The 72,089-nt window shown below is 40.3% G+C and overlaps 2 protein-coding genes across 4 annotated transcripts in view; one reads left to right on the top strand and one right to left on the bottom strand.

The window, feature by feature from the left end:
- Nucleotides 1-4,813: 4,813 nt before the first annotated feature.
- Nucleotides 4,814-44,574, bottom strand: SFXN1 (sideroflexin 1). 2 transcript variants are annotated; one of them, XM_048861177.2, is made up of 12 exons: nucleotides 44,450-44,574; nucleotides 26,664-26,838; nucleotides 25,719-25,889; nucleotides 21,987-22,085; nucleotides 21,294-21,369; nucleotides 19,376-19,461; nucleotides 18,079-18,206; nucleotides 16,298-16,347; nucleotides 13,775-13,862; nucleotides 9,905-9,954; nucleotides 9,017-9,064; nucleotides 4,814-7,245 (listed from the first exon to the last, which is right to left on the bottom strand). In XM_048861177.2, exons 2-12 carry the CDS (start codon nucleotides 26,831-26,833, stop codon nucleotides 7,183-7,185), a joined length of 1,029 nt encoding a protein of 342 aa, XP_048717134.1. In that variant the 5' UTR covers nucleotides 26,834-26,838; nucleotides 44,450-44,574; the 3' UTR covers nucleotides 4,814-7,182. The 2 variants fall into 2 exon arrangements, with proteins under 2 accessions (XP_048717134.1, XP_048717135.1); XM_048861178.2 differs by lacking the exon at nucleotides 13,775-13,862.
- A 27,202-nt stretch (nucleotides 44,575-71,776) lies between these two features.
- The window catches only part of DRD1 (dopamine receptor D1), a 5,879-nt gene continuing 5,566 nt past the window's right edge, over nucleotides 71,777-72,089 (top strand). For both annotated transcript variants that reach the window (XM_048861949.2, XM_048861950.2), the window contains exon 1: nucleotides 71,777-72,046. The gene's annotated coding sequence lies outside the window, so the exon portion shown is untranslated. The remainder of the gene's footprint in view (nucleotides 72,047-72,089) is intronic.

Raw genomic sequence — 72,089 nt, forward strand, 5'->3', positions numbered from 1 at the left:
CTTTTCTTTTTGCAAATACAGACTAACACGGCTGTTACTCTGAAACCTGTCTGCCTTCAGGCACAGGACAAATATTGCCCCCAAAGAGCTCTGCCAACACATCTCAATCCTGACCTCCAATATAACTCAGCCAGCAGTGAGCAAGATTTTTCTGTTCCCGCCCTGGGTGGTAGTTTTGTGACATGAGAATAGAAAGGGAGTTTGATTATTAATTCCTATGTGACCCAATCAAGCATTTGAACCAAATGTCCAGAGGGTCAATGTGAGTGCTTACTCTCTGTTATACCCACTGTAATTTTTAAAAAAGAACTATTTATGATACTTATATATACACACCATAAAGCTGCACAACAGTGTGATATAAACATTAAGGGCACATGTTGCTTTAACTCCACGTTAGCATTATGTGCTTACTGTAATGGCATAGTTCATGTTCCGAATAGGGGAGTTATGTTGATTTTCTTTCAGCCTGTCTCTATTAAGCGTAAATGGAGGTGTTCATTGAATGTACAATATTCAGCATAATAGCTGCAAAAATACATGTAATGTGAATATAGATTTGAGTTTTTTCCAGTTTTTATATAAAAAATATATATATCATCTCTCTCTATATATAGATAGATACAACAAAAAAGAAAATGTAGAGGTCCAGAATAAAAGAATGCATTGCATCAAACACACAAATGAGAGAAAGGCCCCTTGTATAAAATTATAAGCAAGTCAGAAGTCCCAGTTAAAAGTTGTCGTGTTGATAAGGTTCAACCACATATATTTAACTGAGCTAAAGGCTTCAACAGTCCAAGATTTTAATCTTATATAGAGATAGGTTAGATTCCATTGACCTTTCAACGTAACTGTATAACCATGTCAAGAGACAACTGTTGTAAATGAGTCATCTATCTTAGTTATAATTGCACTGCTAACGGGGCCAGAGAGAGAAAAATCCAAAACAAAGTAAACTACCACTAGTCCTGAAAGAGATACTATTCAGTCCCTCCATTTTAGCATTTCCATGTGATCAATGAAAGGGCTCTACTTAACCCCTCTGTATATCTAGGTGGGTTCTGATTTTTCTAGTATCTTAATAACCGAGATACAAAGCTGACTAAATTCTGGCAAAGGAAAGAAAAAACTTAAAAAAACCCTACGTATAAAACTTACGAGTAAGTGGCAGATCATATCCTACATTTGCCCTAACAGAGTATGTTCAGATCACTTGCTGTTAATGAAGGAACACAAGTTAGTTTTCATGCAGTCTCTTCTAGATGGCACAGCAGAATTTATTTAATTAGGACACATCAGGTATCTGGATAGGCCTATTATTCACTTGTCCCCAAAAGAGAAGAGATTATTTTGTTAAAAAAAGCTGAAAGAACTGGAGGAAATAAGTAACCGGACCAAACAAAATGACAGAAAATATTGAAAGCAGTGAATATTTATTACCAGTACTTCCTCTTGTGAAAAGAAAAGGAGTACTTGTGGCACCTTAGAGACTAACCAATTTATTTGAGCATGAGCTTTCGTGAGCTACAGATCACTTCATCAGATGCATACCATGGCAGTTTCCACGGTATGCATCTGATGAAGTGAGCTGTAGCTCACAAAAGCTCATGCTCAAATAAATTGGTTAGTCTCTAAGGTGCCACAAGTACTCCTTTTCTTTTTGCGAATACAGACTAACACGGCTGTTCCTCTGATTCCTCTTGTGAGTTATCTTTGGAAACCTTTGTAATAAAAAAGCCTACAATTTCACACCTCTCCAACACATGGTTAAATATCACTTAACCTTTTAGCACAAGCCAAATGCATCCAACATGAAATTTTTTTGAAAGTACTATCTCAGTTAAGCACCGGTCATTGCTATTTACTCTCACTAAGCAGGTTCCCTGGTAGATGTCCTGATTAAATGGAGTATGTTGTATTTAAAGCATTGCAAGATCCATTCAACTGGTAACCTAATAGCATGACACGTCTGTTTAACTGGATGTTTACCAGGGAACAAATTCACTTCAATGAATTGAAACTACTCTAAAAATGGCTCAACTTGTCCATTGAAATGGTACAGCTGTGTTGTCTGAAAATCTACAATATTCACAGATATATATGGGTAAGAATGGGCCTTCTAGCACAAATGGCCCATAGGAGTCTTTTTAGTTACCTCTTCTTAATGCTTCACTGCTGGATCGTTACTGCTAAATTATTTTTTCTTTCCACATGCTATTTTAAAAACTTTTATTTCATCAGTTGCATCTCCCAACACAAATGATTTCTAAAATCCTTGAATAAATGGGATAACTGGCAAATTTGTTTTGGGAGGAGCATCCACACACAGTGTAGATCTGGTTTTACAAAGTTATACAAAAGACCACTCTTTGCCTGTGAAAAGCTTCAGGGGATAGATATTTTCAAAATGAAGAGGGACAAAAGCCACAGTTCACCCTGATATGAACACAAGATTACCAGAGATTTGAAATTAAACAACTTGATTGTCTCATATATAGACACTGTTTACACACAAACAATACATGCATCATACAGAATATCTGTCATTGGCAGAGGGTCAGACTTGATGATCTGATGAGTGAGTTTTCTTCCATGTTAGCTTCTATGATTAAGAATTTATTTAGATTGTAAACATTTGGGGCAGGGATAGTGTTTTTGTGTGTGTGTAGTGCAGTGCCTACAGCAGAGAGGCTCTGATCCCTGATGGGGTGCCTTTAGGCCAGGGGTGGGCAAATTTTTTGGCCTGAGGGCCGCCTCTGGATATGGAAATTGTATGCCAGGCCATGAATGCTGGGTGAGGAAGGGGGATTCTATGGGGTGTAACGGGGGGGATGGAGGGGCTCTATAAGGAATGTTACCGAGGTGTGGGGAGAGAGGACTCATGGGGTGTGGCGCGGAGGGGGGAGCGGGCTCTACCGGGGACTCCTAGGGGCCCTGCTGGCAGTGACACCAAGATGGTCGTACCAGGCACAGCCATGGGTGGAGGCACTCTAGCTGGGACGGGTGCGGCCCCTGGGCTGTTTTGAGGCTCTCGAGGGTGGGGCCGTAGGAGACTGGGAGGGGACTGGGCCCACTGCCGCGTAGGGGCGGGGTTGCAATCCCGGAAACAGCGCGGTGAAGTCGTGCCTGCACAGTGTGGCTCTGCGCATGCCGGAAGATGGTGGAATTGTGAGTTGGGGGTTGGGGAGCGCTGGGTGGGCGGAGTGAGGCAGCCCCTGATCCCGCTCCCTGGCGGGAGCTCGAGAACCAGATAAAAACATCTGACTGGCTGGAAGCGGCCCGCGGGCCGTAGTTTGCCCACCTCTGCTCTAGGCACTATCTGCAATGCAAATATACGTATCAGTTACACAAACACAATTGCTACCTCTTCAGAAAATCATTTTCTTCTCTACCACCAGATGGGAGTAAAGAGTAAAACCACAAGAACAGTTTTCACTCCAGAGGTGAACCTACCCAAGTCCCTCCATCCATTGTTAGCATTGCTGCAGGACCTCCACCACCCAGAGCTCTGTGGAGGGGCTTCTTCAGGGTACCAGGAAAAGAGGAAGTTTGCGATGGAGATGGTGTTACTCACACCACAGACATGCCCCAAATATGCCCAGGACCAGGCCAGGTGCTTGAAATCACATATTAAAACATCTCCCTTCTGTACAGAGAAGGAATGATCAAGCTCATGATTAAATTCATGAATTTTCATGAAATTTAGGATTGGAACTTCCTTTACCTTATGATCCCCTAGCAGATAAACAATTGTATGTCTTTGAAGTAGGCATTTATGTACAGGATACAGGTTTCCATGGGAGAAATTCCACCAGCCATAGAAATTTTGCCTGCTTAAGGACTGCTTAACATTCTGCAGTCCCTCCATCCATCCTATGAATACATACCAATTGCAAAGTCTACCTAAGGTACCATGCTATTAAGGAAGATTAAAATCCTAAGAAACCAAAGTGGAATGTCTGGGTAACATCATGCAGACAGGAACTTTTGGTTTAGTATTGTAGATGACTTCTAAGTGCCCTAAATTTGACTTCATTTCTTGGTACTCAGAGATAAATATTCCTGGGGCAAAGTCTGTTTGCACACGATGAAATGTGACAGATTGAGGGAGGAAAAGACTAGACATATCAGCAAACATGCCAAATGGATACATGGTTATACAGAGTCTGCTATTTTAAACTGAAAGTTCCAAAATTTCAATTCACTGCGCCACTTGAAAATTTAGAGCCTCCAACATGACAGCAGTAAATATGTGGGCTTTTTTTGGTGCAAGTACTGTTGGCATGAAATATGCTTATATATCGGTAGAGGGTTGACAGCCCAGGAATGAACGTCTAAGACTGCCACTGAATTTCAAAGGCATAGCTAGGAGTTGTGCATCCAACTTCCACGGACTTTCACCAGGAGGTGGGTGCCCAACTGCCCTAAATGCCTTTGAACCCCTCTCCACCATGTGCTTTTATTGCTTAACATTGCACAAGTATGTTTTGTTTTTAAATATTAGCTGAAAGATCCCACATGTTTATTTAACTATGAATCCACATACTGTCAATATTAATTTTCAGTTTTTTTCCTATGGCAGATTTACATGAGAGCTGTACCTGCCTAAGGCTGTTAAAGGAGCTGTGAAACAGTTATTTATGATGGCCCATGCACAGGAAGTTTTACTGATTGCTTTATTATGAATTTTCAGACATCAGCACTCAAAGCCTCTGAGGTGCAAAAGATGATGAGCTAGAGTCGACTGCACCATAAAATTCAATGTACAAAAATCTATATTTAGAAGACAATACAATAAGAAAAAAATCAATTAATTTCAGTCTGAGTTTATTTAATATTTTATCTAGTTCACTTTAAATATAACATTAACTCCATCAATACTGGCAAGACATTGTGATAATACTTAAATTAAAAATGTAGTCAGTCACTGCATCACTGAAAATTATATTCCCCAAGTGGAAATATAACTATTCTATTTTTCTAGTTTTAAGTAAGAGTTTATTGCACTTTACTTGGAAATATTTTTTGAAAAACATTCTATTTCTAGCAGATCAGTATAAATTGTCTGATCTTTATACTATTTTGTTCTGTTTAATAATATCATGAAACTGTACAGATATTAGTTCTGTAGAAAAGCATTAATAGACTGAAGCTTCAAAAAAGAAAGTTAACAAAAAATATATATACCCATGATATTTTTTCTCCTCAGATCTATACTTTGGTCACTGAAGAATCTCCTTTATTTAACTGAAATCTATCAATAACATTCTTTAAACTAGGCTATATCATTTTTATAGAACATTTGCACATTTCAGATTTTTCAAAACTGAGTAAGTGAGTTCACATAAAATATATCTGATTGCAAGAGTTCAAAAATCAATGGGTGGAGAAATGGCATGTTTAAAAATGAGACAAGCTCCTTTAAATAGGAGATTGTAAAAATTAAATAAATTCCTTCCTGGCTCCTCTGCAGATGTGTATACACTTCTACATGTATTTTGAAAGCATTCAAGCATAACACAAATCTTTTGGAATTTATGTTTTTCATTTCTTCTCATGCAGAACTATTTATTGCAATAAAATATATCTAGAGTCAGAATTCACTGGGGAAACCAGCTCACTCCCAACTAGAAAGGTTAAGACAAAAATGTGAAGGTAGGTAATTACAGAAGAAATGCAGGTAAGGCTCAGTGGCATTTAAGGGGACTAAAGCTTCAGATCTGTTAATCCTTTTAGATCAAACATAAAAGTAACAAGCCATCAAACAAATCTCCGCTTTATGAGAAAATTCACTCTGATCACAGTCAAGCAAAATCTGCCACTAGACTGTTCTCTAAACTGCCAGACATTAGCTATGTTATATAGTCACTGCATAACAACATACTGTCAGTAAAACACTCACCAGTCATTGTGTATATTACTTTGAACATCTAAAAATGTGGGACAAAATTCTCTGCTGGTGCAAACTGGCACAGCGTCAGTGGAGATACACAAATCTGTCCCAGTGGAGAATTTGGCTCTTTAAGTTTAAGCTTTCTAATGTTACATTAAGTATACTGTATATTAAATATAGGTGGGCCTGGGTAATACAATGGGTGTGTTATTGGATACACTGAGAATATGATGAAATGTAATAGAAAGCGTTCAGTAATTTTGTGCAGTAATTGATTAAAACAGCAGCATACAATATGTTTCCTTTGTGCTTTTCCAGGAACAGAGAGGTTGGCCAAACAACCATCATATGCAAAAAAGTTTGGCAGATTGTACTGCTGCAATACTGATTACTCAGAAAACAAGAGCGCTCTTAAAGGACTGAACACAGCAGGACTGTATGTGCTGAATGTAGTTAAAAAGGAAACCCCAGGAACTTTCCATGAAGTTTGAAGATTATAAGACACAAGAAAATAAGGCAAAATAAAATTAACTGCTTCTGCTATTTATTAGCAATGGCAAATGAGGCTAGTGGGGCATGGCCACAGTATAACTGTTCTTTGGAGTTATTACTCTTATAACGCTAACACTGGACAGGGAGGGCCTGAAGAAAAGGATTTGTGGTCACAACTTGAACCTTGGGGCCAAAGATATTTAGAAAGACATTTCCCTACGTTGAGGGAAAAATGAAAATTTGGATTCCTGCCCACTCACAGTGGAACAGGTAGGGTCGCTAACCCTCCAGGATTGTCCTGGTGTCTCCAGGAATTAAAGATTAATATTTAATTAATGATTATGTCATGTGATGAAATCTCCAGGAATTCGTCCAAACAAAGTTGGCAACCCTAGGAACAGGTAACAAATCTCAGAAAAGATCATCTGATTTTCTTTGTGTGCTTGATTTTTTTTCTTTTTGAGGAGTTTTGTCTTTAGCTGCTTGCAAGCTAATGTAAACATTTTTGGATATGTGCAATTAAACTTTCAGTTAAAAAAATGATGGTTACAAAATGGGCAATACAACAGTAATGAGTTTGTGATTTAAGATAATTTTATCATAATTTTTTAAAATATATTTATATAAAATAACATGGATGGTCAAAATTGTTTAACAATAAAAGGAGAGGCCAAAATAGAGTTCTCTTCACCAACATTGGCACGCAATTAAAAAAGGAGCTCAAGAGATTCTCCTCGAAGGGCATTCTACCTTCCTCGAATTATAATCCTTTATTAAAGTACACACGTTCTAAATCAGGGCTGAACTCTTGGATCTTGGCTCGCAATTCTGGCTCCAAACGTGTTACGGACATGGAACTGAGCAAAAGAAAGATAGTAAAATGAGTACACATAAAAATGCTTGGATCTAAACTAAAAAAGATGATGTATCTGCTCAAGGCGTTTTGGATTAGGAAAGGAGGAGGTTCTGAATCTATTTTTTCCCTCAAGATGATGTTCTTACATCAGAAGCAAAATAACTTAACTTGCTTGGTAATGAGATGTTCTGCCTATTCAAGAAATAGCTGCTGTTCTAGTACCTTGGACTTCAACCCTGCTGGTTAGGTTCTCATGTAAATTTAGTGCTGGAAGAGACAAACTATACCCTTTTACGAGACTTTCAGAAAATATTGTATTTGGCTGCTTCTGACGACTGTGTTATTTTATTCTGTTGAATCAAAGGAACTATTCTGTAGATGCAACATTTATTTCTCATTTGTAAAACGAATTCATCTGACAAGTCATGTAACATCTACAATTTCTTAAATACATTTAAAAAAATTAATTTCCCTATAAAATTAGAGAGTCAACTCAGGACACATGAAGATGAATTTCAAGAAGCACTGATCTGACTCAGGAAGAGTGCAGTGCTCACTACACTGACTTGCCAGTACAACTGTGCCAATCCAACTCAACATAGCCCTGCCGTGTTCCTTGCTATTGCAACAATTTGGCCTTTTCTTAGCCAGGAAGGCAAACAATGTCATAACTGCATTGTTGGAATCAAGGGAGTTACACCGGTATAAAAATTATGTGAGATCAGAATGAGACCGAGGGTTTCCAGAAGAGAAAAGCTAGTGAACTCACCCACTAACTTTGATAACCAACTAATCTCCAGTTGCAACATTTAAATCACATTAAGTATTTTTTCCACTTGATGCAGTAATCATGACTTCCATTAATGACAAAAGGAAAGAATACATATCAGTGGAGTTTTTACACCAAGTTTACATAATTTATTGCATTTGAGCTGACCTTAATGTTTAGTCTGCCCAGGCTCCTTTAGGATCTCATGGACAATGAATGTCAGCTCCATATTTATTTTCAAACAAAGCTAATGGTTTTGAGACACATTAACATGGATGAGGCTCTTACCTGAGGACAATCTTATTACCCAAACTACAAATAAAGCACACACAGTTCAGGTGGCGAACTCCATTCAGTGTGAGTTTCCAAATGAAAATAAATGGGATCTTACCACTTTTTTGCATACATTAAAATGACGCCACCACCTTAAGGCACAAAAATGCATCCTTTTGACCACGTTATCTCCCCCTCTTTGAATCCCTCTACTGGCTCCTCACTGTGCTGTGTATCAAATCCAAACTCCTTGTCCTGACATTCAAGGCCCCACGTTATTCAACCCCAATCTATATGTTCAACTGTTTCCTTTTTTCCATTCACCCTATTCTCTCTGTTCCATTACTTTAACATCTCCTTTGCATCCCCTCCACTCCTGCTTCTGTATCTTCTTCAGAACTGCCCCTGCCAAAGGAATGCCTCTCAAACCCCAGGTCCTCCCCTCTCATTCAAACCCCTCCTAAAACTCATTTCTGACACTCAGCCTATGAGATGTTAAACCCCGCTCCCCAACTAAACAAAACTATTAATATGCACACCTGCCTTACTAAGTAACTGTGGCACCTGTATTTTCTTTCTTCCCTTATGTGTATGACCCACACTTGTCATAGGTGAATTTAGACTGTATGCTCTTTGAGGTGGGGTGGGACACTTATTTACTTTTTGCTGTGGAATGCCTTGCGTGCTTCTGGGCTCTCAACATTAAAAGAATAAAAAAACCCACATGTACCTTTTTTGAGGAAACAATGCACAGCATAGAGGTGTAGCAAACACCAAACTAGAAAAGACAAAAATAAGATTACAATATTTCGGGTAGAATCCTACTTTTTCAAAAGGCATTGCTAGACACACAATTCAATCATTTTATTCTCTTTCCTTCTCAAGGACGGTAGGGCCCAGTCCTGTGACGTGATTAGTGAAGTCAATTCTCCACTGCCTTGCACCATGTGTGGTCATTTACACCTATGCAGAGGGCAAAGAGGGCGCAAAGCACTATCACCCATATAAAGCAGTGAAAATCTGATTTGGTGACATTTCATACCCACTTTGCATAGATGTAAGTGATGCACAAGAGGTTTGGCAGTGAAGAATCAAGCCCCTCGTTGACTTCCACGAAAGCTTATGGTCAAATAAATTTGTTAGTCTCTAAGGTGCCACAAGTCCTCCTTTTCTTTTTATGTGAGTTGAGGGCATTCACAACATTACAGGAATAGGTTCTACATTATCACCTGTTTAGGCAGTGGTTAAAAAAGCTTATTTTAATCAGTTGTAGGCCTGAGCCACCACGCGCACCCCCTTCCTTTGCTGGTTATATCTACATTTGTAATTTCTCCACGCTGATGGCTACCATAAAAGAAGCAATGGAAGCAAGAGATTTGTGATTCATTTTTAAAAAACGAATAAGTAATACGACATAGAATGAGCAGATGTAAGCGATATAATCTCGCTAACACCTCACCTCACAGAAGGAATGAATCGTTTCTGATGCTCATTGGCTTTACTGCCCAAAAACATACAGCCTTGATTTTTTAAAACATTTGTAAATTGTTTCTCTTTACATCTTCCAAGGAAGCTATAGTCACACCTGTTAAAAATAGTAGACAAGAAACTCACTCACCAGACTCCAACTAATCCAACTTGAATGGGGGCACTCATCCACGGGAACCGCTGTGTTAAAAATAATTATTACATAGTGAATGAAGTGTGCTTTTCCCTCCCAACATTTTTGGAGATTTTGTGTACTCATAAGCAACGGACTGACAGCTGTTAAGAGCTAAACATGGTGCAGATATATGGTGCAAGTTCTCCCCACTGCTTTGCCAGCACACTTCAATCCTGACCTCTAACACTGCTAAATTTGAGGGCCTGGTCCCAAGTCCTCTGAAGACAGTGGAAAGACCCCCATTGACATCAGTGTGCATTGGATCAGATCTGAATAAGTCTCCACTAGGAACTAGATTAATAGATGGCTGACAACCCATTTTGCTCATGACTGGATTCTGATTTGAGTCTAGGGGCCAGTTCCACGGTGAGACCACTTTGTGTAGCACTGACTTCAGAATGTAGCAGCAGCATCAGTGAGAGGTTCAGCCCAGTGAAAAAGAACCATATGCCAGAATAGAGGCTCATATGCTGCCCACTTCCTTGCCAGCATAAGGAATTTGGTCATGAAGACAGCCCTATGCTGTACTGAATCCGGACTATTGTTTCAATCTGTCTGCACCCTCAGGTTGCTCTAACTTATGCCTGAGGACTTGCCAGCAGCTGCTTAAGGATCATGGGAGTGCCAAGGTAAGGTTTTGCACCAACCTCTCCTCACCCCTTGATTTGCTCTGTGTGCTTCTCAGCTATTGCTGAGGTTCTGGCTCTAAATTCCTATGGATAAAACTAGAACTGTGCAAGTGTGTGAGGGCCCCACTCCTTTTACAATTAAAGAAAAGCATAAAATAGAAGCTGTGATTTGTTTAGCAAAGCAAAAAAAATTTTTTTTATACAAATGTGATATTTATGGCTAGTTCATCTCTATTGCACTTTCTTTTGCAAATCGCATCAAATGTACTTAGAAAGAAGACAAAACTTTTATTGTAGGTCTTTCGGCGATTTTTTAAAAAAATACTATGTTAGAATTTTAGTTGAAATTAAATACTAATGAAAGAAGACCAAACATTTTAATGAAACTCTGCTGTGATGGGCTTTTTCATTACCATCAAATGAAGGTCTCTGAAAAGCATGAAACACACAATTGCTATCGTAACACGTTGATTTGAAATAAAGTAGCTAATTAGTTCAGATTACACACTACAGTAGGTAAGTATAAAGATGATGTGTCCACAAGAAGCATTCCTCCAGCTGTAGGAAACTGGTGAATCAACAACCAAAGTGAATGTCAGTATTTTAAAGGGAAAAATGGAAGCAATAGGGAATGAAGGCAAAAAGGAATTTAAGAAAGTAAGTATGACAAGGTTGGTGCTAAAAGATCACAGCAGAAACAAAGAAGTGGGAAAACAATACAGGAATTAGCTCTTTCTTCAGGGACAGAGAGAGAGGAAGTAACATAGCAGATTGTGCCCTTCCTTGTTTGAGGCAGTCTGTAGTCCAGAAATGGTTGCAGGAGAGAACTGTCCAATTCATCTATTAGCTACCAAAGTAGTCAACAGATGGAAAAAAGCAGCATCAAGGCAATAAAGGAGGATGAATTCAGTGGTGCTGCACTGTTCTGACATTCCACTAATGCATCTTCATCTGACCTGTGCCCCATATAGATTGGTTCAAAAGGCTTTAGTTTCATACAGTGAGAGAGTTAATGACAAGAGACGGTGGGAACAGCATCACAGGAGCAGAAGTGCTCAGGGACTGTATGCTTATCACAGTTTGTGTACCAGCAGCAGAGGACTGTGGGATTGCTATTCTCTTTTGGGAATGTTAGTCAGATTCCTTACTGTGAAAGGCTATGATCAAGGGGAGGATTATGGTTGAGAGATTCCAAGTATTGAACACTGAGGGAGTTGAGATATTCTCATAATACAGAGGCATCAGGTCACTTGGGGTATAATAAGATAGAGCTGAGCTTTTATCACAGTAAAGCAGAGTGGTATTCAGCCTTCATCTGAGTGGGATACTACTCAGAAAAACACAGGTGTGTCTAACAGCCTAGGCAGCATCACTGGCATAAACTGGTTCGCTTGATGAAACGTTTTTTCTTTCATGACAGTAGGATGTAAAAAATGCCTGTTATGCAGATAAAGTTCTGACCTTTATTTTCCAAGAATACTGCTGGACTATGCTAATATTAAAAAGAGTAGGAGGAAGAAGCCAGCATTAAAGATCAGTTTTAAGAACAAATATCTGGAAGGGTGAAAAAAATCCAACCAAACAAGGAGGCATAAGTAAAATACACTTAACTAAAAACAAGTTAGAGGCATCAGATGCAGAATGTGCATCTGGCTGGAGAGAAAACAAAAACAAAGAAGCACAAGATAACAAAATAATTTGGTGAATACGAATTCTCTCTTTGAACTCATGAAGACAGTAGTTCTGAATGTATCAGGACTTAGCTTCCAGATGGTTTGTGCGGCAGGTGTCATTGTTGGATAGTGCACATAACGAGGTTGTAGAAATGACAATTAAATATGAAAACTTGGTATTTTAGTTACTGCTTCTATTCACTGTTAGAACTTTTGAATCTGCCATCTTGCCCAATGTGACTATGCACTATTTGCAATTATATAAATAAATAACATTACTGGAAGCAGTTAAGGAATTAGAGGTATATGGAAGGAACTTGAATGCATCATAGGATAGTTCTTTGAAGAGCAGAACTATATGAGAAAAGACTGCAGAATAGGCTTTCTTCCTAATTAGGAAAAAAAGTTTGTAATGGTTGTTACAGTTGCAGACTAAGAAAATCTGGTTAGATGGTTAGATGACATGAAAGGGGAAAAAATGCACAGGAATCAATCTGAGTATCAGAAATGATGTACAGAGCAACAAGAGAAAGTAGGATGTGAACTTATATGAATTTATGAACCACGTTAGAAGTGGTTTAAAAATCTCAAAGTTCAGGCGGCAACAGGAATTTTCAGAAGTTTGTATGGAAGAAGCATCCAAAACATTCTAATGGAAGGGTTAGATGAGATGGAGGTGCATCTATAAATTCTGCATTTTTATACTTATACAGTTCATGGCTCCTGCCACTGGCAGCAGCTATTGTGACTTGGTTTTCAGACATACATACCCAAGCATGAGTCAACAGAGATGATGAATATAAATAATAATCATATAGTCATATAGCCTTTGTTTTTAATTCAAATATCAATGGAGTTTACCATGATACCATTAAAACTGTTAGACATGAAGAAACAGAAAAAAGAGAAGATGTTCTATGGTAGGATATAAAGAAATGAAGACTTGCTGATTGACATGCATTTGTTTATTTTCTGGCTTTTTGGTCTCAGAGGGTATGTCTTCACTGCAATTAAAAACTGGCAGCTGGCCCATGCCATCTGACTTGGGCCAAGGGGCTGTTTAATTGCAGTGTAGATGTTCAGGCTTGGGCTGGATCCTGAGCTCTAGGACTCCCCAAGGTGGGAGGGTCCCGGAGCTTGGTCTGCAGCCCGAGCCCAAACGTTTACATCATGGTTAAACAGACCCTTAGCCTGAGTTCTGAGAGCCCGAGTCAGTGGGCACAGGCCAGGTGCAGGTTTTTAATTGCCGTGTAGACATACCCAAAAAGGTTTTTACAGGCACGTAAGAATTATTTTCTGGAATGCTGGTGCGCAAAGCGAAGACTGAGGGACATGTGTTAGTAAAGCAGATTGTAGGTGGTGGTGTCACAATACTGCAGATGGAATGGTGCTTCTGGAAACCTCAAGAGGACATGCACAAGCTGCTAGTTAAAAATGCAGCTCATTCCTTAATAGTTTTAGAACTAATCTACACCAAATGTTACCACTGACTAACTGCAGAGCAAGGTTTCACCTGAACTCACAGTCTGTGAGGCTGAGAGGAAGGAACAGGAGAGCATAAACGATCATGATGGTACCAAAGAACATTGAAGAACTCTCATGTGTGCTGATCTGCAAAATTCACAACACCCTTATGTTGATTATACTGCACAACAAATACTTGAAGTTTGACTCCAAAGACACACTGATTCCTCCCTCACTCTTTTTGTCATAAATGTCATGTTTCTGCCATGCCAGTTGATATGACACAGGACAATTTTTTCACGCCGTGCACATGTAAAACCATTTTTGCTCTACCTTTGCAACCCCTTTGATTTCAGAAAACAAATGTCCTTGCTCTTTATGGACAGTAAATTTTCAGGTTCACTGCTGTAGTTATAATGCCTCAAGTAGTCTAAAGGTCAAAGAAGTCCATGAATAAGAGGTAGGTCAAATCAATATATATCTCTTTTATACTAGGGAAAATATGATGTGTGTACATGGGAGCTTCACTCCTATCAGTTAGGAGAACCATGCAGTTTAAGTCTCCTACAGAGTACAGATTTTCATTCCAAAATTCAATAGCTATATTCCCTGTTTTAGCACTGTGAGGAACACAATTTTCTGAAGAAGTGAGCACTTCAGGAAAATGTAGTTTTCTAAATTTGGGGACAAAAGAAAATAAAAATTAAACAGTCTTACGAACATGCATATTCACACACACGTAGGGTGACCAGATGCCCCGATTTTATAGGGACAGTCCTGATATTTGGGGCTTTTTCTTACATAGGCATCTATTACCCCCCCACACCCAGTCCTGATTTTTCACACTTGCTATCTGGTTACCCTACACACACGTGTATATTTCAGCAGTGTAGTTGTGAAATCTAAACCCAACAATATAAAGACTATGAAGAACAGAAATATAAGAAATAATTCCTCAGAGACAACTAAATGTGTAATCTAAAAACTGATTACCCTAAAAATATACCTTTCCAAGGAGTGTCGGTAAGTTTATACACAATACTTCTTTTCTGCTTCTAACAATAAGCATGCTCCTGACTCAACTTGTGTCTTTCCCATACAAAGATATGAGATTGTCCATAGCCACTCATGCAAAAGGAAGCCAGGGACATTAATGGGCAAAGAAATTCTATCTTTGTAACTGAGATACAGCCCTGGCTCAGGTCTCATGTGAAATCTGTATGATGTTTTATTCACAATGTTATTGATGCTGATTACAACCTCATGCATACACACAATGTAAAAGTTAACCAAAATACCTTAATAGATCAGAATTAGATTTATACCAACATAATATGAACAACTGGATAAGGATATCACACTACATTAGCTTAAATAAAATATGAGAAACATATCATACTTGCTGAAACATGCACACCCAATATTTGGTTTGCCCATAATGCTAATGGATCATTTTCAAACCACATTTTTTTCCACTTCAAGATACTTTTTGATTGCAGCTAAGCAGAACCTCTCTTTATTGACCCAAACTTAAAAAATACCCTAAAATGATTTGCATTGTATTTGTAATAAATTCAGTGTTTACAAGTATTGCACTGAAACAAGCAAATCTTGCTGAACAGAGAAGAATTGCATATTTTGGATTTTTTAAAAAAAACATAGTTATTGTATTTTATAATATGGTAGGCTCATTCATTTTTTGGGGTGGGGGAACTGAGGAAAGGCAGGTGACACAAACATCATTTGCAATCAGATTGCAATCTGTGCGCAACCAACTGTGTTAGCTGATTCAGATAAATGTTCCCTAGATTTTGACCAAAATGTCATCTACACATACATGATGCTATGCAGAGTAATCTACTCATTCCTTTCATAGAATTTTTATTTAGACAGTGCTGAGGTGAAGGACAGGGACTGTTCAAATGAATAATTAAAATATTTCATAATACTTCGATAGCACCTCTGATCAGAGCGATATATGAAAGCACTCTGCCAACCTTAAGCAAGCATAACACCCTATTATTTCTGCTTTACAGATGGGGAAACTGAAGCACAGGCAGGTTAAAGAGCTAGATCCTATTTGGTGCTGAGCAACTCATTTGAAGTACATAAGCACATGTCTAAGACCCACTGACTTCAATGGGGCTTCTGCATGTGCTTAACGTAAAGCATGTTCTGAACTGCATTCGTGAACTGGGGCTTAGCTCCCTCAACTCCCACTGTCTTCAACAGCAGTTGAGGGGACTGCATATCTTCAAGGAGCTGCCCAGCTCCTCACAGGATTGAGCCCTAAGGTGACATGACAAGAGTCATGACTGGCAGACCGACCTTTAACCATTAGACAGAATTTCCGAACTATTCAGTAAAAAAATTAATAATTTAATTGGCAAAACCACATTACTGAAAATATTCTAAATGTTTCTTTATGTATATTCAGAAATAAAACTTTCCCTGGACTAGGGAATATAATAGTTAGCTGTCTGATCATAGAATCATTTTCATGTAACATTTACTTAATACTTTGTATATGAAATACATGTGACTATATCCGATATGCATATATTTAAGCAACTGAGGCTTACCTTCAAAAAGGCTTTTTTTTCCAAACTATTCATGATAAAGGGAGGAATAGCTGAAAGTGAGAAAATAAAAAACAAAACAAAACAAATGCTTACATCTTAGCAAACAAAAACTGGTTTTCCATAAACCTTTTTGCAGTAGTTTAGAACAGTAGTTGGAAATCTTACGCCACCTTTAGAATCTGGAATACTTTTCTGTGACTTCTTGCAGTGTGAACAAACCTATTCAAATAGCTTAATTATGACAGTTTAAATATTTACACATATCTCTATCAATGTGTGCAAACATTTTGCTTGGACAATTCAGTCTATTGTAAACTTTCCTCATTCTGGAGCAGACTCATCTTCTCCCAGTGCTCCTTTCCCATTGTGTAGGCACCTGCACTGTCCCCACAACTTCAGGTCAAAAAGAGCACCTGACTTTCAGTAAGCTGAAAGCATTGGTTAGCAGAACCTATTAACAGCAGTAAGGAGGTGATAACACCATAAACAACCATTGTCTCCTTGTACCTCTTGGGTTTTACCAGCCTGCACACAAATTTTAACATGCACATCCATTATGAGATTACATTGTCAAGGTATTAGCAGCCTAAATTAGTGTAAAATTAAGCACAGAAAAAATATGTCCCTTACAGTAGAATCATCTTAATTGAGACACCTCAATGGGTGATCTATCATCCTAATTAAGCACCTGCCTTGATTAAAAGGAGGACACTTTAAAGAAGTCAGTTAAGATTTCAATTGAACTGAGTACCATAATGAAGATTTCACTGTTTTTCATTTTGATTTGACTTCTCTTTTCCTGCTCCCATCTGCCTTCCACAATCTCTCCTTATCTTTATTTGACAACTTGTCTTCTAAAACATTGGAATGGAGAATTTCTCACCTATTTAAAATCTGGTCAAGCACTCAGCAACCTGGCACTGGTTAAATATGTCCAGAATTTTAGCTACTAATTCTGTTCCATTTGAGTAGAAGTTACCTCTCCACTCATTGACAGCAGCCTAAGACCCATATTTTCAGCAGTATTTAGGCAACAGTTCCTATCGATTTCAATGGCAGTTAAGGAGCCAAATACCTTTGAAGATCTGGGCCTAAGGCTCTGTCTACACCAGGGGTCTCAAACATATGGGCCGCGGAGTTATTTGCTGTGGCCTGCCAAGCTCCTCATGCCCCTCCCCCCCAAGTTATTTCCTGCGGCCACCAAGCTCCCCTCACCTGCTGCCCCCCATCCTCCCAGCGCGCTGTGTCACTGCTCCTCTGCCTATCTTCAGGCGCTTCCCACTGCCAAACAGCTGTTTGGCGGCGCTTAGCGCTTTCCAGGAGGGAGGGGGAGGAGCGGTGAGCCGTGCGCTCAGGGGACAAGGTAGAGAAGAGGCGGGGCAGGGGCGGGGATTTGGGGTGGGGACTTTGGGGAAGGGGTGGGAAGAGGTTCGCCGTTCTCGGCCAATGGGGGCTGCGGGAAGCGGCATGGGCCGAGGGACATGCTGGCCGCCCTTCCCGCAGCTCCCATTGACCTGGAGCGGCCAGTGGGAGCCACGAACGGCCGAACCTGAGGACACAGCAGGTAAACAAACCGGCCTGGCCCACCAGGGGCTTTCCCTGAACAAGCGGCGCCCCTAGTTTGGGAACCACTGGTCTAAACAGAGGCGAAACTATTGTCTCTACAACCTTAGGAGGGTTTGATCTAGTAGAGAAACATTTACACAGAATTCAGAATCTCTCTAGCTGTTTATTCTAACAACTGTAGGACAATCATTATGTTTGACTACAGTTATACTAACCCATGCCAGGGGCAGCCATGAGAATCCTTGAGACAACCACCTGAGTAATGGCCTGCTGAGCAGCTTTGGCTGATTCACCTAACCTGTTCCCATTTTCGTCTGTAACAGGGATACCAAATTTGAGTTCCCTGTTGAATTAAAAAAAAAATGGTTTAATAACAATTAGTGGCACTCATTTTTATCTTTTTTAGTCATCTGATCCTAAATGCTTTTTTCTCCTTTAACTGTGTCAAATCGAAAAAATACTTCCAAGCAAGTGACGTAGGCCACGTGTGCTCTGCTTTTGTTGTTCAAACTTTTGTTGTTCAGGGGTGTGAAAAAAACACCCCCCCGGAATGATAAGAGTTTTGATGAAGGAAAGCACAGCTAGGGACAGCGCTCTCTTCTCTGGCGACGAAGCTACTACCCCTCATTCGGGGTGGTTTTATTCTGTCCCCGGGAGAGCTCTCTCCTGGCGACAAAGAGCGGCTACACTGTGCACCTTATAACAGTGCGGCTGCAGCGGCATAACCACGCAGTTGTAAGGTGCGCAGTGTAGACGCAGCCTTCGTCTTTTATGAACTTTAAATGAAGACTTTTGAGAGCTTTTAAAAATTAACTCCTTCGGTGCCAAACAAAAATATTTCTTTTGTAATCTTGTAGGCCAAATATAGGGATTTTTTTTTTGCTGGGGGAATAAACACACTAAAGAGTACTTCTCTACACAACGCACAGTCAACAAAAAAGAATTAGATATATTCATGGAGGAAAGGTCCTTCAATGGCTATTAGCCAAGATGGTCAGGGATAAAAGCCCATGCTCTGGGTGTCCCTAAACCTCTAACTGCCAGAAGCTGGGACTGGATGACAGGGGATGAATCACTTCATAAATTGCCTTGGGCTGTTCATTCCCTCTGGAACCATCTGGCACCGGCTACAGTTGGAAGACAAGATTCTGGGCTAGATGAACCATTGGTCTGACCCATTATGGCCATTCTTATGTTCTTATAAGTCTCTATATATCAGCTCTTGAAGGACAGGTACCTGGCTTTTGAGATCCAAGAGCAAAGATCTAATGGGATACTTATCTTAGGAGAACAAAGATGTTCTATTTTATACCTGTGATATTTAAGCAAATGCCTTTAAAACCTAAAAAAGACTTCCTTTGAAATGCCATACACGACATTGAAAACAGCTAAAATATGTAGAAACATTACAAAACTGATAAATTAACTAAACAAAACAAGTAGTTCATCGGCAAGTGTTGCCACAAAAATTACATTTCTTCTAGAATGAATGTATCACATTCTCTTTCTTACCTTTGCCTCATTAATGGAATATTTATGCAATTAGCAGCAGCTACAGCAGCAAAAGGAACAAAACGTCCTATAAGGGGCGAGACATGCTGTGAAAAGGGGAGGAAAAGGTTTTCAGGTTTCACAATCTTTTTTAAGAGTCTTAAGCCATTTTTTTTTTTACATATAAAGCAGATTGTTCTCTCTGACTTAAAATTCCGAAAGAACCCACTGTGAAGTCAAGGGGAAAAATATCTGACATAAAACTTCTAACTGACAAAACTGACAACCCTCTCTGTCAGGGTAAGCATTGGCAAGAAGGTTGAAGGGGAGATAGTCTTGACTATTAGCATCACCCTTGCCTAGAAGTGTGAGCTTCCTGACACACCTATCAGCATAATAGCAAGGAGTGGCACCAAAGAGACCTTACATTTAATTCCATCCACTGGAAAGGTTATATCCATCAGACATCAATATTAGTAGCTTTGTAACTAGGCGCACTGACTATACAGAAGCTATTGATCAAATTAATATGTTGTATAATCTGTTATGCTCTACTTAAAATAGATCTTCTTGAACATTTTGTCATTACTGCATTTTATCCAAAACTGAAATTTGACAAAAATATGTAAGACATGCTATTAGTTTTTGGGGGGAAGCGAGTAAAGGAAGAGGAAAAATAAAGAGTCTTCTTTCATGGTAAATCTGAGGATTTAGTTAAAGAATTAGACAAATTTTTAACCTGAAATCAGTTTAACTGAAACATGCAGACATACTCCGTAGCAGCTTCATGAACTCTGTAACGCCAGTCTGAGACAGAGTTGCAAAAAACTGCTAAAATCGCAAGAAAAGAAATATGTATCTTCACTCATCACTGGAGCGCTCAAGCATGTATTAAAATTAAACATTTTGGGAACAAGAATATATAAGCCTTTCAGCTTGAAAGCTCAACAGAATCCCTTGTGCAGGATCAGGGTGATAAGAAAACTCCAATTCCCTACATTTTAAAAGTGAAAGCAACATAAATATAAAAAGGGAGGTAGTGAAAACTGTTGCAAGTATTGCTACTGCAAAATATAGTATTCTTGCCAATTTTAGAAGTTTTAATCAAAGATTTTGATAAAAGTACTAAGTTCATTGGCAAAAGCTTCTGACAAATTTTCAGGAGTTTTGACAATAACAATAAGTAATAGAAGATAAATAGGTATATGAATAACTACAGCCTACATAATTATTATTTTATGCTTAAATGTCAAACTACTTATTTCACACTTCAGCTATGTCTACACTGAAACTCAACTGCAATCAAAGGTATGATTGCAGCTGGAGGAAGCATACCCACACTAGCTTTAATCTAGCTAACATGGCTAACACCACAAGTACATACCCAGGGTCTCAGAAGGGCTCGTACAGCCTATGCCAAGGTCTGTGTCATCATGTCTTCACTGTTATTTTTAGCCATGTTAGCTTGACTAAAGCTAGTGTGGGTATGCCTACTTGAGCCACATCTTTGATTGCAGTTTGACTGCAGAAATAGCCATAGCCTTTGACACATATGGCCAAATTTTCAGCCAGACTGAGGTTCAACCTCCATGTTTGCTGGTGCAGTTTTGCATCTACAAAAAATGTTCCTGCATATTTTGTCACATGAATGGATTATGAGCATATATATCTTAGTAGTTATTTGTCTAATTTCCTGATTTTCTTCCAAAAGATACTTAGACATGTAACACTGCCAGTGTAAAAATGGAGTACATGCAATTTGCACTAGCAAGAGGGAGGGGCGGGCCACTGAAAAATCAATCCGCAGTTCTAAATGAGCAGTAGGTGATTATAGTTCCATAATGGGAATTGAGTTTAACAAGATGTAGAAGTACCAGAGGATGACTCAGCCACTAAAATTCTACTAAACATAAAAGTTTAACTAAGAAAAATTCAATACCTTGGTTAGTGCATTAAGTCCTAGAGCTGTTGCTACAGCACCTGTAGTGGCAGAAACATAAGCCGTTCCCAGCTGGCTAAAACAAAAATAAAAATGATTGCACTTGCACAACCTGTGTTTGTATTAGCTTGTAATATCTTCACATTCTAAAACAACGTGAATCAATACTGTACTAAAATAACTTAGTTTAAAAACAAAGCTGCATTTTATTAATGTGGAATCAAATTTCTCTCTGCATCTCATCCTGTTCATTCCATTTTAGCTTTTGCTCCTATGTCCAACTCTCTGAACTAAGGCTGTGAAGGATCATATGCCCTATATTTAACCTGTTGATGTCCTTAATTAAAGACATTAACCAAAGCTTCTGACAAGGTAACAAGCTAATTTAGCATTTTCAAATGACTGGTTAAAGAGTGCAATGAAGATCTCTATTAGAGATTATGTTGGCATTTAAAAGATTGTTTAACTCATGGTAGTTATACTCATTTTTAAAAGGTTAAACATAATTGTAATCTCAAATCAGTCTCAAGCATCTCTTTGCAACTGTTCTAACTTGTTAGCACACACTCACGCTGATTTGTGCAGTGACTCATGTCCACATACTGTATCAGAAATTACTGAAGCTCAACCATCTTCAGACAGATGGCAGTGCTGGTTACAAAGTTATTCGAACTGTTTGGTTAAGCATCTGACCTGACAGTAATTGGAGCATCTCCACTCCTGTTGGTGTAATTTACAATAGCGTTGAAGGACTGGTTAATCCACTGCCAGAAGACCACTGCTGGACTAGTTCTTAAAACAAGAAAAAGTGTGTTTTTAAAATGGACATTAACAAAAAAAAAAATGTTATACCAAGCAGGGCAAGTATGAACCTAAAGAGCTGCTTGACTGTTCTTATTTATCTGAGCAAAGTTATTCTGAAGTACTTCAGCCAATCAGAAACTAGTTTCTTACAGAATACTTTTAAAAACAAACATAGAAACACAACTAAAAACCATAGCAGCAGGCAGTATAATAAAGCACAACCTTGATTAATAGACTACATTTACAGACCTGGTTATTTCTTGTACACACACACACACACACACACTCCTGCCTTTTAAATCCACTTACTCCAAAATGTTCTTCAGTCTGCTACTGTGACATAATTTTTAACATGTCCTATGAAACTGAAACATTTGTTTGAGTTCAGGAGTCAACGGGTGATTTTTTCATTATTAGCTCAAAGCATAAGCAAACATTTTTGCCTCAACTAACAATAAAGATTGATGTTGTACAGGAATGAATGTAAAATCTGTTTCAATATAGGCTCAATGACAGATTCATTTGAAAAAAAAAAAGTCTTTGAGACCTCTTCTAAATTGCGTGAATGCTAGTAAGGTGATGCCTCAAGACAAAAATCCTACCTTGAAAGTATTTAAACATTTTAACTGTTGGGGTAGCAAGAAAGCTAAAGATCATGCTCAAGTTCCAAAGCTACTGTCTGAAAATCTGATATGACTGCTATAATATTATCAAGATGGGTGCTTTAAAAATGCCTGTGTGGGGGAGGGAGGTAACTGTTCCACTGTGAATTCTGAGATGGAAAACATCCCATTTATGTGAACAAAGAATATAGATTAGAACATTCTTCCTATTAAATTCAAGTCAATTGCACTTGTGGGGCCTTTTTCAGACAACTAAATATTATGAGTACCAGGTTGCTCAGTGGAAAAGCTCCAGAAGACAAGCCATTAGCAGCGACAAAGGACACAGAGATCAGCAAATCTTTTCCGATTCTTAATATAGACTGCACCAATAATATTTGTTTTCATTGGTTTGGGGTTTTTTGACTGATAGATTCTTTTTATTATCCTTGCAGGGGCTCAATCTTGCTAGCTGACGAATACTCTTGTCCTCAATCCAATAGAACACTCATGCACATCTCATTTGCTTACGTGGGACAACTTACACGCTCAAAAATATTTTGGGGCCAGAACACGCAACACCTTGCAGGATCAAACCGTAGGTAATTTGCTGCTTTCAAATTTTGATCAGAAAGGTCGGGCTATCAAAGGGAATTGCTATTATTGAGGACTAGTTTTTGTCCACAGTGATTCCTTTCAGTGGAGCATGAAAGCGCAAATTTATTTATTTGCTCGGGCATGGAAATAAGGACAGAAAGGAAACCTTGCATTGGTGGTCAGTATGGCTATTAATAGGGTCCAAGACCAAAGACTGATGGCAAGCTGTTGGGAAGTACTGACACAGCAAGTCATTTATACCGATTGAATGGACAGAGAGACAACGCAGAGATGCTACAATAAAGAAACTATATTTGCTGAAGATTTTCAATCCCAAATCTAAAGATCTTTCTTGGATCTTATTTTTTTTTCAAAAAAATCTTAAATCAGAAATCTCAATTTCAAGCAATTCAAATATGCCTCATTATTCCTGCTGCTTTCTAACATCTGATTCAGATCTCAAAGCAACCCTGAACTAATAGCTCTCCATCTCTGTCACTTCTCTTTCCTTTCTCATGTGCATGCGTATCCTTTTACCTACCTACCTTATCTCCCTTTCTTTTCTATCTCATCCTGTTTAGATCTCAGCATGTTGAATGCATGTGCTCTGCTCTCTGTTATTCAGTGACAGGAAGCATTGCACCTGGATTTAATGACGACAAGGAGATACTATACCCAAAACAGCCACTTCAGCCGGTGTATCACCAGGAGAGGTAGACAGACTAACAATACCTAAATGGTATTTTTGAACAAACACATAGGCTCTCCTTCCATTCTCATGTATGTTCCAGTGGTTCCTTTCTATTCTGAAGGAAAAGTCTGCAAAAGACAAAGGTCTAGATCCTCAGGACTAACTAGTTGTGCTTAGAACAGGGGACCCAAGAAAAGAAGGGGAAAATATGGATGGGGCTGATTCAGCCCCAGGGGAATTTGGAGCAACCTCAGAGCTGTTCCATCCTATACCAACTGCAACAGTGCCCTAAAAGATGTTTCAAGACCAATGGCCCAAGACCCCTGGAGTGCAAGACACTCCAACCATGCCTCTTCTTTCCCCTGACACACCTCCTCCTGCCTTCTGTGCTGGGAACAGGGAAGGAGTGGGTGCCGTAGAAATGGCTATACCTGCTTTACATCATCCAAGGATTTCCCTTCTGCAAGAACACTCTCCAGCTGATTGTTTAAGAAAGCTTTCTGATCTCTTTGCACTGTCTGGGATCTGGCCAAATGAGACCAGTGTCTTCTGGATTAGTAAATAACTATTGATACAACCTAGTTTTGAATCGGACGGTGTCTCGTAAGGATATGAAGAAAGATGGGAATTAGGAAAAGGCATAAAGCAGTGTTCATGGTTATTAGTTCTGTAGGTAAGAATATAATGGAACCTGCATATGAAGAAAGTTACCTTTATTTTTTTCTAGACAACTACTTTGCGGAAGCGGGATGTATGACACTTTCTGGACTACCCTATTTATAGATTCTGTGCCATCTGCTTCTTCATATGCTGGTAACAGTCTGCTAATATTGTGAGCATGTTAATGGTTAGTGACTTCTTCGCAAAGTTCACGGCTTTGAATTTTAATATAATGAACCAACACATAAGCCTGTCAAGAGACAGAAGTGTCAGCGATCAACAGCAGCACTGATGGATTTCTCTGACATTCCTAGCTGGGGCTTGGTGGCTAAGATCCTTTTACACAGAACTAGGATATCTTGCAAAACGGCTCTTGCCTTTTCTTGAGGACATAAGATAAAGTGAGGATAATTTTGGAATCCCTGAATCAAATACAATGATGTTATTGCTTCTAACTCCTCCACTGGTTCTTCTAAGAAAAATAATATTATTTCAGAAATAAATAAATAAACTAAAATAAAATTCTAGTGCAAAGACTACTCATAGAAGTTACTAAGACTAGCCTTTGAAAGTAGACTCCACTGAATTTGTGAAGGTTTGGGGTAAGGATAATTCAGGTGCTTTTGAGGAAAAGAGAGGTAATAAAAGGGACATGGGACTGGACGACTGATAGACTGAAGGATGTTTAACACTTACTTTGCAGAGAGCATCCTACATGCCAGATCTCTACAGTGAGAATTCTCAGACAATCTCCTCCTCTTAGTTCTCCAGATAAATCTCCTATATGGATGGGATTTTGGAACATTCAACTTCCTCAGTTAAATGAGGAAAAGCAGGATATTTGGTGAATTATTAGAGTGGGATAAAAGGCTCACCTCACAGCTACTTCTACAGGAAACTAGCAATAAATGCAGGTAAAAGGGATACAAGGACAGAAGAGAAAAGGAGGCAAAATTTTATATTAAAAAAGTATTTATAAAACATCTTTTAAAATATTCGGATGAGCTAACTACATTAAATATTACCTACTTAATTTACTGACAATGTTTGTGTTATATTGGCATCACTTACCTATAAAAGGTCATCATACAACCTGTGATAGTCATGTTCATTGGCACCTGAGCTGACATTCGGCCAATCAAAACCATCTTTTCACCAGTGTCCGGGTGAAAAGCTGAATCATACACATATTTTGCTCTCCATAGTTCATCTTCTGTCAACCCAGGAGCCACAATGCCTTGTCTTGGAAACAAATACAAAAATGTGGTTATAAAATATAGCAATTAGTAAAAACAAACAAATATGGTACCAAAGGACTTTTGGATCAACAGAATAAATTTAAAAAGATAGAAGTGAGTATTGTACTTTAGCTTCTATTGTACTGCATGTTAAGAATCCCACTGACAAGTGCATTTGGTAGACTTGCCTTTACATAGCTTGCTGAAGAAAGAATCAAAATTCCCTGCAATGGTTAGGTACCTTAGGTACCTGATACTGTCCATAACAAACTTCTACCTGTTCAAAACAATGTAGAGATTTCAGCTATATAACTTCCATTAAAGTCACTCATAATCACACAGACAAAAACCCATGCCCAAGTCTGAAAATTTACCTTCAGGTATCTGAGAAGCTATTTATCTCAAATAATAGAACAAGTAGTCAAAGTTAGCTCTCAGTATTGCTGCCATACCAACTATTTATTGGAATCAGACAGCTCATCCATAGACCAGAGTGCTTTCTTAGCATGGGCTCTCAGACCATGTCGTTTGTTGATTCAGAACTCTAGATGCTAATTCATAACTCCAGAAACATAAGTATCACATATACTTGGCATTACAAGAAGATACAATAGAATACCTAGAGGAAGCGATATTGCTTTGAAAATGTTTTAAATATTTCATTAGATGGATATAATCACCTGTTGATATGAGTGACACTTAGCAAACCACAATCACTTAAGGTCCAAGAAAAAAACTGTCATTATTACTGATGGCCAAAAATATCCAACTATCATACCTGTAATCATGCACAATTTTTCTTGCATTTTCTAGTTGTTCATTAGGTAATAAAATATTCCTGGGATCTGTTACAGTAAAGAAATGATTGGCTCTTCCAACAAAAGTGCTTTGATCCCAACGGGGTTCCTTGATATTAATGTTTAATGGTATATCTGCTGGCATTTTCATGAACTCTATGTGCAAAGAAAAAAGATTTCAGTTTGATAATTCTTGTAATAATGTACCGAGAACCTCTAAGGGTGTAATCTTGCCAGGTGCCAAACACTCTAAAATTCCATTAAAAATCCTAAATGAGCAAGTACATACTTTGAATGCAATGCATTTATCCCATATGCTTTCCACAAACAACAAAGCTGTCAGTCACACGAGGAACAAGTGCAAGTTGATCTGAACATACATATATATTTCTACATTCCTTCTCTTAAATAGCTGCACAGTAAAAGAATGGTTCTCAGAAGATGAGTAACTGAAGAGCAGAATTTTACTGATAATAGCCTCACAAAATAATGGATAATGCAAAATACTAGTTCAGTATTTGCTTTACTTGAATTAATTATGTATTCTCGCGACACTCCACCAGACTGGAATAAGGGGACTTAAAGCGAATTAAAAATGAAATGTTTTGAGAAGACATGCTTTAAGTGAGTTGAACTATTCTTCTACCACTGTATTTTTTGAGAAAGCCTGTAAAAAAATTCTGGAACAGCAAAACAAAATTAAAGTTAGAAACACACAATACAATATCTTTTACTGTAGATTATTCTTTATTTTAAAAAGTGTTACCCAGCAATCCATAATACGAAGAAGGTGTGCCAGTTTTCCTAGGCATAAAGGCCGGGAAGAGCACCTCTGCCAGTTAACCTCACAGACCTAGCAGTGTTCTGCCACCTCAGTAGAACAGGGTAACTTATTCATAGTTTGCAGTAATAATAGTTGCTTCCACACCAAGACCAAATATCATCTGCTCAACCATTCATTCTGTCTAATCACTAAATAAGTATATGGAAAATGCTAATGAATAATGATTGGTTGGGGTTAATAAACAAATTTATACATCTAACTGAGAAGTGATGTTAAAGACAAACCACTGTGTTTCTTAAGGGCCTATATGGGACCATAAAAACAATGTTTTTTCAATACATTTCTAAACATGAATTTTTAAACTGTACGATATTCTGTCTAGTATTGAAAACAACCACAGACTTACAGACTTCAGTGAAAAAGAAGAGAAAAGCAAACAGATACAATCCACTATGTGATCAAACACAAGACCTTGAGAGAATGACAGTTTCACTGTAGAGACACTATGGCAAAAGCAGACAAAAGATCATATCAGCAAGAGCACAGGCTCAGCTCCCACTGATGTCACTGGGAATGGAGCATGTCCATGTCTATAGGGGCTAGGGCCCAGAAAATTAAAAGTTTTCTGACTGTAAAACAATTTTAGCATCCTGATGAAAGAAGGCAGTTCCTAGTATAATACAGGCTGTATCAACTATAGCATTGTTAAAAGTGGATTTCTACAACCTGTTCAATGTTCTGAAACAAATAAAAAACCCAAAACAAACCACCAAAGTTAATTAGACTTAAGAAAAGGAAAAATGTTTTGTGAGAATGATATTTGTACTGTTGTCAGGAGAAACCAATACACTGTGTACCAGTACGCTACCATTAAGATCTAGTTAATAGTCCAGGTGAAGTTCCAAAAGTTAAGACTTTTAATTGTTAAAATGCCAAACTTGAAGATATTTGCATCCCTGTTGGGTTCATTATTATCTAACTAGAGCTTCAAGATTCTATCAGATGAAAATTAACTATATAGTGTGATTTTGATTCAATAATTGTTCAAAATTAACTTGTACAGGTAGAGTAAATATAAATCTATATTGCAAAATCCCATTAAAGAGAAGACACACCATTAAAGTTCATGATAGGGCCTTGTTATTTGTATGAATATTTTCATAACCTGATCTACAAACACCTTTTTAAGGGTCACTCAAGAGCCATAAACATAACCAGATATGGATAAGTTTTAACAGGATTTATATAGCTAGAGAATTGATAAAAAGAAATTTCCAAAGTTTTGTCTGTACAGTAATTTATATCAGTCTTCCCCCTCTGTCATCATAACGTGAGAAATGGAGAAGTTTGGTATTAGGACAAAATCTTTAAAAATATCAGATCTAGGTCAGTTAGAAATATTCTAATGTTAAAGCAGAATTTAAAATAAACTAGATAGGTCAATAAAAATAACTTTTAAAATAGCATATTTTAAACACTGATCTTCAAATTATCCCTGATATGGTGCAACACTGAAACTTGGCCCAAATATATTTTAAAAGACAAGCCTTTTCTATACAGATCTTGGCAGAGTAATAACCTAGTGTGTTTTATATTTTGTACTGTATGAGACAAAGCATAGGAAAAAAGTGATCCCCCTGCGACAGAATGTACCCCTATATTCACATGCCTACACACTACTGTAATAATTGTTGTACAAGGCATGTCTTGTAAGGTATCATTTGAAAACTCATAATTTACTGGTGAATATTGACCTGATAAAATATGTGTGGCAACATTGTATGTGAAGTTATAAGATTCCACTGTATGGCGTTATTAATACGTATTCCAAACTGAGGTTGACAAATAGGTCTGTCTCAAAAATACTTAATTTGCATTTATATAGTAAACAGAGTCATCAAGCAGGAAGGGAAACAAAGGAAGCTCAAACAGGTGAGAAAAAAGCAGCAGGGAACATCCTTCCCCCTGGACATTTTGTCTCCAGGTACCCAGCTGGAAATGTTTTTTCAAGTGGGGGACTGGCATCATAAAAAGGAGGGACAAACACTCCATGGCACCCCTCTCGCTCTCCCTGTCCATTGCACTCAAAGCACCTGAAGCACCAAAGGAAGCAAAAGTTGTATTCTGGGAGAAGGGGTCCTGACCTAAGAAGTCTGGTCAATAAGACTGCTGAAAGCATGTGGTGAGAAAATTTTGCTTTGAATTTAACATAGTTTGTTAAGTTAGGCATCAGTTGTGTTTTACTTTTATTTCTCTTGTAACCATTTCTGACTTTTATGTCTCATAACTTGTACTCACTTAAAATCCTTCTCTTTGTAGTTAATAAACTGGTTTAATTGTTATATCTAATCCAGACTGTTTAAACTGAAGTGTTTGGAAAACTCCATTTGGGGTGGTGACATGCGTGCATATTATTTCCATTAAAGAAATAACGGATTTCCTTTAAACTTGTATTATCCAGGAGACAGCTGGGCAGTACAAGACATACATTTCTGGGGGGAAATTTAAGACCGGGAGAGTGTTGGGGTCACCCTGCATTACAACAAAGGCTAGTGAGAGCCAGAGTGTAATTCAAGTGTGGCTGGCATGCTGCAGTTACACACAGACACTCAGGAAGTGACTTGCATGCCGGAAGGCTGTTTGTGAGTAGCACAGATTGGAACTGCTTCAGCAAGGCATCATAAAGCACCCAAGATTGCAGAGCAAGGGTGGCACAGCTGCTCATTAGTCTACACTGTAGTAGAGTATGTCACAAATTCCACACGGCATTCTTTCATATTCTGATCAAAGACAAGTCAAATACTGATTGTGAGAAAATTAGTGAATACACTGGAGTTCAGCAATTAAACTTGGGTTGTCGTGTCACTGAACCTGGATAGTCCTGTGAGAACAAATTCTGATGAGTATTTTCATTTTAACTTAGCTTCTTTTTTTACTTAGTTGATGCTTGCTCGCTAATGGATAAAGATCAGGCACAAATTATGAAAGCTGTTTGAATTGCATTTGACTATTTGATCAAAATTAGATGTGTAGAGAAAAAAGTATAAAAAGAAGCACTTTATTACACAACTTCTAAAAACGTCTTCAACATACGAATTTTACACCAAAACAGAACTAGTCCATTCATGAAAGGTGGAGAGGTTAACACATCCCACAGACATGAACGGTTACTCAAAGTCCTTTTTTCCACCTCAAGAGCACTTTGGAAGCCTTTGGAAAAGCAATTAAGTTATCTACAGATAGAAATTTCTTGGTCTTCTTCCTATCCTAAGGATCCCAAAACAGCAAAAGGTTGTGAGAGATATAAAATGCCATCCATATTCATATTGGAGATTAGGAAGCTGATTTAGACCACTGATGCTATTGGTTAAAAAACCTCAGAGTCCTTGGAATCAAGAAATTAACCACTTGCGAAAGTCAGGCCCGGATCCACAAAGGGACTTTTAGGTACCTAGAAAATCACTGGAATCTACAAACCCTGGGTTAGGCCCCTAGACTCCCTATACAATAGATGAGGAAACATAGGTGGGATCCACAAAAGCCCCAGCACTCTAGGTCGGAAGCAACCTAAGCTAGCCAAAGGGAGATACCTTTCCTTATAATCTTTAGACCAATGGTCAGAGTACTCACCCTGATTCAATTCCCCCCCTCTGCCTGGGAAGATATTTGAAAAGGTGTCTCTCACCCCTCCTCCAGGTGCCTCACTAAGGCAGCTAGGTGCATGCCCAGAGGCAGAAACTTGGGTGCCTACGTAACTTTTACAGTGAAAATGTAGGCAACGACTGAGCCTAGGCACCCAAAGAGTTAGGCAGCAGCCAAGTGCGGGTTTTGTGCATCACAGTCATACCTAAATCTGGGGTGTAGGCCCCTAAATCCTTTTGTAAATATGTCATGGGGACTACAAATTTATTTTGTAAACAAAGTTAATACTGAGAACTGATGGCTGTGACAAAGATATTCCCCCTCCATGCACTTATGTCGAAAAGATTTTTTAAACTATAAGATATTCAGGGAAAGGGCTTTGTCTTCCTTTATGTCTACACAGCATCTAGAACCTTTAGAATGCTTTTATAATTATTTAAATTACAATGAAGGCCTACTGGTCACACACCATGCATAGCTTACTACATTTCACATATTATGAAAGACACCATACTTTTCTAAGCTTTAATCCCCACAAGACCTGTCACTGAGATTCTGCCCACGTTTATCTCCTACCAAAATCAATGACTGTTGGCACACACGTGAAGGCAAAATTGGCTCCAACTAATCTTACCAAGTATGCAGAGCAGCTGTGTTATACATGACATTTAATAGTGGAAAAAGAAGAATTGGCAAATACAATTCATTTGGCTTTCCAGAACAGAATAGACAAAGTCCATCAGAAGAGGTTTTGAAGGAAACTAAGTAGTCAACGGAAGCAAAGTTCTGTCATGGATTAGAAAGAAACTGGTTGAAAGACAGGTAACAGATTAGGAGTCACCTTCCAGCACAGTAAATGGTTAACAGTGGAATGACCCAATGATCCATACAAGGACCAACTTAAATAAATAAAAATAAATAAATAAATAAATAAAACTTGTTAAATAAAACTTGTTAATGACCTTGATGAAGTCATAGTTTGTTCCCACTTACCTTGATACTATTCCTTTATGCATGTCCCTGATAATTATACACTATTTCTTTTAGTTAAACAACCATTCTTTAGAAAAAAAAAAGGTTTGAGTTGATAGTGTTTTCAATCTAAATAAAAACAAATCATCTCCTGTCATGATATTTTTACATTTAGTCTATACTGTCAAACACAGAAGATTGAAATAACAAAGCCATTACATTAAAAAGATTTCTGTTTTCAGCCAGTTCCAAGATTATCCTTTAACAAACATTCTACTGTGCTAGACAACAAATCTTATTACTGACTTAAACATCAGTCAATACTTGATTGCTATCCTGCTAAAAATTCATAAACAAAGTTTACAGTATGCATACATATTTCTCCTTGTCAGGAACCACATGTATTTTTGTTTCTAGTCCCCTAATTTATTCTGGCACTAGAAAAACTGTAAATTGTATAAATAAATTGACACTTTTTTGTCCTGGCGGTGCAGAGGTTAGCAGTATAAAGAGGTATTCACTCAAAGGCTGCAAACATCTGACTAAACAAAAACAAAAAGCACAAATCATGAGTGCATATTGTAGCCAGTGAACACTACTGTCTGATGTTTTAAGCCTGTTTTCCTGGTTTATACTCTTAATGTGTTAAGATCATTTAAGCATCTAAATGTTTCTCTCGACAAGTGTTATTAGCCTGGCTATTTTACCACAGGAGGTCTGTGATGCACTGCTTGTGCAATGCTGTTTTAGGAACGTTGTTACTGTCTCAATAAACAGAAGCCTCTGCTGTCACAGGTCATTTCAAAGACTCGCAAAGCAGTTCATGTTCTTACATCTTTTATTTTGACAATTGCATTGGATTAAGAGGTTGGATTATTTGGCAATAAAGTCAAATGAGCTATTCTGAATGCTGGCTTTGTCAAAGCAAAGTGTGCCAAGGTCTTTCCAACAGATGGGACTTGAAAAAAATCACATGACCTAAATGTGAAATAGAACACAAACTTGTGAAACCCGAAAACATAAAGATGAAATAAAGACAAACAGTTTCCAGTAATGATTAGGGCACATGAAGAGTTCCCACTGACCTAACTGGGAGTTGCTCACTTGCAGCAGAATTCACTATTGGTCCCCAGATAAAAAAGGTTGATCTACTGCAGTTGATGCCCAACACCTATTAGCCCGAGAGCTACATCTTCTTGCCAAGGTTAAAAGTACTAGTGCCACCACTCCTTTTCAGGCCAGAGCCTTGCAGTTTAAATGGCACCTTTATGTGCTGATTGTTGTTGCAATTCTATATTGTACTCATAATAATTAACTTTCTATTTAATACAGTTTTATTACCTAGCTGAATAACAGAAAACAAAATTTGTTGTATGTAATTATCAATGTCAGGTTTCAGAGTAACAGCCGTGTTAGTCTGTATTCGCAAAAAGAAAAGGAGGACTCGTGGCACCTTTAGTCTCTAAGGTCCACAAGTACTCCTTTTCTTTTTATAATTATTCAATGAATTTCACAGGTAGTCATCAAATGATATATTCACTAAATATCCTTTGACCAATTAAGGAGTCAGTCTAATACTGCATAGGAGTATAGGCCAACCGAATTATTCAATAATTACCAGTGAACTTTTAAAAATATAGTCACTTATTATTGTACCAGCTCTACTTACTACCTCTTACTTCCTTTCTGTCATAACTTCGTTCCATTACGAACTTCACTTTTTCCTTTTCGGAGAGAGATCCGGGAAAGTGGGGATTTTGCCAAGTTCCGTAAATATATTCAAAACTACTGTATATTTACTAAAATAAGCAGCCGTAAACCAGGGGACTCAAAGAGCACGAACACTGTTGGCCAAACGTACTGTACATATAGTCTCAGTGCACGTTAAATATACAGATAACTCACATTCTCTCTCTCACATTTCAAAGTTCCATAATCAGCGTACACAAGAGAAGCTCAAAGTCCCCCAGGACACTAGAAGGAGAATGAAACCCATTCAATATGGGGGTGGGGGGCTGGGGACTCTACTTCTATTATCATATTGAAAGGGAATCTTAGTTAGGAGACAGCACTGTCTATTTGCATTTTTTTTTAGAGAGAGTTGGCAACCTTCCTTCATCAAAAAGCGGAACACCTTTCTAATTCATGAACTTCAAAAGAAACAAGTTGGCACAATGACAGGCTTTTTGCAAAGGTACTTTGAAATGCTGAAGGTTCTCTTCATGATAACTAAGTAACTGCTAATAGACCAGTAAAATCTAATAATACTTTACTTTTATACAGTGACTTTCAACAAGGTTCTCAAAAGACCTTTGACAACACTTATCAGGTTTCTCAACACCTCTGTGAGGTATCATTTCCTCCATTTTAAAGATAAGGACACTGAGGCAAAGCAGTAATAACTTGCTCATGGCTACAAGGCAAGTCCGAGCCAAGAACAGAACCCAGAATGTCTGAATACTAATCTTTAACCATCTCTGCTACAGCAGTTACTTACATACTCTATGACAGTGGTTCCCAAACTTATTCCACCGCTTGTGCAGGGAAAGCCCCTGGCGGGCTGGGCCGGTTTCTTTACCTGCCACGTCCGCCGGTTCGGCCGATCGCGGCTCCCAGTGGCCGCGGTTCGCTACTCCAGGCCAATGGGAGCTTCTGGAAGTGGCGTGGGCCAAGGGACGTACTGGCCGCCGCTTCCAGCAGCTCCCATTGGCCTGGAGCAGCGAACCGTGGCCGCTGGGAGCTGCGATCGGCTGAACCTGTGGACGCAGCAGGTAAAGAAACCGGTCCGGCCCGCCAGGGGCTTTCTCTGCACAAGCGGCAGAACAAATTTGGGAGCCACTGCTCTATGATAGTGTAGTAAATAAATTCTCACAAATTATCCAGTTGGGGGAGGGAGGGAAGGAAGAAAAAGAATTCCCACTTGTCATCTAATGTGCTTTACAGATTGTTAATTAGCATGTGGAAATAAACTGAGTCAGCCCACAGAGTGCATCAAAAGCACCTTATGCTCTCTTGGTCCTGCCTTACTCAAAAAGGGCGCACACATTAAGCGTTAGCTGAAACTTCCAAGCAATTTTCAAGAGGACCAAAAGTAATTAAGCAAGACTCAGTGCCACTGATATCATTAGGTATCAATTTGATCTCTGGGAGATGTATCAATTAAGCATAAACTGGTACTTTATTTTAGGAATTTTAATAGGTAGACTATTGATACTGATGCAGGTGATTCTACCAGATCCACGTAGGTAATGTTTGATCATATGTGAGAAACTTGTCTGGCCAAATCATTATACAGTAGGGGCAGATACATTTTACTAAGAATAAAATACTGCTTAGAAAAAGAGAGGGGGGAAAAGAATAAATCCTGCTACTTCCATATGTTGAGACCCAGCATGTTGTGTATCTAAATTGTACTCTTTCCAAGCTTCCTGGGGCATGTGCTGTACCTCCCTCTAAATTCTATATAGCATCAACAATATTACCAGCATTCAAATAATAAATAAAAATGTAAACCTACATTAATAAGAAACACAATTAATTATCTGTTCATTGACTAACAGTTTAGTACAATTTTCAGATTTTGTTAGCTTGTAATGTACAGTAAATTGAAAGAAGCCAATTTGACCTGTTTCATATATTTAAGGTAATGAACTTTTGCTTTGATTCACTGTTGCAAATAGCTCATTTTTAATCTCTAACACTTAATGTGATGAATTCTTCCACAGTGCTATATAATCTTTCCCATATTTAAGAAAGAGGTCTACAAAGAGAAGCTGTATTCATTTCGAAGTGTCATTTTGTTTTACAAAGGTACTGACATTTACATAAGGTTCACACAGTGCCAGGGACTGTACACAAAATCTTCTGCTGCATGAATGTTGGTTTAATCATCAAAGTAATGCTAACATTGTAAAGTTATGCATTCATTTAAATATTAGTGTTTCTTCTGATCATACAACCAGCACTAAAGTGACGGGAAAATATCTAGAATTTCCTTGAGAGGTGTGGAGCATGTAAAATTTTAAGTCAGCTTCCATCCTGCCAAATTCAATAGGCCAAATTCAGAGGTGAACTGTAAGTTACTGACTTATAAGTGAGAATACGCAAGCCTGAACTGCTGTAATTTACACAAGGAGGGTAAGATCTATAGTTGTAAAAGAAATTAACAAGGGGTATAATGTGTCTGTTAAAGTAGGACCCTCTCTGTGTAAATTACACTCAGACACTTTTGCATCCACAAACACCCTTCATATGGGAATGAGCCACCTCTATCAAAAACAAGTGTTTACATTTTCCTTGAGGATGAATGTTCAAATGACTACAAATTAAATAAGATGAAGAGGGCCAACAACATTGTTTCATTTGATAGACTGATTTAAATCAAGGCTATTGAAATTGCAATTTTAATCACCAAGTGGAAAGCCTCGATAAATCATCAACTGGAAATGGAAAAGTGGATTAAACTTATTTTCTAAAGAAAGACGCACTCTCATTGGTTGATCTGACCATTAAAACATATTGATTTACAGCTAAACAGAACCTTTACACTAGATTTGGCCCATCTTTTTGCTACCTAGGAGGGTACACTATAACTATATATATTTATTTAAGCCAATTATATAGTTTAATATTTTCAGATTCTTATTAATACATACATTTTTAGTATGTTAGAAAATGGCAAATGATATATTGCCTATTTACTAGTTAATTAACATTTTGATCATGATTTGCATCAAGCTGCATTAGGATGGTAACTGGAATTTAATTTAACACACAAAACAGCATATAAGATTATTTTGATTAAACAAACTAACCTTAAATATTTTGGATACATAAACATCAGTTTTTTTTCCATGTGCTGGAGAGTAAGTTTCCATGCTGGGTGGGGTTATAAATATTCATAATTTGAGAACTGAGTCAAATCAGAGCTCCATTAGGGCGAAGCCAAAAAAACAGGAGTATGAAACCACCCAGGTTGGCTCAGTGGATGATCCTAATGAGATACCTGGTGGTGTTTCCTGGAATTAGAGGCTGGGCCCCTATGATGACATCAGAGTCTTGTACCCACCGGCACAAGATCAAACTCTACTGTCTATTGTGCCATATTCACAAAGCTTGACCTCAAAAGTTAAATGTTTTCCCCCCAATTCTTTCTTTACATAGAAAAGAAGCCTTGAACTCAAAGTTTTGATAGATGCTCATGGATTCAGCATATTTATTTTTTATTTAAAATGTTTAAGAAATAATAATATTAGGCCCTAGCATATTTTAAAGAGGTGTATTTTTAAAAAGAAAAAATAATTTAACAAATTAAAATAATCTGATTTAATAAAAAAATCTGATCTTTGTGATTTTTTCAAAAAAATATCGATTTTTATTCACCGTCACATTAACTTAATGCACCAAGGAAAGAATGATAAATTTCATGGCAGAGAATGTTCATTACTTATCTTTTAAAAATTATTGTAACACCATATTTTTCATTACTACAGGTAAAACATTTCAAAATGTTAAATGATTCATGAACAATGAAAACCAATGACAATTATGTTCACCATTTTTAGCCCCAATCCTGCTTGGAGCTCGGTGTGGGCACAATTGTCAGTCCACATGGAGTTCAGTGAAAGATGGGGAACTTAATTAGCAGCTGCCTAAGAAAACAAAGTTTTCTTCCCCCTCTGGATTTTTTTCTGTTTATGGTATATTTGGCAGATGCACAAATCTTGAGAAAATAAAAGCAAGTATGAAAAATCTAAAATGCATCGTATCATCCAGTAATGTGATGGATACAATCCAAGGAGCAAAGAAGACAGTTTGTATCAAGTGAAAATGCATTGATTCAAGATAATTCTATATACTTCAGACAATAAATTTATCTGAGTGTAATGAAACCTTAAGTCCTCTTAACACATAAAGAGCAATAGTGTAAGTAGCCCACACTTTGCAGTCACCTAAGAGTTGAAAAAGAGGCTGCTAAGCTTTCTGATTTCACAGTGGAAAGCACTGTTAAAATGGTATACACCTAACAAAGAGCAAGGATATTTCCTTGTCTTGCCAAATTTACAAACTTTTCACAGAAATATTTTTGACATAGTAGTATTGTCCTTGGTGCTACTGGGATTGTAAAATCCCAATTTTTGTTTTGTTTTGCTGGTTGGTAGACCATCTGTTAACAACAGAGAGGTAGATGCCAACAGTCTGAATGGAAAAAACAGTTCATGTATTTCTTTCCTGTTCTGCATAACTTATCATCCACGGTTAGTAAATAGTGAAGATGTACATAAAATCCCATACAAACTAAACTATACAAGCAAAGTGTTTTAACAAATACTTTGGAAACTATCCCTATACTTAAAGATACTCCTATATACAAAAAATACTTCAACTGTGAAACAAGAAATGGGAACTGTCCACAAAGGTATTTTTATCATGGCTATTTTTAAATGTACTGAAGATGCCCTACTTAACTGGAAGGCATAATTCTCTTTTCTGGTGAAATAATGAGCCTGCAGCCAAAGATCCTTTGAACTGGTACAATACCTTGTATTCATGCGGTCTTGTAACAGTATTTTAATCAGCTCTATCTTAGTCAGATACATTAATTTTCAGAAGCTAGTTTTAAATTACCCTAGAGGAATGCCAGACTTAACCAGTCTGAAGGCACAAAAATCCAACACCAGAAGTGATCAAATAAATTTTATAACAAATTATGTAAGACCTGATTCTGATTTCACTTACACCAGTTTTCCATTTGTTTAACTCCACTCCAATGGAGTTACTCCTGATTTATACTGTGATCAGAACTATGTCTTTAGTGATACAAAATCTGTACCTGAATATTACGACTAATAAAATTGTCCAAAAAAAGAAAAATAATGAACATTTTGGTTACATAAAATTAAGATAACTCAGGAAATCAGATAAATGCAATGAAAAGTTTTTAAAGGGAGCATGCATGGGAAGTAAATGAACGAATCTTGTAAAAAGATTTCAGCAGCTACAGCCATCTGATGAAGCCAGAGCTCAACAGCTATCAAATCATTTACTGCTCTTTTTTTGGCATCTTATTTTATCACCTCCAGAGATTACATTATTTAATAAACACCATCAGAAGTGGAATAATCTATTTAATAAGAGTATTGAATCAATAGCGCCACAACATTTTCATCCCTGAGGCTTCAAAATCTGAGAAAATTAAACACAAGCAGCACAATTATCTCATCAGGTATTCAACTTCCAGTTATTGTCAGCATTCCTTTTCAAACAGCTCACTAACAGAGATGCTGAAAAACAAAATTAATTATGCAGACATGTCAACTATTAACATAATTCACACTGAACAGTCAAGCTGAAGTGATTGTCACAATGCAAGGACATGCACTATGGGAAAGTATTAAAAACCCCAAAGATATTTTTGTATAACACAGTTAAACAGTTGCTTCTGCTGTGGATATATAAACATGTATTTTTTTATTTGTTACTTTTTGACAATAAAATTTTTTCACTGATTCCAGAAACACAACACATCCACCACTTGAATTCAAAGTATATTTACTTTTTAATAAAACTCAGACATATAGATCCAGATGGTTCTAATCCAGAATTCAAGATTATGAGGAAAAATATCATAAACAACAATATTTATTAAGCACTTTTCACTTATAGATCTCAGAATGCTTCATGAAAGAAGGAATCATTATCTTGAATTTACAGATGGCGAAATTGAGTCACAGAGAGGTTATATGGCTTGACGGCGTGTCAAAGGACAGAGAGAAAGGCAATGACAAAATTGGAAATATAAACTAGGTCTCCTACAACAGTGTCATCCAGTGGTCAGGTCCAATGTCCTATCCACTGGACCACATTGCCTCCAGATTAAGTTAGTTGGGTAAAAAAACTTCTCCTATGTCAGTTTAGTCTAACTTTAATACAATCTTAAAGATGTTGTTAAGAAAGAAGTCAGATGCATAAAGTTATGTATAACTTTCTCTCCTGCATCTCTTCCTCCTCCTTTGTCTACATTATGTTCCATTTAGGCCCAGGTCTTGCAAACAATGACAAACAGACATAATTTTAAGTGTGTGAGTAGTTTCATTGGTTGGGACGAGGGATGCCATAGTCCTGCAAAAACAAACAAACAAACAAACAAAAAAAAACCAAAACCCCAACAACAACCCATGCCTGTGCTTAACTTGATGCACTGTGAGTAGTCCATATGCAATTCTTAGCAGAATCATGGCCTCAGATTAGACTCCTCAGATGTGGGCCCTTATCTTCATATATAGTTAGGTGTGCATGGCACTTTAGAAGACATTATAAAAGATGTTTGTGCATAACAGATAAGAACTCTTTAAGGGACACTCTCATTTTTTAATTGGCTAATTTTTTAAAATCAGTTTTTGACAGAAACTTCATTTAATAGTTTTTGTCTTTTCTGATCCCCTACTGGTATTTAGGAGGGTAATTTGAAGGGGCATCTAAAAGCAATACTACCAAACACACTCAAGTTTGCCCCTTCTTACTTACTCTCTGATAAGATGGAAACATCTGCAATTTTTTTTCAAGTGTCCTGTACCAAACTTAATGGGGAATAAATTTTAAAAATATCATAAGAAGTGACAGCGTCCTCCCCTGAAAATGAAATCACAAACCAGAGCAAAGTCTAAACAACAGTTTTTAGTACAAAGGCTACTGTTAGTTTTACCATGGGATCAGCAGCAGCGGGAAGACTTTAAACTTTGTTTAAAGGATAACAACAGTAGCTGCAACGGGTCTGAAAACTGCACGTTCAGAAGTCGTCAGGAATTAAACTCTCAACTGTAATGTTTCAAAGTTCACTTTTTCCTTTATTAAATGTAAAATGTTCTATAGCTACTTTGTAACCTGAAGCAAGAGTCACAAATGAAGCAGCAACTATATGTGATTCAATTAGTCACAGATTAGATGAGGTTTCGAAGGATGATACACTTGGTAACTTTTTTACTCACATTAAAATACAAATGAAAAGCACTGAATTTAGCTGTAGTCAGAATTTAAGATTTTAGAACATTTTAAATTGTACTGGTTACTAAAATCACAGTGACAAATTCATTAACTCCTGGGTGAGCAGAAATCTTCTCTGTACAAGTGTTACCAGTTTCTGCAGAATCCAAGTGTTCATTGAATAAAATAAAAATAAAATAAAGTTTCCAGACCGTATAATTGTGAACATAAACTTCTAAATGTGAACCAAGTATAAACTGATGCAGTGATGCCTTCCTAACTCTACAGATGGACATCTCTAGCTCCAGAGTAAAAAGGGGACATCTAATGTTATTATGATGGGTGGGTGGGACGGTTCCAACACTGCTAATGATTGAGGAGGCAGCGTTTATGTACAATGGGGACTGCCACCTCCAAAACCTTAGGCAAAGGCACTAGTGGGGGGGCAATAATCCCAGACGAGGGATCTGCTGAATTGGTGTCAGCAAAGCCTCCTCCCCCCCAACCCTTCTGCTTTGTAGGGCCTCCTTATACAAGCATTCTCTGCTGTGCTGGCAGACAGGGGACCCACTGTTTCTCTCCTTCAGTCTATCCAACATCCCCCTGATCCTCAGCCTGATGCTCTCTGGTTTTGAGCAGAATGAAGTCCAACAGAATGGCCCCAGATGCCTGTCACCATAGCAGCAGGCTTTGTTAATAAGCCAAGGGTCCTCCTGCCACCCCAGCAGAGGACACTGTGTGTCTGACCAGCATAAATTGAATGGGGAGGAGGCAGGTTGTGTGGGAGGTCCAGCTTTAACTGGAGAAGCAGAGTGCTTCCAGAGAAAGACTAGCAGGGATGTATTTGACCTGCATGAGACAGGGAAGGAACCCGCATGGAGTATAATAAAAAGCAAACATTTCCCCCCTTGAACCTGCAACCAGTGTCCAGTGGCAGCGCTACGGGAGGCAAAGCCTCCCCTGGCCTATTATACCTGCCACCTATGATGCTAGGTACATTTTTCAAGCCCTGTGCAACCTCGCCCATCAGAATGGGAGATGGCATGAAAAACTGCTGTGATGCAAAAGCTCATTTAAGCTAATAGCAGTAGCTATTAATTTGAGCCAACACCCTTATAATTTATTATGATGCGCCAAACATCACAGCATGATTTATAAGGATGCTAATGCTATAAAAATTTGCTAACCATTCTCAGTACCTTAATTTTGAAATTAACACACTGCCCTTTCAAGAACATAAGAACGGCCCTACTGGGTCAGACCAAAGGCCATCTAGCCCAGTATCCTGTCTTCCGACAGTGGCCAATGCCAAGTGCCCCAGAGGGAATGAATAGAACAGGTCATCATCAAGTGATCCGACCTTGGTCACCTTTTTTGCGTATGTCTACACTAGAATTAAAGACCTGCGGCATGGCCATGGCTGGCCCAGGTCAGCTGACTCTGGCTTGGGCTGCAGAGTTAAAGATCGCTGTGTAGATGTCCGGGCTTGGGCTACCTCATTGGATCCCAGAGCCCAACACAGCAATTTTACATCCTTGCAGCCTGACCCCGAGTCAGCTGACCCAGGCCAGCCACAGGTGTTTAACTACTGAGTAGACGTACTCTTTTTGGGTAGTCTCAGTCTTGTCCCCAATGGATATGGATTATCCTTCCCCCAGACCTGAAAATGCCCATCACAATGACGTGTCTTTTGACAGTTTCTGTGGAGTAGCCAAGCCTGAAGACCCTGGGGACCGAACTACTCCCTGCCACCTGGAAAAGGTGACCCCTCTACCTCAAGGCTGAGGCAGTCTGACAAGGCAACGATGGGGCGGCACACACTGCAACTACTCCTACTGTAACTGTTCTGATGATAAAAAGACTTCAGGCTCCAGAGACATCAGGCCAACACCTCTCATTTTAAGTATCATTAGTGCTAGATTGTTTTAAGGGAGGATAATTTTGGGGAGAGGAGCGTCTTTACATGATGCCAAATTTTCAGCATATTTCAGATTTATCTCTGTCATTTAGCAGTGCTGTTCCCTCTCTGCGTTATGCTGGCAGCCCCAGTTTAAAAAGATGATAACTAGGAGTCAGCAGCAGAGCAAGATAGTGAGAAAGAAAATTACAAATGAGTTGCCAGATTTTTTTCTCCCCTAAAATAGCATTTGCTGGTAAATATCCGTAGAAACCAGAAAGCTTTGATTGCAAATGTCTACTTTCCCAAGGGCATTAATAAAAACACATCACATGCTAGCACCAGCCCCTCCCATCACAACACCACTACCACATAGATTTATAAGGCAAAAAGTCAGTCCTGTTTGTAGCCTAGCAACAAAAGCTGTAGTCTGTGTTAAATGGATAGGGCCTGCTGCTGAGACGGGCTCCTCAATACAGCAGCCATCTTTGGTGTGTAACTTGGAGGGAGATTTCATCATTCTGCACTGAAGCCACTTCTAGATGTTAGAGGTTTGCAGCAGCAGCAGCCAGCTCGGCAGCGTGCTTTCAATTTACAACCCCTCCTCTGATCCCTGCCGCCCCTGAACCACGCACATGGGCATTCACCACACATTTCTCCCCTGTTTTTTCAAAGAGCTTCTTTGTTAAGGAACAGTTATTTCAAACTCTTCATTTCATCCCCAAAGGCAACTATGATTGCCTCTTCCGGAGGGTTAATGCGTTTTCTTCCCCTTATCTATGTCAACAGGAAACTGAAGCAGGGGTTATTTCTCTTTATCTAGACACTCAGGTGGCCCTCATCATGGTACTTTTCCCCATTATAACGCATCTTTTCCGGAAAGGATTGAAACTGAGGATCTTTATTGTGCCTAGGTATAAATCTGTGTCCCCACCCCCCCGCCTCCTTAATGCCCTCATCTTGATTATACATCCCTCCCCAAGCCGGGTGCATTAGTCGAGTCTGTATAGGTGGGGTGTACACGAGGAGCAATAGATCCAGCACAGAGGAACCCACCGGTCCCCCTGGGCATGCTACTAGCCAACCCTGGAGGGTACGGGCCAAACACGGACCCCCCCCCCCGCTCACTCTGCAATGTCATGCCTGTTTATTAATTGGAGGGGGGGTTCCAATCTGGAGGGAGGTTGCTGCATTAGGGGTGACCCCCAGGCCTCCCTCTTGCTTGGAGGGGAGGGACTCTGCATTTGGATTTACCCCCCCCCCCTTCCCCCAGGAAGCTGCCACCCAGTCACCGGTCTTTTGGGGATGCGATTGCCCGGGAAGGGGCTCGCTGCAGTGGGGGCTGACCGGCAGAGGAGCCCCCAGTCCGCCGCGCGTGGAGGGGGCTGCGGCAGGAAGCTTTACCCGCCCGCCCCCGGGAGGCTGCCCCAGCGCCCTGGGGAGGGCAGGTGGCGTTAACCCTTGCGGGGTTCCCGCTGTCGCGTACTCACCGCGCCCGCCGCTCCGCACAGCCCGCCGCCGGAAGAGAGTCAGCCAGTGCCGGGCAGGCGGGAGCGGGAGGCGGGCGCCCGGCCCGGCGAGGGGAGGAGACGAGACGAGCGGGGGAGGGGGCAGGCCCCGGTGGAGACGGGGGGCAGCAAGGCCGGAGCAGTGGGGGAGGAACGGGGAGGGGGAAGCGGATGGCGGGGAAAAGCTGGGCGGGGCAGGCAGCCGGGTGGGTGGGGGAAATCATTGGTATTAGCCGTAGCTTGTTATATCTGTTCTGTAATGAGGCCCCTCGGCAGCCCCGGGGGGGTGGGGGTGGGGGAGGGCACTGCCCTTCCCCCGTTCCCTGCGCCGCCCCAAACCCAGTGAGAGGTTGGCTAAGCACAGTCCCTGCTCCGCTCCCCGCCCGCGGGGCTGGAACAATGGGTAGAGCCGGGGTGCTGGGAGCCAGTGACCCGAACTGTCAACCCTGTGGATGATGTAAAACACGTCAAGCCGGGGGGTGCGGCGGCACCCTCAGCATCCCTCGGTCCAGCACCTACCCTGCCCGCCCATCCCCGTGAGGGCTGAGGTGCCTGTAGGGTGCCCGGGTCCGAGAAGTGCCCCATTACAATCATCTTTCCACAATTAAAGTTTTGCAATTTTGAAGGTGTCATTTCAAAATCTGACACTTGCCTCCCAAGCAACGCTGGCCTGGGAGACCTGGAACAGCCAGAAACCTCGCTAGTTTGTTGTTATTATTTTTTTTAATACATGCAATTATCTGTAATTAAAATGAACAAGGTAAATTCAAAATTATATTTGTAGGCCTTCAGGTACTTGAAGCTGTGCTAAACAAAACATTAATTTTCGTTAAACATTCAAACAAAAGATTAATTTTCAACTGATTTAGATGACAGGTTTCAGAGTAACAGCCGTGTTAGTCTGTATTCACAAAAAGAAAAGTACTTGTGGCACCTTAGAGACTAACCAATTTATTTGAGCATCAGCTTTCGTGAGCTACAGTGAGATACAATGCATCTGATGAAGTGAGCTGTAGCTCACGAAAGCTTATGCTCAAATAAATCGGTTAGTCTCTAAGGTGCCACAAGTCCTCCTTTTCTGTTTGATTTAGATGAGTTACTCACACTTCTGTGAAGTCGTGTGTGTTAGCTTTTCTTGAAACATTTGCTTCTAAGATAAATCAGAATACTAGATATATAGGTCCAGGATCTAATCAACACTTCAGGTGTTCAAAGCTCATACAGTGAATCCCCAAATATGTATTTGCACTTCTGTGCTGCAGCAAATCAGGCTTTCTATTGCAAGGCATGGGTAACTGCCTAGCCCTTCCACACTCATCAGCATGGTAGCTGTGTGCGCTGGTATGGCATTTTAAGGCTGCTCAGGAGGAGACATGTTCTGCCCCCACTGATTTCCTATTGTAAGTTTGCTCATAAGGCCTGCATTGCATTCACAAGTTTCTTATTGAATTCCTCCTTGATGTTAAGTAGTCTGAGATTGCCAGTATGAAAAGGGCAGAGGGGACATCAGGACAGTTCACCTTGTGCCAGCCCTGTCAGGCAGAACACTTACAGGCTAGCAGATTTCAGTTTAACATAACGTGAAGCTGCTGGGATATCACATGTAATGCTCATGCAGGGGTACTTCCGATTGTGAGACACCTCACCACCTGCTCTTAGTGTGGAGAGTCTTGCCTAATGCCTGCTGTCGTTCTGTTCCCTGAAACCAACAGCCTCTGGTCACAGCCAAGCACCCTCTTGCAGGCTAGTGACAGACACATATCAACATCCTAGCCCTGCTGTCGTATCCAGCCAGTGTCACAAGACACTCACAGCAATAACAAGCTGTCTTCAAAGAGAGAGCATGCACACTGCTTAGCTGGCACAACTCAGGATCAGATCCTTTATAACAGCACAGCACTGGAATCTACTTAAAGTGAAAACAAATGTAACCCTTCTGCCCGTCAGAGTTGGCAGCAACAAGGGCCAGGTTCAGTATCTAGGGGTTCCATTCCAATAACACAATGCAAAACAGGCTCGAGCCCCCACCCAGTGACCTGGGACAAATATATACCACCCCTGCTGGGCGCCTCTAAGAGGCAATACTTCCCCTCTCGCAAGCACAGAGTCTGAGTGTAGCAAGAGCCTTTTAATAACAGAGAGAAACAATGTGGCATTATGTTGGGGAAACACCACCAACAGGATTCATAACACAACCCATGAGCAAAACCCATCCCAAGCAAATTTGGGCCGTGTTCTTTCCCTTTGGTTCTTGAGTCCAGCAAACCAAAAGTCACCCAAAGTCCCCAAAGTCCAGCAACCCAAAAGTCTCTGTCCCTGGTCAGAGTTTGAAAGTTTATCTGCAGAGCTTTACCTCCCAGCCTAGGTGGAAATGGGAGGGTTAAGGGGCACCTTACGTGGTCTGAAGCCGATTGCCCCACCTGTCCGTGGGGCTCTGCTCCGCTCTACCAGCTGACCCACGAATCACTCTGCTCTGCCAGCACCCTCCCCCCCAGGAGCTGCTCCAGCCATCCCGCAAATTGCTCTGCAATATATCTTCAGGCCCCCCCACTACTTAACACAACAATCATGATTTCAGCTTTGTCATGATTTCAGCTTGTAGTAGGGTAGCCTCAGTGCTGGTGCAGCATTGGCCCAAAGTGAATTGAGCTCAGCAGCCTGTAACTAAACTCCTAATGGAACAATACTGGCTCTGAAATTCCACAGGGGGGGAGGAGGGGAAGAGTGGGGAGAAGAGGGAAGAAAGGAAAAGGAAGAAGAGCAATTGGCATGTAGGACCCTCATCAGGGACTCATACCACCATATTAATACTTGTCCCCAACCTCTCTCTCCATTCACAGAGTTTTGGAACCCATGTCCCTTGCCTAGCGAGTGCTACTTAGTTGATGGCGAGTCCCTCCACCATAACAAAAAGCCAAGTACAGTTGCACTGTCTTTGATTCACATAATCAGGATAATAACAATTTATTCTTCCTGCCCCAATAACAGAGAAACTGGCGATCCCACAGCAGCGAAAGTGACCATTTCGGCAGCTATGGGCTCATGCTAGGCGAGGTGAGTGTGCCTATGCAAATGAGATCAGCCCCTGAAGTTCTTTTCCACAACTTGCCACAACTCACCACCAGATGTCAGGGTGGAGTTCATCCTGACTCTGCTTACACAAATATGAGTTTATGTGCTGTGATAATGCACCTGTTTCATCACATGAGGGCTCAGCATTTCTCTCTCTGGCATTGGAGTTGTGGTATTACTTCACATTGGTTTGTTTACAATATGGACAGGGTTAGCCCAAGGGACTTCTTTAAACAACCAAAAAAATACATTTCCCAAATCCCACTGGGTTTTCCCAAATCCCACTGGGTAATAAGCTGGCTATTAATTGCCAGCCACCATCTCTAACCCACTCTGGGCCCAGCTGCATGGGGAACCTCTCCAAACAGAAACAAACACAAGATTTCCCCATATGGAGAAGAAACATCTGTTTACCTAGGAGAAGCCCTTTTCCCCTCACTGCAAACAAGCCTTCTGTAGCTTGCTTCTCATCCTTCCTCTCACCCCCCCACTAAAAGGGGTTTTTAAAGGTCATTGTATGCCCTTAATTAGATGCAGATGTCCATAATTTGCACCTGCCCACTTCCTGGAACCCAACAGGACCATTCTTCCAGATCGAGGCGCTGGCCAGGGTTCTCTGCTTGGTGTCCCCGTCAGGTTCCCTACTTTTGACCCTCTGACCTTCACACCTGTCCTTGTTTTTCTTCTGTTGTCCCCCTTATTTATTTGAGTCCCCGGCTCAGTGGCTCCTCCCCTAGGCTGAGGGAGGGGCATTTAGCTGTGGGCGGCCCTGTGCCACCCAACTCACGGAACCCAACAGGAGCACTCTTCCAGAATTGTCGGGTGTGACTCCATCACATTACAAAGATTGAAATGTAAGAGATTGTAAGCAAGGATAATAAGAACAACAGGTTACATGTAAAACACAAGGGATAATATGCTTCTTAGAGTCTAAACTTAACTGTAACATGCTAAAACCCTTCTCCAAAGCAATTTCTCACCTAAAGCAATCTCCCCACATCGCAAGCCCACATGGCCAGGATGCAATTTACATGAACGCAAAAAGCACCCTCTTTTTGCTTTCTTTAGTGAAGGATATGAAAGGGGTCCTTTTTTCTTCCTCTAATAGTCCAGTAACCTTTTTGATGCCCCTCTTAAAGTTCATCCCCAGATAAGACTCTTCTCCCCTGTTGCTTGTTCTCTGGTGTGCTTCCCCCATTGGTTTCACATGCTCTCTTCACTATTTTTTGTTGACTTCACATACAGACAGGATTTCCATTGTGTTGGCTTTACAATGCTTTATTTACATTGGATACAGGGATAGGTAAATAGACATGCTTTTGTGTGGCAGAAGATTTGTTTGTCTACTCTGCCTTGTTGCAGACTATAAAGCATGATTTCAGTGTATAATAATTAATTTCAGTGTTGTCAAGGTTCCTCCCCCACTCTGATCTCTAGGGTACAGATGTGGGGACCTGCATGAAAAACCTCCTAAGCTTATCTTTACCAGCTTAGGTCAAAACTTCCCCAAGGTACAAAATATTCCACCCGTTGTCCTTGGACTGGCCGCTACCACCACCAAATTAATACTGGTTACTGGGGAAGAGCTGTTTGGACACGTCCTTCCCCCCAAAATACTTCCCAAAACCTTGCACCCCACTTCCTGGACAAGGTTTGGTAAAAAGCCTCACCAATTTGCCTAGGTGACTACAGACCCAGACCCTTGGATCTTAAGAACAATGAACAATCCTCCCAACACTTGCACCCCCCCTTTCCTGGGAAATGTTGGATAAAAAGCCTCACCAATTTGCATAGGTGACCACAGACCCAAACCCTTGGATCTGAGAACAATGAAAAAGCATTCAGTTTCTTACAAGAAGACTTTTAATAAAAATAGAAGTAAATAGAAATGAAGAAATCCCCCCTGTAAAATCAGGATGGTAGATATCTTACAGGGTAATTAGATTCAAAAACATAGAGAACCCCTCTAGGCAAAACCTTAAGTTACAAAAAAGATACACAGACAGAAATAGTTATTCTATTCAGCACAATTCTTTTCTCAGCCATTTAAAGAAATCATAATCTAACACATACCTAGCTAGATTACTTACTAAAAGTTCTAAGACTCCATTCCTAGTCTATCCCCGACAAAGACCAGCATATAGACAGACACAGACACAGACCCTTTGTTTCTCTCCCTCCTCCCAGCTTTTGAAAGTATCTTGTCTCCTCATTGGTCATTTTGGTCAGGTGCCAGCGAGGTTACCTTTAGCTTCTTAACCCTTTACAGGTGAGAGGAGCTTTCCCCTGGCCAGGAGGGATTTCAAAGGGGTTTACCCTTCCCTTTATATTTATGACAAATGTCAAATAATTCTTTATATAGTGTCAGTACAAACAGTTCATAATCATATTAATGACCAGTGTGACATTGGCTTTCATTTGCAACCTTACAAGATACTTTTTGGATAAGTACTATGAAAACAGTGTGTTGGGTGTAGTGACTTTGTAAGGCCTGATGGGAGTTGCTGACACAGAATAGTGAACTTTTCCTAGCTGGCACCAGTGGTCTTCTGGATCACATCATGAAGCTAAGTGCATAATGAAAAAGCTGAAATAACACTTAACAGTATTACTGGTCACTTCTGTAACGGGATAGTTATATACTTCATCTGGATGACAAGCAAATTGGATCATCAATCAATTTCATGAAAACTTCAAAGGAAAATGTGTGGTTCAAAGGCCAGTCCTGACAATAAAAATGGTCTTTTTAATTTACTTTATCATTTTCACTTCTGCTTTTATAAATATTGCAGAAAAAAGGAGCAACAGGGAAATGCTCACAGGAAAGCAGAAGGAAAGAACCCATGACAGGAAAGAAATTTACTCTCAGTGCCTGGTCCTAAAATGTAATTGAAAACAACTCAACATCATTGGAGATATTTTTGCACAGTGGCTTCTTCTAAAAACAAAAATGCCAATGTTTGACATGATCATGTATGAATTATTTGGCTCTTTGATTTCAAACATTTTCTTGATCTTTAGAGCTTAACATCTGACCTATAGCATATCATAGCTTTTGTTTTTAAATTAAGGACTGGATTGTTCATGAGATTATTGAAAGTTAGGGGAGATACTCAGTTGTGCTGCTCCCGCTCTTTCCTGCCCCCTGTTTCAAAGTGATCACAATGGAAAACAGACAAACTGTCTTGCATCCTGGTATAGTTTTAAAGAAATAGCACAAGTATCTTCACATACACCCTCTCTCCCCTCCTTTTATTTTAAGCTAGGGCTGTCGATTAATCGCAGTTAACTCACATGATTAACTCAAAAAAATTAACTGCTATTAAAAAAATTAATTGTGATTAATCGCACAGCTAACCAATAGAATACCAACTGAAATTTATTAAATATTTTTGATGTTTTTCTACATTTTCAAATATATTTATTTCTATTACAACACAGAATACAAACTGTACAGTGCTCACTTTATATTATTATTTTTGATTAAATATATTTGCACTGTAAAAATGATAAACAAAAGAAATATTATTTTTCAATTCACCTCATACAAGTACTGTAGTGCAATCTCTATATCGCAGAAGTGTAACTTACAAATGTAGATTTATTTTGTTACATAACTGCACTCAAAAACAAAACAATGTAAAACTTTAGAGCCTGCAAGTCTACTCAGTCCTACTCCTTGTTCAGCCAATTGCTCAGACAAACAAGTTTATTTACATTTACAGAAGATACTGCTGACTGCTTCTTATTTACAATGTCACCTGAAACTGAAGAATGCTTTCAGATGTCTTAAAAGAACACTCCGATGTGGAAACTACAGAGCACGAACCGCCAAAAAAGAAAATCAACCTTCTGCTGGTGGCATCTGACTCAGATGATGAAATGAACATGTGTCGGTCCGCTCTGCTTTGGATCGTTATTGAACAGAACCTATCATCATCATGGACACATGTATTCTGGAATGGTGGTTGAAGCATGAAGGGACATATGAATCTTTAGTGCATCTAGCATGTAAATATCTTGTGATGCTGGCTACAAAAGTGCCATGTGAACACCTGTTCTCACTCTCAGGTGACATTGTAAACAAGATGTGGGCAGCGTTATCTCCTGCGAATTGTAACCAAACTTGTTTGTCTGAGCGATTGGCTGAAGTAGGACTGAGTGGATTTGTAGGTTCTAAAGTTTTACATTGTTTTATTTCTGAGTGCAGTTATTTTTTGTACATAATTCTACATTTGTAAGTTCAACTTTCATGATAAAGAGATTACGTTACAGTGCTTGTATTAGATGAATTGAAATATACTATTTCTTTTGTTTTTACAGGCAAATATTTGTAATAAAGATAAATATAAAGTGAGCACTATATGCTTTGTATTCTGTTTTGTAATTGAAATCAATATATTTGAAAATGTAGAAAACATCCAAAATATTTAAATAAATGGTATTCTATTATTGTTTAACAGTGCGATTTGTTGTTTTAATCTCTTGACATCCCTAATATAAACATATATAGATAATTTCTTGTATTTACTATTTGTCTAGCTCTGGTCATCTGGTTTTCAGAAGGATTTTGTCCACCTAATATGTATGCATTATTAAATTACAAAGATGTAAATTTATGCTCTGTAGGTTTGTACTCTTCTCAGTATGGTTATTCTCTCCCTTCACTAAGGCTGTATTCTGTTTACCATTTCAATACTCTTCTAATATGTCCTCAAGGATTGCTTCCAGGTCACCCAGTCTGATGGTTGCTTAACCCTGTCTGGCTTAGTGTCCCACTGAACTTTTCCAGTTTTGACCAAAAATTTTTGTTTTTCAGTTTTTCAGTGAAAACTCAAAATTTTCTGCATAACATTTTTACAAAAGTATTTTTTCATTTTCATTGAAATCCCTCCCTCTATTTGTATACCAGTTCTAATTCTGGGCCTTTTCCCAGCCTAAGCCATACCCTCTAGAACACTGGTTCCCAAATTTGTTCCGCCACTTGTGCAGGGAAAGCCCCTGGTGGGCCGGGCCGGTTTGTTTACCTGCTGCGTCTGCAGGTTTGGCTGATTGCAGATCCCACTGGCTGCGGTTCTCTGCTCCAGGTCAATGGGAGCTGCTGGAAGCGGCGGCCAGTACGTCCCTCTGCCCGCGCCGCCTCCCACAGCCCCCATTGGCCTGGATCAGCAAACCGCGGCCACTGGGAGCCGCGATCGGCCGAACCTGCGGCTGCGGCAGGTAAACAAACCGGCCCGGCCCGCCAGGGGCTTTCCCTGAACAAGCGGCGGAACAAGTTTGGGAACCACTGTTCTAATTCAATGTTTATAGAGTCCTTAATTAAGCATAGAATCATAGAAGGTTAGGGTTGGAAGGGACCTCAGGAGGTCATCTAGTCCAACCCCCTGCTTGAAGCAGGACCAATCCCCAATTTTTGCCCCAGATCCCTAAATGGCCCCCTCAAGGGTTGAACTCACAACCCTGGGTTTAGCAGGCCAATGCTCAAACCACTGAGCTATCCCTCCCCCAATGGGCATAAGCCCATTGAGACCAACAGGAGTTTGCCTGCGTAAGGATTAAATAAACACTGAGTAAGGATCATAACAGATGGCCCCAGATATTCAAGGATTTAGACTGTGGTAGCCCATTTTTATAGCCACTCAAGTGGAAAGGAAAAGCTTTCTGTATTCTTTCTTGTCATGTTGTGTACCTATATAGGGCCAGTGACAGTGTGGTCTTAGACCTTTATTTTGGAAGTAGCCTCAAGGTAGCATTTTTCTTTTACAGGAGCAATTTTACACTTGCATTTATCTATGGGAGCAACTCCTATTTAGAGGCCTAATCCTGCATTATTGAAGTCAGTGGGAGTTTTGCCACTGATTTCAATGAGTACAGAATCCAGCCCTAGGTGCGTATGTATCTGATTTCACCTGCAGTTCAAGCATTTAAACCTGTAAAGGTTAGTATTTGCACCCACAAATAGCAAATACAAATAAATAATAACACAAGAACTCTACAGTTGGAGGCTGCAACTGTATTTATTGAATTAGGATAACCCTCACTCCAGGTAGTGTAAAACTTGCAGTCCCCTCACCCAACAAAGACTTGCTACCAATGAGGTCCCTGAGGAAATCAGATGTGAATTGAGCCCATTGACTTCTATGGAGTTACACCAGTGATGAATGTAGTCTTCTTTGTATTGTTACAGAATGAGTTTCTTCACTATCGGAAGCAAAATCTTCCCTTCACTCCCTAGAATACCAAAGATCTCTGCTTTTACACAGCTCTCCACACCTCAAAAAACAACAAAAAAAAATACTCCCCATACTAGATTCTTTATTGTATTAATAATCACAAATACCTTAAGAAATTAGTGTATTTATATCATGGATTGGGATCAAGAGATCCATTTCATCTTGCTAGTTTATTATTCGCAAAAAGAAAAGGAGTACTTGTGGCACCTTAGAGACTAACAAATTTATTTGAGCATAAGCTACAGCTCACTTCATCGGATGAAGTGAGCTGTAGCTCATGAAAGCTTATGCTCAAATAAATTGATTAATCTCTAAGGTGCCACAAGTACTCCTTTTCTTTTTGCAAATACAGACTAACACGGCTGCTACTCTGACACCTACTTTATTATTGATGCTTGAGAAAATCTAATCGCATAACTGCTGCATATTACATTATGGCTCACCATTAACATACATGTCCTGTAAGGGGCACTGCAAGACTAGGTTATCAGCAGCACAGTGTCATATACAACATATTGAAACAGGCTAAAGGCAAAGCCTGGGATATTATGTCAGGTTTTTCTGATCTTTGTGTAAGGTAGGTATGCAGCAGGTGGGAAATGAAGTATGCTTACCTCTCTGAAGCGATGTGGATGGCATTAGAAAGTGCTGAGCTGCTGACTCTGCTCGAAGATGAGTGTTATGGTCTATTGCTTTATACTGATTTGTCCCTTTTCAGAGATTTCCCAGAAGGAATCACAGAGGGTCCTAGGAGCAATCCATTAACATTCAGGTAAAGGGAGGGTTGGGAATGATTCTCTGGTGAGTGATACAATTCTTCCTCTCTCTGGATGCTGCTGAGTTACACCTGCCAGACAAGATCTTCATCTCTATAGCAAAATCCTTAAAAGCACAGTTCCCAATACCACATCTTCCCTTTCAACACAAATCTTAATAAAAATAACACTTAAAAACAACACTGTTATAGCACACAATGACAAACACTTATAAACAAACTCATAACTGCCACTTACTAACAATAGTCAATTAGTCTCTGAGGTGCCCTGTGCTGTCATGTGGACCCACAGGGCTCTCCCAGAACATCGGCACTATGGCTGTGAGGAGGAGGCAAGTCCACTTGTTCCGGTTGTTCCATGTCCTGGTGCTCCACGGTCTCAAATCTGCACTGGTTGTTGCCTGTCTGAAACCCCCTGAGGCAAAATGGCAGATTCAGTACCCCTTTATCTCCTTCCCTTCTGGGATTTGGAGAAGGTGTTGTCGCCTGTTCCTCAGTAGCACATGTCCCTCTGGGGTGACAATCTCATAGGACCACAGATCAAGCTTTTGTGACACAGTGCTGTTTGTAACCGTTGTGTCCCATCACAGAGATTTTCATGAAATGGTGGCAGCTCCCGGGCCCGCAAATCAGACTGAGTTTCTTGTTTTGCCTTATCTGTCTCGTTACAAATCTGCAAGTCCTCAGTGACTCTGACATCCATTTTTAATAGTGCAAGCATTCTGTTTTCGTGTGAACAAAATGTCAGCAGGTGACAAGCTGTGCTTCATTGATGCCATTCTGTAATTAACAGTGCTAAATACAGATCAGAGTCTGACTTCCCAGCCATTTTCAGTAGGCACTTAATTGTTTTGACACTGTTTTCCACCAAACCCATTGGATTGCAGATAATGGGAACTAGTGGTTACATGCCTAAATCTGTACTTCACTGCAAATTGTGTAAACGTATGCCCATTAAACTGTGGCCAAACATTACTATGTCAGGTATACCATCACTAGAAAAAATAGATTTGGTATGCACAGTCACTTATTTAGCGGTAGTAACTTCTAGTAAGGCTATCTTGGGGAAGTGAGAACAACAATCTAGGACAAGTACATATTCCATGCAGCAAAAACAAATCTATGCCTACTTTGCTGCAGAGGGCTAATTTTTCCTGTGCCACCAACATGGGCACTTTTGCTTGACTTGGCCTGTATTTTTGGCATATGCAACAAGACTTAACAGCTTCCTCAGTGTCACTGTTCATTTGACATTAAAATGTATCTGGCCCTTCTTTTAACTTTTTCAATCCCTAAACAACTTTCATGTATCCCTTTTATTCCTAGTATCATATGGTGTTCAGCGATCACTCAGTGGCTTAAGGTGCTTGCAAGAGATCTGCTTTATTCTGAGTCTGGTTCCAACTGGTTGTGCATAATAACAAAAGCTTCCCAGCGCCCCATCCAGACTCTTCATCTACGAAGCTCAGCCCACCTCCGTACCACAGATTAGATGGATTGCTGGTCTCATCTGGTATGGCAATATATATGTTCCATTATCCTTTGAGGACCAGACATTGCTGATTGCAAATGGCTTTCTGCCGAGTCTTTTCACTGGCTTACAGCAATCTCAAATACAGAAAGTATTTTTATTTAGAAATCACCTCACAATTGTTTTCTATGCAAAGCACTGTAATGTTTTTCTTACTTCTAGTTATACTGAAATTCCCTTTTTGAGAATGGGTTTGCCCTACATTGGGGCCTTTTCTTGCAGACCTTACTCATGCAATTATTTCCATTGAAGTCAATGGGATTATTCACCCAAGAAAAGTCGACACCAGCGGTTCTCAACGGGGGTCTGTGGCCCTCTGGGCGTCCATGAGCCCTTTAAGGAAGACCATGGGGTCCTGCGGTTGAAACCCGGTGCCCCAAGCCCCGGCGTCTTCCCCTCGCCCCAGGCTGAAGCCAGGAGCGGGGCTGAAGCTGGCAGGCCCCCAACCCCCCATCTGAAGCTGGGATAGCACTGGGCTGACAGCAAGCTGGGAGCCACACAGGACTGGAGTCCCGGCGCTCTGTGGGCAGAAGCCCTGAGCCCATGGGCAGAGTTGGCGGGGCACCAGGGTGTTGCCCCCCCACCCCCAAACTGCAGTGCCTTACTCAGAGTGGGGCAGTCCAGGGGCAGCTCCTCCACTCCTCCAGCCCCCCTCATGCCCAGCCCTCTGGCCAGGTTGTACGTGGGAAGCCAGAGCCAGGCAGTGTGGGGAAGCTGCTCCTCTGGCTGGTGATGCCATGGATTGGGCAGGCGTGGCATTCCGCCTTCTGCTGCTGGTGCCTGCTCCGCAGCTCACAGCTCACGCAGCCGGTAATAGCCACCTGGGTGGGGCTGGCAGAGCCCTCGGGGAGCAGCCACCACAGGGGGAGCCCTCCTGGCACACAGCCCCTAACTATCCTTCTCTCTGCACTCTGAGCTAACCCCCTGCCCGTGCACAGCCCCTTGCTACCCCCTGCCTGCACCCTGAGCTACACTCCTCACTGCACATGGCCCCTAGCTACATCCTGCCTACACTCTAAGTGGTTTTCAAACTTTTTGAGCTGAGTCCCCCTTTGAGTTATATTTTTTGGTTGCGACCCTCCACAAGCCAGACAGGTTGGATGGCCTGCTGAGGTGAGTTGGGGGTGGAGGCGGCGCTCCCTCCCTGGACCGCGCTGTGCAGAGCTGGCCCGAGCCCTGTCAACCCTTGTTTTCCCCCCCCCAATAGAAGTCAAACAAGCCTATGCCCAAGGGGTCCCCCCAGCCCGGAGCCCCAAGTCCCCTTCACCCCTGCTGGGCCCTGGAGTTTTTATAGCATGTTGAGGCGGGCCTCAGTAAGAAAAAGGTTGAGAACCTCTGGTCTACACGATCAGGCCCATGTCTGATTATTCATAAGCTAATAGATGGGAAATACATGTTAGAAGTTTGATGCTTTGAGGAAATGGAAAAATTATGCAAATTAGCTGTAATACAATAGAACTAATTACACTGCTTAGAGAAAGACAATATTTAATTATTACTTTCTAAATGGCTGACCATCTTGTATGTGTTCGCTGAAATTGTTTAGGACACATTAAAGCTGCCCATTGGCTTCTGAGTTATAATCACTCCAGAGTATGATTAAAAAGCACTAAAACACACACATGGGGATTGCCAACAAATCCTCCCTGTACCATATGCTTTTCAATAAGCTTTGAGAAAGTATTGCTCAAACTAAGGCTGGATTCCCCAGAGAGGTACTGAACTCTTGTAGGAGGAGGCACACAAGCCCAAGGAAAATTGCAAAAAGTTTTATTTTAGTTTTTTGCTTTCTCGTTGGAATATTTTCACTGAGGAAAGGACCCAGCAGGCACAGAACAAGCGGGAATGAATAAATCATCAAGAGAGGACCTCACTGCTCAAGCTTCATGTTTTACATATATAACCTGCCTCCCACCTCCTTTGGAGGTTACATCATGGGAGGGCAGATTTAAGTTCTGATGACGGTTCTTTTACAGTTAGTATTTGGGGATAGTTTCCCCAAGCTCCATTTGTATACGACTGAGGATATCAGAATATGTAGCTAAAGAAGGAGATGCAGTGATAAAGTTAAGAGACTCTTACTTATAGATAGTAAAAAGTAAACAAAATCAATAGCTACGTGAGCTAATTCATATAGATATTTGAAATTTTAATTTAATTTTTAATTTTTCACAACAAATACTGTATTAAGCTTCACAATTTTCTGAATTTATGGATATCCTTGAAAAAGACATGTTAAAATGCAATATGGGAACCTCATTACATCTGTGTTTCCTGTAAGGGTTACTCTGGTCCCTGCTTGGAGCTTTTTCTATAGTTGACAGATAGCCATTTTGTTCTTCTTCCTGTAGCAATGCACAGAAAGTTCAAGGTGGCTGAAGCTGAGCCAGGAACCATCTGTGAGTGGGCAGACAAAAAACTATAAGAGACTGTCTGTAGAGTGAAAAGAAAAGGAGTACTTGTGGCACCTTAGAGACTAACCAATTTATTTGAGCATGAGCTTTCGTGAGCCACAGCTCACTTCATCAGATGTGTACCGTGGAAACTGCAGCAGACTTTATATACACACAGAGAATATGAAACAATACCTCCTCCCACCCCACTGTCCTGCTGGTAATAGCTTATCTAAAGTGATCAGCAGGTGGGCCATTTCCAGCACAAATCCAGGTTTTCTCACCCTCCACCCCCCCACACAAATTCACTCTCCTGCTGGTGCTAGCCCATCCAAAGTGACAACTCTTTACATAATCAAGTCGGGCTATTTCCTGCATAGATCCAGGTTTTCTCACTTCCCCCCCACCCCCAAACACACACAAACTCACTCTCCTGCTGGTAATAGCTCATCTAAACTGACCACTCTCCAAGTTTAAATTCAAGTTAAACCAGAATATCGGGGGGGGGGGGGGGGTAGGAAAAAACAAGAGGAAACAGGCTACCTTGCATAATGATTGTACTGTAGAGTGTGATTCATTCTGGGGGTTAGAAGGTGCTTGGGGGTGGTGAGGGAGACGGAAATTGCCCAGAGTATTCTTACTCATTTGAGTTTGGGAAAGGGAGTAGAATTAAATAAGAGGACATCAAGATAGTTTGGGATAGAGCTGGCTGAATTTTTCTTTACCAAAACTTTTTTGCTGTCAGAAAATACGGTTTCATCAAGATTGGAATTTTCTTCAGGAAAATGTTGATATTTGATGCTCTTCCACCTACCTCTCTGCCAAATCAGGAAAATCTAAACGAAAAATTTTATTTCAAATTGACATTTTGAAATGCAACTTTTATTTTTCATTTGGAAGTGTATGTTTAAAATGAGAAATTTCATTTCAACCAGAATATTTTCTTTCAATTGGAAATGTCAAAAATTTCCATTTTGATTTGATTTGAAACTTTTCAGATTTTTTTGGTTTTATGAAAATGTTTGCTATTTTGACGTTTTGCCTAGATTTCAAATGGAAAGTAATTTTGAAATGTCAAAATTTCCCCTCTAAAGAATAATTCCATTTTTCAAACAGCTCTAATGTGTATTGTGGGCGCAAATAGATGCACTTTACTATTTGATGGATGCATGTTTGTGGGCCAGCTGAAAATTTGACCCCTAATCAGTAACCCATGGTCCCCTTTTTCCTGTGAGTGCAAGGTGAAGACATAAATGATCACTTGTAGATTGTTGCAGGTGAATTCAAACCAAAAATTAGTTTTATTAGTCTACCGAGGAAGATACACAGAGTAAGAAATATTATGCTAATATGCATTTATTTTGATTTTAAAGTTCAGGAGCAGCACAGTTTGCAGATAAAAAGGAACAACAAAGATCTGCCCATCTCCTCTTCAAAATGGCTGACCTGACCATTCTCCAAGATACCAAAGACTCCTGAATAAGAATAAATAAATAGAACGAGGTTGAGCATGTGTAGAATTGTAAGAAGAACTCCTCAGTGGCATAAATAGTGGCTATAGCATGGGTCATAGACTCCTTTTATTCCTTGGAGGTCTCCCTTCCAAGTATTCACTGGGCCCTATTTTACTTAAATTACAAGCTCTGATAAGGTTACAGCCCTCAGGAGTCAGCGGCTGCTGCTATCAGAGATAACCAGAAAGCCTAGAGCATTAGATTGCCAGCCATCCAATTAATTCACCAGGCCCACTCCAGTTTAATTCTAAAAATCATTAAGGTGAAGTCTGTTTACACAATTTGTTTTGAGGCATCCAGACACTGCCCTCTGATTTTCAAAATTTACTACGACTCCTATAATTTATTCATCCCAGGATGCACATATACATCTTTAGTATCAAAATGAAGTTTGAGCAGTGGTCTTCCTGAGTAAGATGTCCCGCACTTTAGAACATATATATGCTTCAAGGATCACCATTCAGTAGATCTGAATGACTTCCTGGACAAAAAGCATCGCTCGCCTTCCATAATGAGAATTATATAAGGAGCCTTTTTAATCTTCAAACAGCATTAAAATATTAATTCATCTCAATAATACCTAGTTCTTATATAGTGCTTGTCATCAGTAGATCTTAAGTCCTTTACAAAGGGTATCAACATCATTTCCCCCTTTTTACAGAAGGGAAAACTGAGGCACAAATAGGTGACATGACTTGTCCAGCATCACGGTGGCAGAGTCAGGAATAGAACTTGGCTCTCCTAAATCCTAGTCGAGTTCTTTGTCTGATAGACCAGCAGGGCCACAAGCAGATTTCAGGGGTGTCCACCAAGCAGGGCCAACATTAGACTTGCTGGGCCCAGGGCAGAAAGCCAAAGTCCCATTGCGTGGGGCTGAAGCCCAGGGCCCTGAGCCTCACTACCCAGGGCTGAAGCCGAAGCCTGAGCAACGTAGCTTTGTGGGGGCCCCAGGCAATTGCCTTGCTTGCTACCCCATAATGCTGGCCTTGGGTTTTATATGCAGAAAACCAGTTGTTGGGGCACAGGTGGGTCATGGAGTGTTTATAGCATATTGGGGTGGGCCTCAGCAAAAAAAGGGTTGAGAACCCCTGTGCTAGACTGCCCTACCTCCCTATTTAACATTCACTCTTTTGTACGGTTCCCAGTGTCTGAGTGATTAAACGTCTTTGTGTGGCAGTTCAAGGTATTTCTATCACCATTTTACAGACAGGGAAAGTGAGAAAGAGAGGTCTGACATGTCCAAGGCCAAACTGGGAGTCAGTGTCAGCAGTTGCTAGCTCCTAGTACTATGCTGAGGCCACTAGGTTATAGCTCTTACAGAGCATGGGACTGTCAAGAAACATTGTAAGATGTGGAGGCACTAGTGAATATTAGAAGGTTCATTATCATGAACGATCAGAGTTGACACACCTAAATCAGCTAAGGAATTCAAACGTTAACAACAACTTTCTTAGCTCCAAACCAAATGTTTCTGAACATGTCACATTGACTTCCCCTCATTGAAGATGACAGGTCTGAACTTTCCAAAGCAAATAATTATAGTCATGTAAGCAAATAAAAAAATAGTAGCACGTTAAATAAATAAGATAAAAAAGTAAAATTTTCATAGGTGAGAAACTCTAAAGCAAGATGTCAGAGCTTGTCGAAATTTTCACCATCAAATTCACCTTTGGCTGAAAATAAGCATGTGAAATTTCAGCCCCAAAGATCTATTTTTGGTAAGTTTAAAGGCATGACAAATAGGAATCAGCCTGGAATGTCCACTGAACCTTTAAATATGGCCTATACTGAGATCCCATAATATACTATAGCTCAGAAAAGGCCCAGCCCCTTTATAGGGTCCCTTTCCCATCTGTTATTCCTCACCAATCCACTCTGAGACATTCAACATGTTTATCTTTTAGCTAAAAGTAGTTGAAGGCTTAGATTATTCTAAAACTACCAGAGGGATTTTAATGTGATTTTACTGCTCATGGAATGGGTGAAATTGATAGCCCTGTGGAGTAACATCCTCTATTTATCTTCTATACACATCTAGGATAGGCAGCAGAAAGTGTCATCCCGTTCCTTCACCACCATGTCTCAAAACTGGAGGGATCACTTCTAGGGATGAGAGAGGCGCTCCAGTTGATCCTTTGCCTCTCTGCTGAGATTTCCAGTCTGTGTGCCAATCAGTGCCAGTTGTGGTGGTGGATTTTGTGATGTGGATGTCTGTCTACTAGCAATTCAGGGTAACTGATTTTAAAAATGCCAATATATGGCCTACTCCTGAGAGGTATCCAGCCATCACTGGCTTCTCTGGGAGTTTTGGTTCTCAGCATCTTGCAGGATAAGAAACTAAGTGCATCACCCCTGTACATCTCAAGATGAACATATGATAGACACAAAAATGTAATTGCAAACACGTTTTAGCTTTATTCTGCATTAAGTATCAACATTACACATTTAATTTCTTGCTGAGAAACTGATCATGCTGATAATCTACTGAAAATCTTCCTGAAGCTTCAGGTTGAAATTTAGCAGCTCTCTGTGTATTTTACCCCTTGGAGATGATTCTCTGCCACCTCCTTGCAGTTAGTAAAAGTAGTGGAAACACTGACAACGGAGTACCTGGGCTTAGGGGCTTTCCCACTTGGCACAGAGCCTCTGCAATAGATCTACACTGGCTCCCTTGTGTAAAAGAATGCCAGGAGCCAGGAAGGGAAGGAAGACGGCATGGTCAGGGTATGTTTTGCTCTTGCTATTCCAGGCTGGTGGAGACAGCCAACTGGGAACTGTCCCAGCCAGAACAAAATGAGCCTTATGTTGCTGTAACTTACACCAGAGCTGAGCAGACCCTCAGTCTCAAAATTCAGGAAGTACAAAGGTGGCTTAAAGCTTTGCCCCCCACTTTGGTCCAATATTCAATGCAGGAATGGAGAAACAGAAAACCATGTAGATCATTATGTCTATATCAAATCACCGTATAGCACTGTAGGAACACTATCAGGTCAAATTTGATCCCAAATTCTGGTTCTACAAAAACACATTTTTACAATACCTATAACAAATAGAATTGGTATTGTGGCTTTAAAAAAAAAAAAAGGGGGAGGGAGGGGGGATACTTTTAAAAAAAAACCCAAACAAACCAAATAAACAAGCATTCCCTTTTGTGTTTGCAGCCAAAGCATTGGAACATTTTGCCAGTGCAAGACACCAAGAAAATGAAAGTGACTAAAATGTGAAATTGAATTGACCAACCTATTTTCATGGCTCAAATTGGGAGAAATGCAAAAAATGTAAACAACCATTGTAAATAACGAAAAATCAAGTAGGTGGTGTCAGGTTTAACAACCTGAATTAATTAGCAACATTGTTAAAGAAAACTGCTCTAAATTTGTCTGATTTTTAGCCTGAAAATGCCCTTTTTAAAAAAAACCAAAGCCAATTGTACTCCTCATAGCTGCAGAGGACCTAGCCAGTGTATCCTTAGAGTGGTATAAATACAAAAAAGACATTTAGGTTTTATAAGGTTGCCATAGCTGAATATAAACATGCCCTAAAAATGACCTTGTGCTGTTATAACTAAGCGCACAAGACAGTTTTGAGACATTAGAGGACACTGGCCCTGAGACAGATTTTTACAAATCTATGATGAATTGCAGAGAACATTTCCAGACGAGGAAAGCACCACCCTTCAGAGACCGCTCTTCTAGTTCCACTCACAGCAAACAAGTCACATAGCAATACAGGGCAGACAAGGAATTAAGGGTATCAAAGCAGACTGTGACTAGATGAATGTCATGAATTTGGGATCAGAATGAGGCAATGATCTCATCTGACATTGTCAAAATCAGCACGGGAACCACTGCAGTGAAGGCTGTGGTTGGAATGGCTATCCTAATGAGGGAAGCAAGAGGAAAAACAGAGCTGGGATTTTTTTTTAATAGGTCAGAACACTGGGTTAATTCTTTAATTTTCACCTGAACTTCCAATTGAGGCAGAAGGGACCTTTGTTTAATATCTCATCTGAAAGACAGTGCTCTAACTCTGTTTGTTTGTCGATGTGTTTTACCCCTTGTTGTGAACACCATCAGGCTCAGATTGATCTGTTGTGGCAAAGAGGCCCATAGCCATATTGCTGCTTCCAGGAATACTCTGTTTCCAGGGCCTGATGGTCAGAACCTAGGCCTATACAGCTGTGTCATCTCTATGGAGCGCAGTGGTCTTGGGGGATCATGAAGGATAAGTTGGTCTCTTAGGTAGCAAGCTCCTAGACCATGAAATGCCTTGTAAATTAGAATCAGCTCTTAGAACTTTGCTTTCATGAGAATGGAAGCTGTGGAGCATAGGCGTGATGTGACCTTGTTTGCTAATGAGGTATGATGTTGCATGTTGTATCAGCTTCAAGTTTTTTTTCCAGTGGGGTTGTACCCAACTCTTAGTTAGATCAAGGACTCCATTTAGAACCTGCCTGGTACTACACTAGCTATGAATCTAAATCCTATTATGAGTTCTAAACCACTTGGGCCATATTCTTATCTGCAGCTCAGCAGTGCTTCATGCTGAGTTGGTCCTGTGATAAAAACTCTGAACAATGCAGGGGGAATAGCCCCCAAACTGGGGGAACACAAAGAGCACTTTGCTTCCTTCCTTCTCAGGTATACTCGTCATTGAGGATCTTGCCCTGTGTATTTTGGACTATGCCCAATATAATAATAGGTAAACTACAAGGCTGAGTACTAGGTCTACCTATGGTTGGGCACAACTACTATAAAAAGGCTGAAGCAGGTACAGTACGCAGCATTTCAACTCATTGGCAATAAGTCAAGTCCATGAAAATGTGCATTTATTTTTATTAAAAATAGGCAGGATACAACATAAAAAGTGTGATGCCTGTTCTAATGTATGCCAGCTGACAATGACTCCAGGGATCCTTACAGGAACTGGAAATCAGTGGGGTGCAAAGGGGTTCCAGACATGCTCCATCCTCACCACACATCCGATACCAGCTACTGCCAGATGTTTGTCATTGGAGCTGCTATGTCAGCTCTTTGCTATCTGATGATTCCTCTACGTAGGGGAGGATCGATTGGGTTTAGGATCCACTTTGTGGACCAACACAAATGGCTGGGATGCAGCTTAGGACTGGGGCCATAACCTCAAATCAGGAATGCCACTTACTGAGGTATTTTCTGGCAAACCATGCTATTACAGATTCCATTTGCTGCAGTCATAAGTCAGTATAACACACATCAGTGTATGAACAGTTTTGCTGCTAACATCACTGTTTATTTGTATTCCACCCTTAGCCATCCACTCGGGATTGATTATATCTCAGATTAAGTTCATTTTAATGAATTATCCTGTACCTTTGGCTTTGGCTATTCATTTTATATTTGCTAATTAATAAGCCAAAGCCAGCTTTACAAAGAAAGTGCCTGACATTTTATTGATTACTTCATTTTGATTCATGTGGTCATGTTTCTACTTCTCTGTATGTTGCTTAGCTGGGGTGAAAACAAAAGAAAAGTCTTTAAGCAAACTGCAATAATAATAATAATAATTAATAATAATGTTGCCCCTCGCCCAAGGTGTAGTACGCTCAGACCTCCTCACTGATGGTTGCTCCTTGAGGTGGCTTTTCCCTTCGCCGGGCATGGGTTGAATCCTGGGTTCTTTTTTGTGACACCTGATGCCTCTATCCCTGGTGACTCCTCGCTGTGCCTGTGATACAAAGGATCTGTCCCTTGGGAAAATTGAATAATCCTACCACTGCTGGCAAGGGGTATAAAACTCAGTACAAGAAACAATCAAATACATCAACACAAACCCCAACAAAGAAATGACACAGCCCAAAATAATAATATAACAAAGGGGGGCTTTACTGGGGCTCGTCCAACTGGCAGCCTGTGGACCAGATCTGTGCTCCCCTGTTAGGTGGACCCTTTCCCTTCCTGGTTGCAGAGCATCCTCTGAGCTGGCAGGTGCCAATCTGGGTGGGGTGGATGGAGGTACTCAGAGACAAGTCAGCATGGGGATGCTGCAGCCAGGATGGGCCTGGGCCAGAGCCACCTGCAGCCCAGGGTGGAGCTGCCTGTACAACAGAGGCCCCAGTGAGGAGAAGGACAGAACAGCTGACACCTGGTGGACCAAATGGAAGGCCCTCTGGCCCACAGGTTGCTAACTGAAGAACACTGCCCTAGAGGCTCAGTTCAGATTTCGAGGAGCTAGCAGACACCAAATGGGGGTTACAATAATAACCACCCTTGGTCCTACATTAATGCATAAGAGGAGGACTGGGACCCATTCAGTATTTTTGGTCTGCCATCATCAGAGGGCTAGTCATACCATCAGTGCTCAGCATACCCATTGGTTATAGCCCACACTTGTCTGCATTCATTTGAATATAAAGTACAATGATGCATCAAGTGTATATTTTGTTTCTTTAAATAATCAGATGGTTTGTTTCATTTATTTTTTATTATTTCACTTTATTTTTTTAAAAGAAAGGATCTTGGCTGCAGGGTCTGGATTTCCAGAGGTGGGGCCCTATTTTGCTGCAGCCGGAACAAAAGACACGAGCCTTGTGGTTCTGGGAAGAGGGGGTGCTGAGGGACCATTGCTCTGTAGCATTATTTGCCTCCCTACAACCTCTGGATCATTAATGGGTAAGGTAATGCTGTTCTTATCAGCATTAACTTACATTGCCCTTCTGCAGTTTGATATCCCATCTCTGCATGCCCCTGGAGAAAAGAGGCAGTAGGCAGCCCTGGTCATTTAGCTGCTGAATTATGTCATCTGGAAGGAGAGTTGTAGATGGCTGGAGCTGGGGGAATCACAGGGCCTTAACATCTCTGGAAAGCCAGTGATTTTTGAGGGCTGAACCACATCTTCATTCCCTGTGGGAGGAGGCAAACTGAGCCTATTGTCCAGCTGTGGACCAATAGCATGGAAACTCCATGAAGTGATCCTTGAGGAGTTTCAGAATTCCCTATGTGGATCATTCCCAGTGTGGTGTAGCCCCACTCTGATTCGACTGAATGTATGAAGCAGGTTTGAGCTTAGTTTTAGTGTGCTTATGGAGAAGTACTTTTCTTTCTGTGGAGCTGGGGAATGGGCGAAATCTAATGAAAAAAGTAAACGGTGACTGTATAGGACCAGCAGGTTAAATAGCATCATTCTCTTCATATCTATTTAGGCTGTTTACAGCCTACAGGGCTCCCCTGGGCTGGAGGGATAGGGAATTGTTTTGGTGACATCTGCTGCTCAGAGCCCAAAGTATAAGTTCTATTGTTTCTCCCTCTCTCTCGAGTGCTTTTGTTCAGCTTGCTGATCTCAGAAGAGAATCAATTTGTTATAAAGCACTGTGAGCTACATTTCAAAGGGATCCTTGGTGGTTTATATTCAATGAATCCTTTCAGAGATCAGCAATCATTCCTGAGAATGAGAAGAAAAGAACTTTAACTTCGGACTCTGAGCATCAGCTATCGCTCACTCCCTGTCACTTCTATGTGCGATTGTAGATCCTTTTGGCTGTGTAGGCAAAATCATGCAAACAAAGATGACAAGATTTGAAAAATCTGGTATCTAAATCTCCAAATGAAGTAAGCTCCTTTAATAAAGTGATGCAGAGTTTCCTAGTGTAAGTTCAACTAGGTTGGAGTATTGTTTATCGATTAGAGCCAGACTGCGGGATTAAATTCTCAGCTCTGTCACTGACATACTGAGTTGCCCTGGGCAAGTCATTTAGGCTCAAACTTTCATAAACTTTCTATTTTTGAGTGCCCATTTTTAGACATGAAAGCTGTGGGCATTTACTTTAAAGTGGCCAGATTCCACACCCACCATTCTCGTTTTTCAGTGGGAGCTGAGGTTACTGGGCACTTATGAAGATCCAGCCTTACCTATTTAACGCTGGGCCACCTAAAAACAGAGGCACCCAAAATTTACCACTTTTGAAAATTTGAGCTTAACCTCTCTGTGCATCTAGTTAAACATCTGTAGACCAGCCATAACACCAGCCTCACTGGGATATTGTGTCTTAGTTGTTTGTGAATTATTTTGCCATCCCTGGATGCAAGAGGCTTTATAGTACAAAGTAATTAATAGAACTGTCTATCACCTTTGTATAATATCTATGATTTGTCATCATGCACTTCCTCCCACTCCACATCTTTTTCCTTTGGAGGTGCCTGACTCTTATAATATCAATTTAACTGATGTGGCTCCTGGATCTTTAAGGAGGTTTTTTGTTCAATGTCCAACAACCACTGATTTCCAAGTAGGCAACGCTAAGACTTATGTTGTTTTAGCTTATTAATATAACAGTTATTTGGAAACTTGGAAACTTGTTTAGAGTTTATCTCTGCTAACATTCCCATGCTGATTTCATGTCTGATAAATTCCATGCACATGGCCTCATTCCCAGAGTGAAAAGAGCACAATGTTTAGCCACACACTGTAAACAATTTTTGTAAATGAGCTGCCTTTCTCCCAGCTTTAGTATGTGTGCAATTTTGAAGATAGGAGCATATTTATCTCTGGATGAAAAATTCACACCTCATTCAATTCTGACTCAGTTTTCCAAAGACCTTGTGGATTAAAACCGTTTGTGCCAAGGTGCTACACAATATAGTCAGGGACCTGTATATTTAACCCTTCATGCGCTTTATTACTTCAACAGGAGTTTGTGGGAGCTGTGTTTGTCTGAGGTGATTGGTAATGGTGCTAAAAAGGATTTCAACTCTTGGGCACTGGTTTGATGCTGGCATAGGTCAATAGTGATTTAAAGACATTAACTAGCCAAACAGCTGTTTGGTAGCTTAAGTGACATGGGAATGGGATGATCGCTGGTCTTGTTCCTGAAACTCATGAAACACCATTATAACTGCTCCCTAGCTGGTTGTTTCAGTCAGGTCCTGACCTGGAAGAGAGCTAATCCCTCCATGACAGGTTAAAGGCACATGAGTGGGGAGATGAGTCCAGCCTCTGTTGTGGGTAAATGATTTCCAAGGTTGTGTCAGTCTGGCACCTTACACCAGCACTAAATTCACTTTAATAATACTGGGGTTTTAATGGCTTTCATTTTATTACTCACCTGGTTAAAACACTATTAAATCATACAGGTTTTAAAAGCCTGCAAATTATCTGCAGTGATGTATGAGTACCACAGGGCTCACAGTATAAAATACTAGATTTGAAAACCTGCCTCGATATTTACAGGGCTTTGTTACTCCATCCAAGCCTCTCTTGAACCAAACACAGTCTTCATCCACAGATTTGCCACTGGAGAACATTTAAGTTTATGCTAGAGGTTGGGGAGACAATTTCCAGAACTGAAATCCATACCAGTTCTGGCTTCTGAAACCAACCACTGAATCACTAACCAAGCAGAGAATGTCACATCTTCAGTGGTTCTAGGAGGTTCACAGGCTTATTATTCTAGCTTTAACTAATGTTTTCAAAAATACCACCCATACAAACAGCTTTAGGCTTCATAACAATTGATTAAATTTATAGTTCCAAATGAATACCATCCAGCAACAAAAAATAATCATACAAAAATACTGAATTAACTCAGCCAACCAATAAATTAAAGAAACAAAACAGAACCTTTCCCCTCTGTAGGAACATATCCTCATCCTCTCCCCCAAACCCTGGAAGATCATCTAAACTATTTTGGATCAAAGGAGATACCAGTTTATAGCCAACCTTGGGTTATACTGGCTTCTCCTAGAATATTCTAGGGCTGAATGATGACAGTGATGAAAAGTCCACCTGGAGGAGTTACTCAGATTTACACCAGTGGAAGTGAATTCAGAACCTTGCTCTAAGTTCCTATATGCAGCCACGATTCCCTATATCGGGCAGGCTGTCCAATGGCCTCTGTTGCAAGATGGGAGTAGGAATTTGGAGAGTTTTGAAGGCTAAATAAATGCTCTACTTTTGTGTTTTGAAAAAAGATTAAATATATTTTAAGAGAGAAAAAAAGAGAAAATGTACAAAGAATTTTGTTAGAGTGACTGCCAACCTCGATTACCAAACACTACAGTATTTATTTTCTTGTCTATTTTTTACTCCTTCCTTCAAGGATGATGGTTAAAGGACAGGATAATAAGATGTGGGAATGAGAACTTGCTAAGAAGCAATTTCAAAAAGACGAAGAAGAAGAAAGAAAGAAAGAAAAAAGGAAAGAAAGAGAAAGGCAAATACAAGCATTTCAGTTAGTTAGTCAAGGTTAGTTTCATGTTATCTGCTATAACTGACAATATGAAAAATTATAGCTGGCATAAAACCAACTTTACTAATGATAAACCCTAGGACATTGTCTTTGATAGTGCTTGGCAGCTCAGTGATTTGTTCTTTTTTGAGACTAACTCCCTCCCCGAATTGTCTATGATGTCTTATATCTTCATTTACTGACTTCAGAGGAGTAAGGTTTTTGTACAATGGAGATTTACATGCAAAGCAGCATTTTTACCTTCTTTCATTGCATAGACCAGAGCTGAGCTCAAATGCATCATGGGAAAAAGGGCATTTCTAGCCCTAACTCTCTTTTGCTCCTAGCCAGAACTCTGCCTCATAATACTGAGTTGAGTTTGTGGCTCCAAGGGTTCACCTGGAAACTTTTGCAAAGACAAAAATGTGGTTGGAAAACAGCAGATTTTCGCACTACAGAAAATGGAGTCCTTTGGATTTTTAAAACAGACATAAAGCCGAATGACCAAAACTCAAGTTTTTGGAAAAACTCTGCAGCTTGAGGAAAGATGTTCCTTATGCGTAAAACACTGGACTGCAAGTCAGGAGATCCGGGGTTAATTTGTACTCTGCCAGAATTTTCCTGCGTGACCTTGGCAAGTCGCTTCATCTTTCTGTCGATGGGATCTGTAAAATGGGGAGAATTAATGCTAATGTTCTCCCACCCTTTGTCTGACTTGTCTAGCCAGATTTTAAACTTTTCAGAGCAAGGACTGCCTTCCTGTAGGTATGAACCGTGCCTAGCACAGCCATGGGTGGAGGACTGCCTGGTGTGCCACCTTGGCCAGGTAGAGGCACTGGTGTGAGACACAGCACCTTGCTGTAGTTTCTCATTTTCAGCAATAGCAGGCAAAAAGGCTGAGCCTCTTAAGAAGAGTCAGACGCAGCATTTTGTGGTAGCTTGGGAAGCAGTATTTTTGCTGCTCCCCTTCTCTCCAGATGCCAGCTTGGCTAGCAAGCAGTCTCTGTGGGCAGCATTCAGTGCATCAGTAACCCACAGGGCAGGGCACAATTTGCAAGTCAATAGCAGAGCTGTCAAGAGGGGAGTGGAAAGATTTAATTCTATGATTTGATTAAGATTGATTTAAAATGGTAAAGTGTGTGTGTGTGTGTGTGTGTGTTAACCTAAAACTCCATGTTGATTCCATGATTCACTTTCCTCCTAAGTATGTGTTTGCGCCTGTTGTTTCTGGGGTGAAATGGTGAAACTTCCTCCCTTGTATTTTGACGGTGTTTTTTGAGGGGAAGGGGGAATTTTGGCCAGAAAGTTCAAAAGACTGGTCTGAGCCTCCAATTTACTGTGGAAGATGTGTGCCATTTTCTGTCTGTTCTGTAACCCAGTCTTCAGCTGCGTAGAGCTAGCAAAAGGAATTCACTTTCCTTTAGGGAAGGTGCCCTGCATGGTGGTCTTAATCTTTCCTACTTTGCTTGGCTGCCTAAGGCTCCTCTTACATAAATCCCTCCTATGCTATAAGGAACTGGGAGCCAAGGGAGAAATCACCATCCTCCCTTGTTCTCCTTTTCTATTCCACCCATCACTTCGCCCACACACAAGGTGCTGTCAAATAATGTGTGGAAAAGAAACCTGGGTTCATCCAGCAGGGGGAGCCAGGCTCCCACTGACTTGCTGCACCCCTGGAATGTGGTGAACAATGAACGTCAAAGAGTGTGTGGATGTGGAGTGAAAACCGCGAGGTGGGAAAGAAACGAGAAATAAACCAGCAGGGAAAGATGAGGCGAGTGTCCTTTCGGCTGGGATCCCTGCCTCATCTGCAAGCCATAACAGCCAGCCTGTGGGATAAATGACTTCTCCCCTATGTTGGTGAGTACATGACACAGGGGAAAGAGTTTGACTAGGTCTTTGT

The sequence above is a fragment of the Caretta caretta genome, chromosome 8, assembly GCF_965140235.1.
Source record: "Caretta caretta isolate rCarCar2 chromosome 8, rCarCar1.hap1, whole genome shotgun sequence".
Classification (NCBI taxonomy): Eukaryota; Metazoa; Chordata; order Testudines; family Cheloniidae; genus Caretta; species Caretta caretta.

What these genes read in the sequence shown, in the direction of transcription:
- SFXN1 (XM_048861177.2), bottom strand. Translation starts at nt 26,833, where the DNA reads ATGAAAATGCCAGCAGATATACCATTAAACATTAATATCAAGGAACCC. An exon ending in TGTATGATGACCTTTTATAG is followed by an intron (nt 22,086 to 25,718) that starts GTAAGTGATGCC and finishes TCTTGTTTTAAG; the next exon opens with AACTAGTCCAGCAGTGGTCT. An exon ending in GATGCTCCAATTACTGTCAG is followed by an intron (nt 21,370 to 21,986) that starts GTCAGATGCTTA and finishes TTTTTGTTTTAG; the next exon opens with CCAGCTGGGAACGGCTTATG.